The sequence below is a fragment of the Magnolia sinica genome, chromosome 10 (assembly GCF_029962835.1).
Source record: "Magnolia sinica isolate HGM2019 chromosome 10, MsV1, whole genome shotgun sequence".
In the NCBI taxonomy this organism is placed as follows: domain Eukaryota; kingdom Viridiplantae; phylum Streptophyta; class Magnoliopsida; order Magnoliales; family Magnoliaceae; genus Magnolia; species Magnolia sinica.
The window spans coordinates 76,554,710-76,626,798 of record NC_080582.1 but is presented as its reverse complement, the minus strand read 5'-3'; the positions used below and the strand labels follow the sequence as shown (position 1 = coordinate 76,626,798).

Here is a 72,089-nt window from a genome sequence, read left to right as displayed (position 1 = left end):
TGATATATGTTTTATGTACACATCAAACTTTCATTATATGAGATCATTTTAGAGCATGAGTCCAACAAATGAGGCAGATCCAAACCTAAAGTGGACCACACCTCAGAAAACAGTGGTACAATGACACCGACTATTGAAACCTTCCTAGGGAATGCTATGAGGTTTATTTGCCATCCAACTTGTTCATAGGCTCACACACACCTAGATGAAGGGGAAAACACAAATATAAACTTGATCCTAAACTTATGTAGTCCCTGTGAAGTTTTTAATGGTAGGTATTCAATATAACGACCTTGATTTTTGTGACTGATCACTTGAGATTATGACTAAACAAATTAATAATTTGATTTTCCTTTGGTAATAAAAACAAACACTTAGCCTAGTTAATAGGAGCATTCTATGTATGATTAGGGGATTGACTCTCAATATTCCATGATTTTTTTGCCAAAATCCATAAAAAATATGGTGGAATCTTCTAGAACTAGGGCTTGGGCTCCCTCTCTATTTAAAGGGAAAAGTTGCAGAAAACCCTAAACCCAAAAGAGCAACCCAAGGCGGGAGAGAAGTCCTACGAACGAGAAGCCTCTGCCAGTAAGTTTTAATTTAGTTCATTAGTTTTAATCCTAAAAATTTATCTAACAGGCCCAGATTGAAACAATAAGCAAAACAGATTAATCCTATGATCATTGTTCTGATCTGTGAGTAAGTTTTGATGATAGAGATTGATTTTTGAACAAATTTATGCAACAATGATGATCAACTATGAGAAATCCAGTTGTCTCAATTTTAGGAAATTCGAACCTATGGATCTTAAAGCCAAATCGTGTTAGAGCCTCCAATCCTAAATTGAATTGACGAATAGATTCCCCACAATGATTTGCAAAGTTGTGAGCTTTTGTCGAAAATAGTTTTATACTACCAATTTTAGAATATAAATATTTTAGATTTGATCGATCGTTTGGTTTTCCAAATTCGACTATGAGAAAAATCATTAGATAGATTGAACCTAACTCTGTGATCAATGGGAATCATGAAAACTAAGGAAGAATAATAAAAACCCTAAAAATTTTAGAAAATCAGACCATGCAGTAGAACCTATTCGACCTCGGTCAATAAATTAAAGTCAATGTTCGATCGATTAAAGGAGTCAAGATTTTTGTCCAGCGACCAAAGTTGAAAAAATTATGTTGAGTTTTGATTGATCGATGTCCAGGTTCAATTGATCGATGTGAAGGTGGCCAAAAATGTCCAGAGACTTAAGGAACTAAATTCGATTTTTATTGATCCATGGTCGATCGATCAAGGGACCTCAAGCTGTATTGATCGATCGAATGTATTGATTGACAGTCCCTGTTGTTTTTAAAATTTAAATTTAAGAATTAATGTTGGGACATCTTGTTTGAATCAAAGATAGACCACACTAGGTGGAATAATGTAATTGAATTGTAGTATACTAAATCATCTCAATAGGAATTTGAAATATGCATGGTTTTCAAAGCGTTTGACTATTCGATAGATTCGACCTTACAACGAATAGGTGAGTGAATCCCAACGTGTTTCATATATGTATGATTAAGATATGAGATATGTTTGTGACGATTGCTATGATTGAGTTACTCTTATGTTGCTATAATTACATGTGGAGTTGATTCTTCTGTATTGATTTATGCTCTATGATTGTAAATGTGAAATGAATACATGAACATGTAAACCATTGCAATCATTAAACAATTGTTTTCCTCTTGAACTAAGGGATGAATACACCGACTGATCATGTTGATACATAGATATTGAGCATGTATTGCATGCATCCATTATGATTGTGTGCACCTCATGCCTGGGTTCCTAAGGGATATATGTGGATGGTTACGCCTAGTAGATTAGTTATCCGATGCCCACGATAGTCGAATCCTACTCATAGAGTAGATGTTTGCCTACTCATGCCTACCTAGATAGATGTTTGATGGGAAAAGATTGCACATGCCTATCTATGGTGGATGTCTGAAGGGTACAATTTTTGAGTTGATGGATATCCAACCTAAGCAAGTGGACGATCATCCCACTTAACATGCACCTCATGACATTTTTACATTCATGCTCATACTGGATGTTTACTATTTCAGTTATATTATGCTATGTATGAACCATATATTGAGTTTAGTCACTAGCCTAGCTAGCTAATGTTGTGGATAAACAATCGTACAAAGATGGCCGATGCATGACAATCTAATCAAGTGCAAAAAAATGAGGCCAAGTTGGTGGATGAAACGCATGACCAATGACCGTATTTGGCGGAAGACGAGCTCGTTGCATTAGACAACTAAATTGATTATACAATTAATTCTAAGAGTTTTAATTTCTATTTATTTTAATTGTAACTAATTTGACTAAATTTGAAATATGTTTTTAACCATGACATTGTTAGACAAAGATTGATTATTTTAGTTGATTAAAGTCCTAAATGGGCAGACTTAGAATAGTTTTGATAATTTATTTTTATGAATGTGAATGTTATGAATGAAGTGTTAATAAATGGAGTGGAAAAAGTTAGATGTATGAATGTTAATATGGTGACGATCTACAATACATGTGAATTGTGGCTCTTAATAATTGTGTAATTGGGTGGATTCATGTACACTTAGGGGGAGTTTGGGTATCTGATTTATGGTTTATTACGAGGGATAGGATTGTCAAAGCCCACAACAGACCAAACTGGCCTTGTTTGGATGAGGATGGATATACAACCGAGTTGCATTGAGTGGGCACATGGGATGATCTCAGTGGGATTGCGATATCCCTTATTGGATTCTCCGCCCTCACGAATCTCATCCTCGAGCCCATCCCATTGTCTTCCCGAAAGCAGCATACAAACTGTGGGATGGGTTTTCATCGGCAGGGATTGACTGTAATGGCAAGGGTGTTGGACCTAAATGGCGGGAAATCGATCATTAATTATTCAAGTTGTGTGTCATTCATCTTGGGAGAGGGAGAAGCACTCCATCAAGGGAAACAGGTACCCATGGCTTGTAGAGAGGAGTAGTTCACTCCAGATGTGTATTTGCCTCTTATCTTCCCATCATATTCTCCTTCCGTCAGGAGATTTTCTGATACATGTGGGTCCTTATGCTTGATACGGACCTTGCAGCCGCACCGAAGCATACAGATTTGAAGAGATTCGGCAGTCTCTGCTCGTTCTTCGTCTTTGACTAGAAGGTATTCCTCACGTATGTGTGGGATTTAATCTATATGCGGAATAGGCCCACGAATATATCTGTGCATAGGATATGGGGATCAAGGGTTCAGATAATGTACCTAGATGTGACGCCGCCATAGAAGCCGGATAATAATACTAGAATACTGATAGAGCTTAGGATCTTCCTCTCCTTCACACCCTTTTTACAACTCAAAAGATGAGACTCGAATTCTACCGTGGTGTAGGGGACCTAGCTCTCTTATATAGAGACTGTGGAGAGAGAGTTTGAAACTCGTCAAAACTCTCTCTCCCACGCTCCACATTGATGAGTCCTAGTTCCACTTAAATTGTTGTCTGCATGAACAGCTACAACATTCCAGCCCTAATACGCATTGCTGCGCAATTAGAGTTGCGCAGTAGATCACCTGAAGTAGGGCCCACTGGTCTACTCAATCATTCAGTCCAACTGAATGACAATCCAGACTTTTGATCAGTAAGGCCCACCAAATAGAGTTCTTACAGTATGCACTTTGATCTAAGTGTATTTTCCATGGTCCATTTTTTTCACCTATTTCCTTAGATGGTGGAACATGGGGTCTTGTATTGATATCTCTTGCCATGATTTGGTAAGAAGTCTTCTTCCCTTCCCATTTTTTTTCTTCTCAATAAAAAAAACTATTGGGTATGATATTGCTAGGGGTCTAATTGACAGAAACAATCTATTTCTTTTTTTATTCATGCATGACCCCATCTCTGGTGGTCCAAAACCTTTTACAGCAAAAAAAAAAAACAGTAGTATAATTTCTATAACCTTAGAAGAGATCAATGTCTGAAAACGGGAAAAAGAAAAAGATTAAACCAAAAAACAGAACAAAAAGCTGACTTCCAACTCTCTGCACCTTCTCCAATCTTCCATCTTCTCGAAATATCGACAGTGACTGCCTATGTGGGTTTCGCCAGCAAATCTGTTGGGGGGTTAAATGATTATGACTCGCATATCTTGCAATTAGAGTCACGCGTGTGATAAGCACTGCCGATGCTGAGAAAATGGTAGTATGTTGCCATTTTTGGTTAATGGACTAAGTTATTACAGAGAAAATGGAAGTATGTTGCCATTTTTGTTGACAATTACCCTTTGAATAAGCATATTATGTCAACTATTTAGGCATACATTTCATTGTTTGAATTTCTTCATATCTACTTGGAGTGGAGACAAGCTTATTTGTTCACTTCTTTTCCTTTGGACGAGTAACAGACAAATGGGTTCTGTAATATCATTACTTGAAACCGGGCTTAACAAAAAATTTCATCTATTTCTATGTGTTTCTTCACTTAGTTAATTTCTGTGATGTTTCAGAAATTTCAAATGTTATTACTCTGATGTATGGGATAGTTGTTGTTTTTATTATTATTACTATTATTATTATTTTTTAGTGTTTAGGTAGACTTTCAAATTTCTTCTCTCAACCATTCTCGTCTTCTTAGGTTGGATTTGTGTCATGTTGTAAAATGACCTTGCAAAATTGATGGACAGTGAGGGATAAAATACATACATCAGTGGGCTCACGGAACTCTACCATATCAACGCAACATGGAGGTGGGTGGTGCGAGGCACACCACCCAATCTGCTTCATTACATCCGATCAATCAATGTCCCACCTGAAAATACCCATCATAGTGTTTATGTAGACTTTCAAATTTCTTCTCTCAACCATTCTCATCTTCTTAGGTTGGATTTGTGTCATGTTGTAAAATGACCTTGCAAAATTGATGGACGGGCTCACGGAACTCTACCACGTCAACACAACATGGAGGTGGGTGGTGCGAGGCACACCACCCAATCCACTTCATTACATCTGAACAATCAATGCCCCACCTGAAAATACCCATCATAGTTTTTATGTAGACTTTCAAATTTCTTCTCTCAACCATTCTCCTCTTCTTAGGTTGGATTTGTGTCATGTTGTAAAATGACCTTGCAAAATTGATGGCCGGTGGGGGATAAAATACGTACATCATAGTGGGCTCACGGAACTCTACCACGTCAACGCAACATGGAGATGGGTGGTGCGAGGCACACCACCCAATCCGCTTCATTACATCCGAACAATCAATGCCCCACCTGAAAATACCCATCAGGTGAGACCCGGATTCGCCCAAGATGGTGCGTCCGTTACCATAGGACATATGATATATGAATTCTATATCCATGCCATCCATCCATTTCTCCGTATCATTTTAGGTCATTATCCCAAAGATGAAGCAGATCCAATTATCAAGTGGACCATGCCACAAAAAACAGTGGTGATTGACCATTCATGGGCCACGAAAGTTTTGGATCAAGCTGATATTTGTTTTTCCCCTTCATTCATGCCTATATGACCTTATCAACAGATTGGATGGTAAATAAACACTATGGAAAACTTAAGGTACGCCCTAAGAAGTTTTTAATGGTAGGGCGTTCGATCACAACTGTTTCCTATTGCATGGTCCACCTGATAATCGGATCTGCTTCATTTTTGGACAGTGCCCTCGAACGATCCAGAAAAAAGGACAGACGGCGTGGATATAAAATACATTAATCAAGGTCGGCCCCACCGTAAGGGTCGAACCGCCTTGGGTGAGTACGGTGCCTAACCTAATCCGCTCCCCTCCTCTGAAACACGAGTAGCAACATCTCAGTGTTGATGATTGGTCGACTGATTCTAAGAAGTGGGTCCCACCAGCATAGAATTTTGAAGAGGTAGTGTGAACACCTGTGGCTTACTTCCCATTACCCTCTGACCATCTGACCAATGATCAGACAGCGATATGGTTCATCAAATCCAGCCGTAATCTATTCAGACAGCTAATCCTTTCCATCAATCCAAATCTAACGGTGTCGAATGCTCCAAAATGGGAAACGATTAAGCACCCACTATATAATGCTGTACTCGTGGAAAGGATTAAGCAATAAGCACCCACTATATAAAAATGCCGCGCTCGTGCAAAGCAAAGATCTAAGTACCCCAACAAATCACTGTCTAAATAGAAAACTCCATGAAATATCTCTCCCTCGCTCTCCCCAACACAGTGCAACCACTGAAATATTACTTCCCACTCGATCTCTCTCTCCAATCCACTGCAACCATTGAAATATTACTTCCCTTTCTCTCTCTTTCTCAACCCAATGCAACTTACACTAAAAATTTCCATTTATGTGATTATCCAAAATAGTCGGATTGTGATCATGCGGTCACTGTGAGTTGGGACCCACCACTCGAAATTACTAACGATTAATGCACACTAACAATATAAATAAGTGGTCTTCGACACAACGGGATTGATCTAAGATAAGACGGTTTACACCAATCGCTTATACTCAAAACTTGGTGTAACTGCCATGGAAGTGATAATTAGGCACTGAAGCTTTCTCCATACAAATCATTGCTACTTTGGAGATGGAGATCCAGTCGACGAAGAAGCTAGTCTTTCTACTACTCTTTCTACCTATAATCTACACCACAGCCCAACCATTGATCCATCACCATCTTACAATTCTCAATGACAAGGCAGCACTCCTGGCGTTTAAGGACGCCATTACCGAAGACTCTCAAGCTGTTCTTGCAGACTGGCAAAATTCATCCAATGTCTGCAACTTCACAGGTGTGGTGTGCAACTATCAGCAGAACCGTGTGGAGCAACTCAGGCTCAACGGTGGCGGCATTCATGGCCCGCTCTCTCCATTCCTCTCCAATCTCACTGGGCTACGCTTACTAGACCTATCCGAAAACAACCTCGTGGGGCCCATACCACCTGAACTGAGCTCCCTATGGCGCCTCAACGAACTCAACCTCTTCGGAAACCTCCTCCACGGTCCAATCCCTGATTCACTCTCCCTCCTTTCTGGACTCTTTTTTATAGACCTTAAAGGAAACCACCTCACAGGTATCATCCCCTCGTCAATCTTGTACAATTGCACATCATTAGGCTACATAGATTTATCTGAAAACGCCCTCCACGGAGAAATCCCGCCGGAGATAGGAAACCGTCTCCTCAGCCTAATGTTCCTCCAGCTATATTCGAATAATTTGAGTGGGAAACTTCCTCCATCTCTCTCGAATTGCACCATTTTGAAATGGTTGGATGTGGAGAACAACAGCCTTTCCGGCGAACTGCCCACCCAAACCGTCAGCAGATGGAAACTCCTCGAACTCCTCCTCCTATCCAATAACCTTTTCACGAGCCATGATCACAACACCAATCTTGCCCCATTCTTCAGTGCCCTTTCGAACTGCACTCACCTGCAGGGCATTGAATTGGCGGGAATGGGCCTTGGAGGTCAATTGCCAACCACCATCGATCAGCTCGGGATGAACTTATCAAGCATATATCTCCAAGACAACCAGATATTCGGGTCGATCCCACCCACCATAGTCAATCTCTCCAATCTCATGGTGCTCAACTTATCAAGCAACCTCCTAAATGGGACGATCCCAGATAAGATAGGCCGATTGCAGAACCTGCAATCGCTCATCTTAGCCAACAATTTGCTGATCGGCCCAATTCCACCATCAATCGGACAGATTGACAGGTTGAGTCAGCTCGATTTATCGAAAAATAGATTATCGGGTGAAGTCCCAGGTAATCTAGGAAACCTTACCTTACTCAGTGATCTTTTTCTTCAAGAAAACAAGCTTTCAGGAATCTCACCTTCTATAGGAAGGTGCGAGTCCTTAAACAAGTTGGATGTATCTTTCAACAGATTAACAGCAATTCCCAAAGAAATATTTGGACTAACCCTGATGGAAAATTTCTTGAATCTCTCACACAATCTGATAAATGGTCCACTGCCGTTAGAGCTAAGCAATATGAAAAGCGTCCATGAGATTGATCTATCGTCGAACAGTTTCCATGGCAGCATATTCCCTCAGCTAGAGGGCTGTGCTGCTGCTCGCATGATCAATCTCTCACATAATTCACTCGAAGGGAAGCTTCCTAGTATGTTAGAATTGCCTGAGAACCTTGAATCGCTTGACATCTCCTTCAATTCATTGTCTGGCGAGATCCCGGTCAGCCTTGGGGGTTCCCTTAGTCTTGTTCAGCTGAACCTCTCATATAATGATTTCAATGGACCGATACCCACGAGCGGAAGGTTCACGAACTTCACGTCTCTCTCGTTCCTCGGCAATCCACACATATGTGGGTCAATCCCCGGTGTGCCAGTTTGCAAGTAGAGTAGAAGATGGTTAATGTAGTTTGTTTGTATGTTTCTCCCATTACAATATTGTAAATATATTTTGTATTGAAAATAAGAATATTTCGCTTTCTTGTTGCTTGCATTAAGTTACAACTCTATATTACATGTGTTTTGAGTATGACAAGTGGTAGACTGAGTGAAAGATACCTCGTTTCAACATGGTCTTGGAATCGATTTCCTTAGGGGGGGTGGCTAACAGTGAACTGACAGTGGGTGTACTAACAAGCTAACAAAAAAAAAAAAAGGTGTCTTGAGCATGAGGGCTCATTTTCATAGCCCTCCTAATCATTAGTTTAGTTTAAGAATCAGCTCAACCATTCGTTTAGATGGATTTGACAAAATGCCATACTTTGTAACAAGCTTTTTTATGTATTAATCAAATTTTGAAATGATTCTCTAGTCCAAGTTATGCTTGTTGTAAATATATAATTTCTTACCCGTAACTAATATATAGGTTATTCAAACATAAAAATCAATTTACCTTTAAGTAACTTGCACTTTATATTTAAAAAATAAAAAATAAAATATAAAAAATAAATAAACTTCTAACTCACCGTTTACATCCATAGAATTACCTATAAATTACAACTTAAATCTGTTTGATTTTCCAAATCAACCTATAAATGCAAGGAAGTAAGTCATTATTACCTTTTACAAATGTTTGCCATGGTATGGAAATAAGTGTATATTTCCTCGAAAATCGGTCTCAAAAAAGCTAACTTACATTTGTAGGCCTCACCTTAGATGTATGTGAGTACTTATCCACGCCATCCATCAGTTTTACCATAACATTGTACGTTATGATAAAAGGAAAAAAAAAAATGAGGCAGATTCAAAGCTCAAGTGGACCACACCATAGAAAGAGTGATTTTAAAGAGGTCCACTGTTGAAAGCGATTTCCTTCTTTGGGCTTGCATTGAGGTTTTTTGTCATCTAACCTGTCCAAAAGGATACAGAGGCATGGTTAAAGGGAAACACAGATATCAACTTCATCCAAAACTTCTAGAACCCTAAGAAGCTTTCAATGATAAGTGTTTAAATCCCACTGTTTGCTGTGGAGTGGTTGACTTGAGCTATGGATTTGCCTTTTTTTTTGGCTCATGCCCTAAAATGAGCTTGCGAAAGGGATGGGTTGAGCAGATTAGTCACATAGGCATGCCCCACTGTTTTTTGTTTTCCGCATCGGGTTTAGAGACAAATTGTACTTATCAATATCAGGTTTGGAATGCTGTTGTAATTTCAATGTTAAATAATCATTACCCATTCGCAAATATTTATAAGGCGGTTTGAAAAATCAAACAATCCCTTAAAGAACTTGCAGGCATCCAAATGTGCCCTAACACTCACCTCCTGCCAAATGGCCTCACTGATGTGGATCGTAGCCTGCACGACCCGGACACACCAGCATCCTGTCCATTCATCAACGAGTACCCCATATCTTATGCATGACTATCACCACCATCCTATGAACAGGAAACAACCCAATATAAGGGCATAAGCAGCCTTTTGTTTATTTCCTTCTACAAACTTTGTGTCATGTCCCCAACTTTGGAACCATTGTTAAGACAAACTCTAGCCTTAGGTTAAGGAACATGATCTGGGATAAAGTATTAAACATCCATATTCATCTTTCGCAACGATACATTTACACAATGCCGTTGTAGATATTACGGAAAAAAAAGAAAAGAAAAGAAAAGAAAAAAAGACTTTATTCTAGCCATAAATCATTAATTCCATTGACATCATTCATCAGAATAACTAAACTTCCAAACCATGTCACCAAGTGTCTCAAGTAATAAGAAAATCTAAAGTAAATGATTAGTTGTAAAACTCATCCAGCCAATTATTAAGCCTTTTTATTGTCTCCTTATCCTGTAAGTCAACAAGTTGAATGAGATGAGCTTTTCACAGCTTAGTGAGATAGTTCCGAAATAAGAGCATCAAATGATTTTCAAAGTGTAAAACAAATGGTATATTGTTAATGATATAAAAAGCATGAATGCGTGATGTAGATGCATGTTTATTCTTCACCGATATTCTTAGTACAATTTACTTAATGAACACTAGGGTCAATTCACTCACAATTGGCCAAGCTAAGTCACTCTCAAAATCTGAAATTTCTATTTTTCAGTTGGATAATAATGAGCTTTAGAACTTAACAAACTGAATTCTATAAAGGAGTTTATCATCAATTCTCTCATTAGACAACCAGAGGTCAATCCCGACATGACCCATGTCCTGGATTTAAGGAAGACCTTGATTGTTACCATATAAAAATAAAGACTTTCAACTCTGGAGACGCCTCAATGTTCCTCTTTATTTCAAATCAATCAAAATAGCACTCAGAATCACTCAAGTCACTCAACCAATTCCTCACCTACTCTAATTCAATTCTCACCCTCTCAACTAATGTTCTTAATATGTCCATGGTAAATGTAGAAATGGAAATACATGTGTAGTTTTATAAACTTTCCAAAAATAAACATTCTAAAATAGCACTTTCTTAATAAGAGACTATTTTTAAAAAATAAAAAATTTTAAGTTGGGAACTTTTTAAATATAGAATGATGTATGAATGCAATTGCCTACTTGGATCAGAACCACTCACCCAATTCGATTAAAAAATGTAGGTAAAACACTCTCGGCCACTATGTTTGTGGCACTTGAAGTGCTTCTTCTCTTTTTGTCCAAGACTTTCTTAGGTGCAAGCTTGGGAAAGTGTCTCCTCACGGTGCTTTCGGCCTACTAACTTGTCTAATACATACTTTCCTATTCACAATAACCCTCTAAAATAACTCCTTCCTAACTTGGATCCAAATCGGGTACATATATAAGAAAACGACTTTATTTGGGTGGGATGGAATGGACCAACTATAAACAAAGCAGGGCTAATTCCACGATCTATCATAGACTTACTCGATCTCACTAATAGCCCACTTAGGCATATAATTTCCAAAGGTTATTAGGTATTTCCATGTGTTGAGTCTCATATATGTTTAAATCAATTATCCCACATGGGTCGTTCAAGTGCCCAAGTGCGGTCTAGTCTAAATTATCACATGGGCCTGAATTAGGCCCGATAGTGATGGGGTCGATCAAGGAGGAAAACTTGGATTTTAATAAAACAAATGCATACAAAAAATGAGTGATTGGGTGATCTTGATCGATTGGTCCGATTAGTCCACATTTCGACCATTGTGACAATCTGATTCATATACCAACCATCACACAAGAGACAGGTTTTTAGAGAGTTTTAAGACATGTGCTTACTGATATGTTATTGGGCCCTTAGTGAGTGGGCACCATGTCTAGGCTTAAAACATGGTCTAAGGGCATCAACCGGCGTTTTCTTAGTGGACCGCAAGTGGGACCCACTTCCTGGTCTATATTAATGGGCCATTAATTTGCTCCTAGAATGATTTATAAATGGGTCCCACTTTAGGTCCAAAGTGACATCCAGTTCTGCCCCATTATCATAAAAGATCAATGGTGACGATTTAAAAATCGGAACATCAATCATATGAAGAAATTTAGACTGAACTTTCTACAAATCTGCGGACTTCACATAGAAGATCTTTGGGCCATTAGTGGGCCCCACATTGGATCGAAAAAGAGGGCCATCAAGCTCTCCACGCCCTAGGCCTAGGACGGCCTCGATCAATTTCTTCATAAGAGACCACAAGTGGGCCTCACATGCTGCCCAAAACGTGGCAGCGTGGGCGCCGCTTGCCGGTCCATTTTGGACCACAAATTCTTGGCGTGATAAGCCTTAGGTGGGCCCCACTTTAGTCCCAAGTTACATCAACAAACCTATTTTACAAACACAACACTTGAAGTCTAGACATTAAGATTTATAATATTAGAAAAACAATCGAACTTTAGAAGCATTTCATGCTCAAGCAAGGTTGACTTGATGGAGGTTTTGGGGGCCATTAGTGGGCCCCACAAACTCCAGCAAAACGGTTTTGATACACAAACCAAAATAACGATCCAACGGCTAAGATTTCGCACTATACAAAGAGTTGAACGGATGATTGTTGGGGCCATTGGCGGGCCCCACAACTGATCAAACGAGGCCCTAAGGCCTTCTGCACGTTGGTTCATTTTGGGTCCCAAACCAGTCCACGGTTTGGACCGGACCCACGCTGCCCACTGGGCCCATCAATTTGTCCATTTTGGACCGCTGGTCCGTAACTCATTTGAGGCTTAAGTGGGCCCCACTTCCGTCCCAATCATTCTAGCAAATCAGATAGCTATACACAAGTAGTTTTACATGCGATCGGCCTGATCTAGCCATCCATTTATGTGATCATTGAACGGATGGTTTGAGGTGCGTTTGTACTATCATCTGGGGACATCTAAGGGTGTTGTTTCCACCCTTGATGAGCCTAGCTCCGTTATTGGTTAGATTAGTCTATATACAACTAGATTGGGCTGAAATCAAGACCTCATAAAAAACGATACTAGCAAAAAGAAAATAAAGGAAGGTGTTAGGGGTGGGATCCACTTACTGGAGGGAGCTAATTAGTGGCTGAATTGAGGTAAAGAGGTGGGTCCCTCGTGTGATCAGAGTTGGCCAAGATGTGGGCCACCTCTCTCTCTCTCTCTCTCTCTCTCTCTCTCTCTCTCTCTCTCTCTCTCTCTCTCGGGATCCCCTCTTTATAGGGCTTTAGATCCTTTTATGCACCATCATGCCTCATGTGCATGAGTTGTATTTTGCTAAATTCAGGAGAAAATCTAGATTTTTGTCCAGTTTAATTAGAGAGTTGACTTTAAGAATGAGGAATTGCAAAAAAGAAAATAAAAAAGTTTTGTACCATGGGAACCCTTTAACTCATTCCAAACCTAATTAATCGCTACTAACCACATAATCTAAGATTTACTTCTTCAAAGAAAAAGAAAAAGAAAATAAAAAATTACTTAAACTTTACAAGCTAGGAAAAAACTAAATAAAAGAGTAACTAAAATGTTATTCTAGATAGAATTTAAACAAGTGACCTCTCATGACTTCGCTCTTATGCTCTCTTCCACTCATCTACTAATCTATTGATGACAATGAGATGATGAAATATGAATATGAACATGGAAATTTGCATATGATTTATCATATATGATGTACATGTATGTAGGATGAAGTGGTGGCACTTGCCAAATCTTAATGAATCAAGTTCCTACACAAGTATACATGAGTGAAGTGAGAATGCTTAGCATCTATGGAGTGGGTTGCCAAGTCCGGTGTGATTTATCCATCAGATCCACAAGTAGATCGATGCTAAAAATATTTTTCCAATGGTTAGTTTGAAGATTCAATGAATGGATCATCATGGGTTTGTAAATTAATCAACGGTTGGATGGTCACATATAATCATGATGATGGTCCACCTCCACCTTCACGTGCTGCTTTCACGACCTATTATACTTCCTCCTCTCAATCTCTTTCAAACCCAATTCATAGAACGGCTTCCGTACTATTGAAAAAATGCAAGAAATCCAAGAAAGGTCTTCATCGAAAACACGCCCAAGGATACGGGACGCCGTAAGGGAGAGGTCAACATGGGTCCCAGTCCAGGGTTCTTGAGCTGGTTCCTATAGGAGTGGAAATTGGAGGGAACACAACTAGGGAAAAGTAATGGAAATTGCAAACATCATCAATCATATATACCGGATCAAAGTGAGTGATTTCTATGTGTTTTCTCTCTTTAAGTTAAAATAGATTTATTGATGATATGTTATATGTATGTTTTAACATTGTTATTATGATCTCTTATTGAATTTAATTGAACATATAATTTTGACTGTTGTATTATTAATGATGTGATTTGTTCAATATGCTAGTATAGCCAATGATCTTATTTATTGTGTTGATGAACTTATGATATAATTTTTCTGTAAATTGCAACTGCTGATCTGATTTGTTGAATGAATATAAATATAAATTGATGGTTGTGATGATATTACCAGTTAGCATGAAAACTACAATAATTCAAATTTGAGAATGGAGATGATCATATGATATATCATTTGCAAATACTTGATACGCTTGAGCATCCATCATTTGTATACATAACACGTGTTGAATTCCTGAGAGACCTCCCAGGATGATATACCTAGTCGAATCGTACATTATCAGAAGTCCACTATACTAGTGAAAACCTGCTCAAGGAATAGATGCAGGCCTTACCTATGCATACCAAATGGTAGAATCCTGCTAAGGGATAGATGTAAGTTGATAGATTCCAACTTAAACAAGTGAACAGATTCCCACTTGATGCATTCGTGCATTCACACATCGCATAATATTTGCATTTTCTTTCTGAACTTATATTGTATATAATTATTGTTATTCTATTCTAATTTGATGTGAAGAACCATGTCAAGATCTCTCACTAGGCCTGGGTAACTTACCCTATATTTATATAAAACCATGCAGATATGATTGGGGGTAAGTCAGTGACTCAAGAACAGGAGTACGCGATCAAGTTAGAAAAGGACCCAATGGACACATGACCCTACTTGACAGAGGAAGAAGTTGTTGCCCTATACCAACCATGATTATCGTTTTAATTCTCTTTGATATTCTTCGATTATTATTTATTTCTTTCAAGTTTACCGGACAAGATTTATTTTATTGTATAAGACCCCAAATGGGAGGATCCTCAAATATGCTACTAACTGATGATTAGAATTGATAATCAATTTCTTATTCATAAGATATGGCTAAGTATGAATGGAACTTAAATCTATGGTAGTATTACTAGGTAGGAAAATTTTGTGTAAGCATATCAAATAATTTAAGTACACTTAGTTTACAATTCATGATGTGGATATCGGGTCTAAAGTACACGCCAAGTACCCAAAATCTGAGTCGTGACATAGATAATTAAATATTAGGTGATGACCTTGAATGGATTAAAGTCCTTAGTGATGAGCCATGTGTTTCCTATGTATTAGACTCATAATACAATTATGGTAATCTGGCTTCAGTAATACTGTTGATTGAATATGGATTAATAAAGGTTTGGCAATCATGAATTCATGTGCATAGGTTCTTACAGGTGTATCGAGTGTCCATTTATTCAACGAGAACCCCAGTGGTTAACTCAACCCCTAGTCTAGGGTGAAAGACGAGAGAGCCCTAAAGAGTGGTAGGCAAAAAAGCCCCATGTTAAAATTATCCGAACCATGTATCCATGCATTAAAAAAATAGATTTGGACCTGCTTGTAATAGTTTGATTCATTACCTAAACTTGATTATGTTGATATTATGTTTAATTGTAGGAAATGTTAACATTGAGTTGACCACTCACTCTCACTTGGGACGGTGTTTTAAAACACCTAACAATTAATTGGATGTGGGATATGGAGGCTACTGAGATAGAGGATCAGAACTAATTCGAATTGTCTATAATTTGATACTACAAATGAAGGCATACACAGATGTATTAAGTTGAAGAATTAATGTTAGAGTTAATTTCTGAATTCCCCATTTATTTGAACTATTTTATGTATTAATGATGAAATGATGGTATGAACATTTGTGAAATTTGTATATTATTACTTAAATTTCAGTCATTATATACTGTTTCAATTTAAATATCGGTAAGTGAGTTGATCAAATTAATTTAATCATTAAATTACCTTTCTGCATGCATAACTGACATTCGGGAATTTCGGAATTATGAGCGCATATGATCCCTAGATTTTAGGGCGTTATAGGGCTCGGGCCTGAAAAGTCAGAATTTCCCAAAACAGTTCAAAATCCAGGCCGAGACCTACCCCGTGCCCAGCCCATTGACAGGCATATACATCGAGGTGGGATATTTTGATCATTTGAACTGTCCATATTATTTTTAAAAGAATACTCATTCTTCCATTTTCTAATCATTTACTTTGATTTTAAACTTTGGTTTTTTAAGTTGAGCAATAGTTGTTGAAAATTTTCTCTTCTTGTTATAAATTCATCTATGGATAACCATGGTCAAAATCATTCATTCAGCATGATTTACTCGAGTAGTGTTTGTTTTTTCATAATGATTATTTACCTATATTTACGCAGCAGGCCCAAGGTTAACATTGATGGGGAGGTTATTTGCAAAATTTCCCACTTTATAAATTACATTCGTGCAATTTCCATATGTAAAAGTAGTAGGGCTCACCATGATGCATGTATCTTATCCACCCTGCCCATCCATTCAGCCAGCCCATTTCAGGGCACGAGCGAAAAACGAGGAGATTTGAAGCTTGAGTGGACCCAAATGGGCCCTAAAAAGTTTTAATTTTGAACATTTTTGTGCCAGCAAGTGTTCACAGATGAATGGTAAGATCTCGCTTGTGTGGCATGAAGCTACATTTATGGTAAATCACCTTTGAAATTCAGGACGTCTGTAGGTATGCTTGGCCATGAAAGCAAATGGCCGAAATGAGTTGGGCCGTGATTTTTATCCAACCTAGCCTACGATTTTATTTATTTATTTATTTTTATTTTTTTTTACACACACGCCTGAGACACACACACCCACACACGCCGTAGTGGGATTTCACCACCTATGGGTATCGAACCCAAGACCTCGTGTTGAAAGTTGTCAGAGTCTATCACTGAAAAGGACTCGAACCTGAGCCTAGCCTGTGATCTAAATAGCCCTATCCAATTCAAGTAACCAGGACAGGACGGGTCATCACATCAGCGCATTATGCATTTCCAAGTCCAGACCCAACTCAATTGGTTATTGGGCCTTACGCTCATGCCCTAACTTCAATACACAAGGCGTGCTCTTTACTACTGGTCCGGGCTGCCATAAGGTTGTTCACTAGGCACAACCAATCATAGATTCTTCATGGGCCTAGACTCCTAGGTAGCTAGGTTGGGTCTATAGGTTCAAACAAAATTCCTAATTAGGCCAATCGGTACGCTCGTTAGTCTCATGTAGGCCTGATACTGATGATACATTAATACACATTATATACTCTTAATTATGTACATTTATAAGGTATTTAACAAGATGGGGTTAGGCTTAGTGCATGTCAAGTGCAAGTTGGCCTAGATACTGGAATTTAGGGATTGGGCTTAGGCTCACATCTAGCCTAGCAGAGCCCATTGACGGCCCACTTTGCATCGATGGAGTTCTAAGTTTTCTATTTGGGGACTCAGGAATTAATTCAGGCGAGAAGTACTTTTCAAGAGACTCTCTTACTGAGAATTCACTTTTTTGGTGGAGAACATTTTTCAAGAACATGTTTCATAGAAAAAGTCCTAAAAGTTTTTTACTCTCTTTGGTTTTTCTTTTACCTAATGCTTTCTTGAAAAATAATTTTTAAAGAAAATGTCATGTACCCTCCTTCCATCTTCCCAATCAAGCCCAGTGCTTATTTGGGTGCCACCTTAAACTAGTTTAATTTTAAATCTTAATTGTTGTGACTTCATGATTTTAGAAAAACGTGATGGATATTCTTTGATGGGTTATGATTCAATGAGTAGCACATGTCAAGTATCCATTTTTATGACACATAATGTCAAAGATCCATGTCATCCATCAGGTGGGGCTCACTGTGGACATGCCAATGGAAAATGTCAGGGTAAAATAACATAATTTTATACATTTTTATCTTCTAACCACTCTTTTTTGTTTCTCACACAAGTTTAGATCAGTGGACCAACATCAGTTTTTTTAATGCATGGCATGTTTGCAATACACCCCACATTAATGAATGGCATGCATCTTTGACAAGTGTTCAATATGCACATATTTTTTTATTGATGTCCACCCCTCACATGAGGGCCACTCATTGAATCATAACCTGTAGATACCTCACCTAAAATAAGAACAAACTATTTTTTAAGCTTCAATTTGGCTTCAATAAAATTGTCTCTGTCGACACGCAAACATTAAAAATATGAAGGTATCAAATAGAAAGGGCCATCAGTGCTTCTCGAGATAACTAATGGATCCGACTAGCAAATCTAAAACCCACCAAAAAACTCTCTCGTTCTAAGTTATATTGAGATCAAGATTAACACATTTGTTCTTATACATTACAAAAGGCAAAGCTCGAATTACATGATGACACTAAATGATCTCTAATAAATGTGATTTATGATTCCTTGGAAATGTTGTAAAATTATCTTCTCAACAAGCGCAAGTTTGCTTCAATCAAAGTTATGCTGAGGAAGATTTGTTTTGTTTATTAAAACAACGCTTTACTAATTTTGCACATCGAATGGCTAAAACTATAACAACTTTATGCCTACTTTTGATAGATCAAATGGTATCTGATTAAAATTATTCCAATCTTATTGGAAAGTTTATCAAATGATCTTTTCAACGAGCCTAGAATCACAAAATAATAATAATAATAAATAAATAAATAAATAAAATGAACATGTAATGAGGGAGATTTCGTAAATCAAGTGGTCAAAACTATAACAACTTTGAGACCACTTTTGATGGATTAAATGGTATTTGATTGAAGTGATTCTAATTATATTAGAAAACTTATCAAAATCTTTCCAACGAGCCCAAAATAACTAAAAATGACATGTAATGAAAGAGATTTCGCGCACCGCATAGTCAAAATTGTAACAATTTTGGAACCTCTTTTGATATGTTAAATGGTATCCTATTGAAGTAATTCTAGTTCCATTGAAGAGCATATCAAATTATGTTTCCAATGAGTCCAAAATTGTCGAAAATGGATATGTACTGAGAGAGATACCAGCATTTTTTTAAAAGATGGTAATGCATAAGAAGGTAAAAAAAAAACTTTTTGATAAAAAAAGGTATTTTAATGCCACCACCGGCCAATTAAGGGTTGATGGTTTCGTAAAAAAATAAATAAATTTAAATATAAGAAGCCAATCCATGTTACATCTTTAATAATATTTTACTATAAATTCCGTTGCTATGTGCAGAAACTTGCCGAAAGAAAAATAATGCCGCCATGTGAATTGCCTTTTTCTTTTTCTTTTTTTTTTTGCGGATTTGAAATTATAATTAAGTGTGGTAAATCGTATGATATTTTCTTACTGGGTTGCCAAGCTCACCCTTTATTATTAAATTTTAGGAGCAAAGTCTGGTTGGGGAGCAAAGTGGAGCAAAGTTCTAGCTATCTGGTTATTTCTAGTTTTATTTTCAAATTAAATTCATTGTAAAAAAGAATTATGGCGAAAGAGTAGATGAAACTTTAGATTATTGTGATAATATTTAAAATTTTATTTTAATGAGTTTATTTAATGAAAATATGGATTAATATTATGTGATATTTGTGGAATCATAGTTTGTAAATGTTTAAATTATAAGTCATGTCTTGGGATGCAGGATTTGGGACTAGCTACCAAAATTTAGGGCATGACAACTAGCATTTGGAGGATGTCCGGAGAGGGAGAGTGCTAGGGTAGATTGAGAATTCATGAGAGGCAGTACGTACGTAGGACAGTCCAAGATTCCCTACTGGCCTTTTATTTTTTTTATTTTTTATAATAATGTCGAGGTAATGACTGGTATGGGAGTATGAATAAAGAGAAAATAGCTTACTAATAAAGAATCCACTAAAGTCAAAAGTAGGGTAAAAGTAAAAAATATCCGACCATTCCTTTTGTAAAAAAAAAAAAAAAAAATTGTGTTTGGTCTCTCTTTTTTCTCCTCACATCTCAATTCAATAGCATTTTTCTCTACACATTTAAAGCACATTTGCAATACCTACTCGCATTTGTCTATTTTTATTTTGATATTCTCTCCTTTCACATTATTTTTTACTTTATTTGCCAACCTGGAGACTTAAGCTCTACGAAGCAAGGTTAGAGTGCTTTTATTTTATTTGTCTAGCCGAATTTTTAAACTCTGTGAAATAAGGCTGTTTTTTACTTTATTTGCATGCCTTATCCCATAAGGGTTCTGCGAAACACAACAAAATGTAGCAATGCCAAAATTCTACTTGAATCTCAAAAAAATAAAAACTATAACGTAAAGTAGAGACGGCACATCATATGGGTAAAAAATGATGTCTTCCCCTTCTTCTTCTTTTTTCTTTTTTTTTTTTTTTTTAAATCATTTAGGCCTTTACTCGGAATATATGATTGCAAACCAATCACAAGAGTCACTTGAGATGGAGAATCTTCCGATTCCCCAACCCTCAAGTGATTCTACGATTTCCATTCAACCATAGATTTTAAGTTTCATTTTGCTAATGGCGACTCCAGTCAAACATATCACATCCAAGTTAACACTACAACCCATTTGCACAACATAACAAAAGAAGCGAGTGTATGCTCTACTCCGCGGCATTCACACAACCCTTTTATTTAAAATAATAATAATAATAATAACCATCCCATGGCCATAAATTAATGTCATTTATCCAATAGGGTTGAGCTTGTACCTAAAGAATGGCCAATGACCATAATGAGAAACACGAGGTTATTGTCACAATTCAAGTGTTTCCCCTAAGGGCCCATTTCATTTTCCAATTACATAGTTTAATGGCTGCAAATAGGTAATGATTATTTACTCCTGTAATTATATGGTGGCATCACTCACATTTGACTATAATGATGATTTTTCTCAATGACTATTTGTGATCAATAATTCCTCCTAAAACAAACACCTGAAAGTAATAATGATGACTCATTTACCTTGCATTTTAGGATAGAGCCTCTTTGATTCCCACATTACAACATAATTACATTATAGAATATTCATCATTATTTACACATGTATTTATGGATTTTGGCCCAAGTTTGATGTTGACAACTTAAAAGTTTTTGTGCAAAACCAAGGTGAGAAGATATTTGGGGCATAAAAATTATAAGGCCCACCCACCATGATGTATAGGTCATATCCATGTTGTCCATCCATTCTACCAGCTCACTTTAGAGCATGAGCCCAAAAATAAGGCAATCTAAAGCTCAAGTGAACTACATCATATTAAACCGTGGGAATTGAATGCCTGTAACTGCTTGGAGGCCATAAATTTTTTAGATCAAGTTGATTTTTATTTTTTATTTTTTTGCTTTTCCTTTATCCATGTTTGTATGATCTTATAAACAAGTTGGATGACAAATAAACATCAGTGTAGGCCCTAGTAAGGTATTAACTTTCAACGATTAAGGTTCAGGCCCTAGTAAGGTATTAACTTTAAATGATTGAGGTCCGTTACAACCAATGTTTCATGTTGGTCCGTTTAAGTGGTGGACAATTGCCACAATTTTGGATGTACAACCTAAAATGAGCTTGTGGAACAAATAAATGGTATGGATATAACATATTCATCATGTTGGCCCCCACAATTGTTACACATTGAAACAAATGCAATTCAATTAAAATTTACATATATTTTTAAGGTAGTCTTTTTTTTTCTTTTCCAAAATTTTTAAGGTAGTATTTTTTTTTCCAAAATTCAACGTTAACCATAATAATGACTCATATAATGAGCATTTACAAGTAAATATAAAATCAAATAAGCCCTTATTTTGAAATTACAATATAAATACATTGTAAAATAGCCATCATTACTTGCATTTGTAATTAGTGCATTTACCTCGAAAAAGAGGCCAGAAAATATTTTGGGTGCAAAATTTGTAGGGCCTACCATGATTTATATGTCATCCATGCCGTCCATTTGTTCCGTTGGCTCATTTTAGGGCATGAGCCCAAAAATAAGGCAGATCCAAAGCTAAAGTGAACCACACCACAATAAACGGTGAAAATTGAACACCTATCATTAATAACTTCTTGGTAGCCACATAAGCATTTTTAGAGTTCATTTTTTATGTTTGTCCTTTATCCATGACAATATGACCTTATGAACAGGTTGGATGACAAATTAATATTATCGTAGGCCTCAAGAAAGTTTTAGCTATCAATACATCAGGTCCTTTAGCTAATATTTCATATGGCATGGTTCACTTATTATGAGTGTTACGATGAATTCGATTGGGAAGTCCAATGGCAAAAAGAAGGAGACTCATTAGCTCATTTTTTTAAGTACGAATCAATGAAATGGCGGAATCCATAAAAATTATTCAACAGGCTCCAGAAGGAATTCCGGGGGGACCTTATGAGAATTTAGAAGTCTGTCACTTTGAGAAAGCAAGGGATTCCAAGTAAAATGATTTTGAATATCAATTCATTAGTAAAAAGCCTTCTCCCACTTTTGAATTGTCGAAACAAGAACTTTATGTCAGAGTAGAAGCCCCAAGAGGAGAATTGGAAAATTTTCTGATAGGAGATAATAGTGTTTTTCCCTGGAGATGGAAAATTCGTCCACCCGATTTCATCAATTTACAATTTCTTCCTCAGCTGGTTAAAAGAATGAAATTAACTGTTATCATGACGATACTAGGTAGTATAGATATCATTATGGGAGAAGTTGATCGTTGAAATGATAATTGATACGACAGAAGTACAAGCTATCATTTTCTTTTTCCAGATCGGAATACAGAACATTTTCATGCCTCGAGGGATCGATCTCCGTGAGCATGTGGGAATGATTCCATTTCTATGGACCAATTAACCGACTAGCCACAAGCAAGCATTAATTAGGAAATGAAAACTATACAAATAAGTATAGGGCTATACGGACTCAAACCGTAGACCTTCTTGGTAAAACAGATCAAACTGATTATTGTCAAAATAATTCGAACTGTTTCAAAGACCCAAGAGCTTTAGATTTTCCTATTTTAAACTCTTCCTAAAATAAGCTTACAGAACGAATGAATGGCATGAATATGATACATCCATCACAGTGGGTCAATCGTATGAATTTTTATTTTTTATTTTTTATTTTTTTGATGACTATCAATGTAACAGATTAAAATAAAATAAAAAAAACCAAATATGACGCTGTTGTTTTTTTTTTTTTTTTGAAATTTGCAGAAATTTTAGCAACAGACCAAATCCGTCACTAATTTCTTAACAAGAATCCAATGCCTCCCCTAAAATCAGCGACGGACCATAACCGTCGCAAAAGTTTAAAATGACGAATAATTTTGATATGATTTTCCCTAGTTGCGACGGATTTCAGTTTTTATGACGGATTAAATCCGTAGCAGTTAGAAATTTGCGATGGATCCCATCCGTCGTTTAATTTTTGCCAACAGCGACGGATTATACGACGGCCTATGTCCGTCGCAGTTCTGTCCCATTGAAATTTTGTGTTGGATCGGATTCGTCGTTTAATTTTTTCTGCATAGCAAACAGCAACAGACCAAATCCATCGTTATTATTGGTTTTTCGATGGACCTTATACACAAATTCGCGAATTACGTGCCTACGAACATGGCACTTTTATGCAAGATTAGAGCCTCTCATAAGACCGGCCTACCTTACAAATATGCTTGGCAAAACACCATAAGCCATTAGTGTGTTACCTGCTCAATCTCGACTATTGGTAATTTTTGAGGCGTCTATTTTTTTAAATGCCTATGGTCCACCTGATGAGTAAATTGCCCTAAAATTGTTTAAGCCCACCTGATGAGGTGCTGTCTCACACGCATTGTCACGTTGGCAAGAGTGGCATGCCTCACATGGGCGGTTACCCTTTTCTCTTAACCTCGTTGCTTTAGTAAGACCATGAGACCATTGAGAGCTCCCACAACACTTACCAGCTACAGTGCTACTAGCTACATAGGGACACATCGACCATGCAATCAATCGATTTGGACTGTCCATTAGCTCCAGTCCACTCTTTTTGGAATACCAGGGAAAAACAAAAGAACATTGATACTCTGGGAGAATGTGATGGTTGATACACGAGCATTAGAAACTGAGCTGGTACCGTACAGGTAAACTTAAACTAAACCATCCAAATCTTGGGTCCCAACTTAGATGCTTGTAAAATAAAAATTACACTGATTTCATTTCCTAGTTGATAAATTGGTGGATATAATGGACGGTCTAGATGAAAAATAGCCAAAAACTATCCAACTAGCAAACAAATTAATCTGATCTTTGGATGATGACCTGTACAAGGCAAGTCCCACCATCTAGACGATTCATTACAAGTGGACTTGCAAAAAAACACCTTTTCAGGAAGCCAAGTTAACAGTACTGAGTAAACTCTATGGGGTCCACCGTGATTTATGTCATCCGTTTTATCAGGTAATTTTAAGGCATAAGCCCAATATCAAGGAAATAGTGTGAATTGAAAGCCCATCGTCGAAAACTTCCTGGGGCCACGGAAGTTTTGGATCAAGCTGATATTTGTGTTTTACCTTCATCCATGTTTATGTGATCTTGTGAACAGGTTGGATGACAAATAAACATTAATGTGGGCCCACAGAGTTTGGATATGCTTCAATTTTAGGCTCATGCACTAAAATGATCTTGAAAATTGATTGGATGGTGTAGATAAGGTACATACATCCATGGTGGCCCCATAGAGTTTACTCAGTACGCAATATTGAGATGTGGAGCCACATCTGGGGGCCGCTCGACCGGTCGAGTGGCCCACTCGACCAGTCGTGGACAAGCTCGACTCAAAGTCCAGCGAGCATCAGTTTTTAGGTCCTGAGGTGCTCGACCGGTCATGGCCCATGCTCGATCGGTCGGGGGTCCGCTCGACTGGTCGAGCAGCCTGCTCGACCAGTCGAGGTTACACAGATTAGTTTCCGAATTTGATGCGGACTGCGGATTTTTGAGCCAGTCGTGGACAAGCTCGACTCAAAGTCTAGCGAGCATCAGTTTTTGGGTCCCGAGGTGCTCAACTCGTCGTGGCACATGCTCGACCAGTCGAGGTTACGCAGATTCGTTTCCAGATTTGAGGCGGACTGGGGATTTTTGAGTCGGTTTTCGCAGAGGTGCGAAAGGAAAGTTGTCTAAACTATAAATAGGTGTCTCTAAGGCTTTTCTAGGGTATGAGAAATAATTCTAAGGTATGGGCAAAAGGTTTTCTCTGTATTTCTAAGGGATAGGTTAGTATATTACCTTGTAATCTTCGTTTTTCTTCATAGTGGAAGTTTGCATCCATGGTTTTTACCCTTATTGGGGTTTTTCCATGTATATCTTGTCTTGTGGTTTATTTAGAATGCTTTAATTCTGTTTCTAGTCTATATTTCTTCTTGTTTATGGTTTGTGGGTGAGACTAGAGATTGGATCTCGGTTCACTGCATTGTTGGCGTGCTACGCAACAACTGGTATCAAAGTTATTGGTTTAGTTCTATTGGGAGCGATGACGGAAGAAGAGAAGACTAGAATTGAGAAGTTTGATGGTTTAAACTTTGCCTTCTGGAAGATGTAGATGGAGGATTATCTGTATCAGAAAGACCTCTATATTCCTCTAGGAGGAAAAGAGAAAAAATTAAAAAAGATGACAGATGATGAATGGTTTTTATTGGATCAGAAGACTTTATGAACGATCTGACTCTCTTTATCTAAGAGTGTCACCTTCAATATATCTAAGATGAAAATCACAAAAGAATTAATGGAAGCCGTAGCCACCATATATGAAAAACCCTCAGCGTCCAACAAGGTTCATCTTATGAAACAGCTATTCAACATGAAGATGTCAGACGGTAGGAGCGTGGCTGAACATCTAAACGAGTTCAATACAGTCACTAGCCAGTTGGAATCCGTTGGCATTATTTTTGAGGATGAGGTTAGGGCGTTATTGATCTTGTCCAGTTTGCCAAACAGTTGGGATGGTTTGGTGATTGCTGTGAGCAATTCTTTAGGGTCGACAAAGCTGAAATTTGATGATATGGCCAGTCTAATTCTCAGCGAAGAATCTAGAAGAAAAGCATCAGGAGTTTCAGTGGATTCAGGGAATGTTCTAAACAGTGAAGGAAGAGGAAGATTGCTGAACAAAAGAGACAATAAACACGGACGTTCTAAGTCAAGGAAGAAGTCCAAGGGACTGAAAGACAAAGATGGGTGTTGACATTGCGACAAGAAGGGGTACATGAAACGTGATTGCAGGGCACTCAAGAAACAAGAAAGAAGGTCTCAAAGAAGGATTCAGTGAATCTATCTGAGGAGAGTGACACAGAGGCGTTGATCTTGTCTCTTAATGCGAGGAATGAGTCTTGGGTTATAGACTCGGGTGCTTCGTTTCATGCCACTTCGTGTAAGGAAGTTCTGCGTAATTATGTATCAGGTGACTTCGGGAGTCTACCTGGGTGATGATGAGTCGTGTAATATCGTTAGAAAGGGAGACGTTCATATAAATCAGAAAGATGGAAGGGCTTTGAGATTGAAGGATGTCAGACATTTACCGAGTTTGAAACGGAACTTGATCTCAGTGGAGCAGTTGGCCAATACTGGTTATGTGACGACATTCACCAGTGATTTCTAGAAAATTACAAAAGGTGCCTTGGTGATATCTCGAGGGAAGAAGGAAGGTACTTTATACGTGACTTCAGGATCGTATAGTTTACTCGCAGTCGCATTAAAAAATATACAAAAGGATGACTAGGCACCATTCGAGATACAAAGGGGAAGACACTCTCCATGACCCCTAGGAAAAGACCCATGGTTAACAGCCAAAGCCTTTAATGCACAAGCCCAATCAATAGCCAGACATTTGGTTTCAGGGGAGGGATCTTAGTAGCCCAATGAATGCCTTAATTCTAGATACAAGAGGGCCTTGAAGGGAGTGATCTGTGTTGAGGGTCAAATATTACATATCAGACCCCAGTTATTGCCGGATTTTACGAACATGATACTGTTTAACGGCCCGATTTAAATCGTTTTTGTGTTGCAGAGTGTAGTTACGAGCATGGACTGAAAAGGAAGCTTAAAACATGGATTTAGCGCTCTGATGACACTAAAGGCAAGAGACGGACTCCAGGAGACCAAGATCGACGGAATTACACGCTAGGGATTCGCGAAAATCGAGAAATTGAAGCTCAAGCGGCCTGAAAGTAAGCCAGAATGCAAGATCACTGAGTTTCCATCATCTGTTCGGCTTGAAACTTTATACATGGCCTGAGGACCATAAATTAACCGTACACGTTAAATTTCAGCCAGTGGATCCCTCTGGAAGTGGCCCAACGGACAGATCAGCCCATAAATCAGTGATTTGGGGCCCACCTGATATTTGGATACGCTTCAAATTTGGTCTCAACCCCTTAAATTGGGTGTCAAAACGGATGGACGGAGCGGATTTCTCGTATACATCATCAGTGGACCCCGCGTGCAGTGTAAGCTCACCAACAACCAGGCACCAGCTGTGCACTGGCTCCTATTCAAATTAGGAGATATCCCTCCCATATCCACAGCCGCGCACAGCAACCCTGTTTTGCAGCAGCGCACAGCAAACGCACAACGTCCGTTTGATGGACGTTGTGGGCCATCATTGTCATCCGTTCGGATGATCCAGACCATTCAACATGATCAGGGGCCACGTCTGACCGGACCTTAGGTGTGTGTTCGTGGACATCTACATGTAGATGTACGTGTTTCTCAGCAGAAAAACCTTGGAGTTGATGGACAGGGCCTGTTTGCAAGATGGTGGGACCCACATATGATTCAGATCGTCCATCAGGTTGGAGGATTTGTAGGAAGTGGGCCACACATGGAGAAGGATTGAAAGAAAAAGAAAATAGAAAGTAATTTCGTAGGAAATCCCGGAATCAATGGGATTTCTCGTCGCGTACGTGAACAGGCAGCCTCGCCATTGCGACTTGATGTGGCCCACCCCTGTGATCGAACTGGGTAATCCAATTCGTCTATCACATTCATAGGACAGTTTCGGCCCCAACCTAACTGGTTTCGCATCCAGAAGATACTTCACGCGCACGTAAATTAGTCTGCAACCAGATCCGCGGCACTGTTGCTGCGAAAATTCTCCACGTTGACGCGCATGCTTATGGACTGCGTATATCGCAGCAGTTGTTCCGAACCCCTGGCAGGTATAAAATACAAGAGAAAGGAGAGATGGAGGGGATTCAAGCAGGAGGTTTGGGACCGGAGGAAAAGGAGATCTTGGCTATTGGAACGTGAAGCCAAGGAGAAGAGAGAGAAGTTTCTTTTTACTTTAATTTTCTTACTGTGGTTTTTTTTCCTCTTCTTTTTCTTTTGTTTATTTGTTTATTTTAGCTCATTCATGTGTGGCTAAACCCCTTAGCTAGGGCTAGGAGGTGAAGCCTGTAGCGAGATGGGAGATACTATTTCAAGCTTTTAACTTAAATTCATGAACTGAATTTGATTTGTGTTGATCATTAAAGGAATGTTTTTCTTAGTCTTTAATGGTCTGTTGTGACTGAAATTACAATGGATTTGCAATGGCTTTGAATATTTCTTTTCCCTTTTTGATGTTTATGATGTCAGGAAGCCCTATTGTTCACCATAATCTCCTAGGCATGGTTAGATGACGGTACCCTTCCTGACTTTCATCTGCTGTTGATTGGTTGGTAATTAGTTTAATCCTGTTGTTTGCTTTGTCTCCTGGGCATGGTTAGATGATGGAATCCATTCTAATTCATATACCTTTCATCTCTTGAAAACCAGATCAAGTAAGTTCAGTTTAAATTTTATAATTATTGATACAGGCATAAGATCTCCCTGATCCCTACAAGTGGATCCTCTGAATCCCTAGTTTCTTTCCTCTAAATTACTTAAGTTTTAGATTAGTGTTCACTCTTATTAATCAAATTACAATTCGAATTAAATTTCATCTCATTCTAGTTTTAGTTCTAATTACTTTCAGACAACGTACAAATATCAGTCCCTTGGGATTCGACCTCGGTCTTACCAAGTTATTACTACATCACAACCCTATACTTGGGGAGTGAAAAAGTTTTTGGCGCCGTTGCCGGGGACTGACGGTTACGATTCTCTGAAATTAATTAGTTTTAGAATTAATTTAAGATTAAGATTTTAACGTATTTAAGAAGTGAAAAGTTATGGTAGAAAACGAGACAGGTAGAACATTAAAATGTCTTAGATCTGATAATTGGGGAGAGTACTGTGATAAGAGGAGTATTGTGCAGCAAATGGAATCAAACATCAGAAAATGATTCCAGGGACACCGCAGCAGAATGGTGTAGCTGAGTGCATTAACAAGACCATCCTTGAGCACGTCAGGAGCATGAGGTTACATGCAGGGTTGCCCAAGACCTTTTGGGCAGATGCTGTGAATACTGTCGCATATCTCACTAATAGAAGTTCCTCAGCACCATTGGATGGTGGGCTACCAGAAGAAACGTGGACCGGAAAAAAAATGAACCTTGCACATCTCAGAGTGTTCAGTTCACTTCATATGTTCACATTAATGCAGAGCACAGAAACAAGCTGGATGAGAAGTCCAGGAGGTGCAAGTTTATAGGCTACGAGCAGCATGATTTTGGCTACAAGTTTTGGGATGCAAAAAATAAGAAAATCTTCAGAAGCAAAGATGTAGTCTTCAATGAAATAGTGATACATAAGGACTATGCAGGAAAATAAGGCCGAAAAAAATAAATTTGTAGAGTTGTAAGAGTTACCGTACATGGGTGTTACAACGCCACAAAATGATCATGCACAGGAGCATTATGAGGTAGAGCCACAGACACCTGTTGTGAGGTCTACTCGGGAGAGGAGACCCACGGTCTGATACTCACCCTCTTTATATTATCTACTGCTGACAGATAATGGTGAACCAGAGTGTTTTGAAGAGGCATTACAGTCGGATACACGGGTTAAGTGGGAGCAGGCCATGGATGATGAGATGGACTCTCTTGAGTCTAATCGTACATGGGAGCTAGTCACTCTACCCAAGGGTAAGAAAACTCTTCATAACAAGTAGGTTTACAGAGTAAAGGAGGAGCACAATGGTTCGAAATGGTACAAGGCTAGATTGGTTGTGAAAGGGTTTCAACAAAAGGCAGGTATCGATTTCACTGAAATATTTTCACCTATGGTGAAAATGTCTATGATTCGTATGGTCTTGAGTATAGTGGCTACAGAGGACTTACATCTAAAGCAGCTAGATGTTAAGACAACCTTTCTTCATGGGGACCTTGAAGAAGAGATATATATGCATCAGCCGACAGGATACGTGGCACCAGGAAAGGAGAACAAGGTGTGCAGACTGAAGAAGAGTTTATATGGCCTGAAGCAGGCCCCGAGGCAGTGGTACAAGAAGTTCGACAGTTTCATGTCGGGAAACGGTTTTAGGAGATGTCATGCAGACCACTGTTGCTATTTGAAGAAGTTTGATACGTCGTACATCATCCTTCTTCTGTACGTTGATGATATGCTTGTGGCCGGTTTAAGCATGAAGGACATCTCAGATCTCAAAAGACAACTATCTAGAGAATTTTCCATGAAGGATTTAGGAGCTGCAAAACAAATTCTAGGCATGAGGATAAAGCGTGACAGAGAAAACGAGAAACTAGTTTTAGAATATGTCATGCAGACCACTGTTGCTATTTGAAGAAGTTTGATATGTCGTACATCATCCTTCTTCTGTACGTTGATGATATGCTTGTAGCTAGTTTAAGCATGAAGGACATCTCAGATCTCAAAAGACAACTATCTAGAGAATTTACCATGAAGGATTTAAGAGCTGCAAAACAAATTCTAGGCATGAGGATAAAGCGTGACAGAGAAAACGAGAAACTAGTTTTAGAATATGTCATGCAGACCACTGTTGCTATTTGAAGAAGTTTGATATGTCGTACATCATCCTTCTTCTGTACGTTGATGATATGCTTGTAGCTAGTTTAAGCATGAAGGACATCTCAGATCTCAAAAGATAACTATCTAGAGAATTTGTCATGAAGGATTTAAGAGCTGCAAAACAAATCCTAGGTATGAAGATAAAGCGTGACAGGGAAAACAAGAAACTAATTTTGTCACAGGCAGAGTACATAGCAAAGGTACTTGATCGATTCAATATGGGAGGTGCTAAGCCGGTTAGCACTCCATTAACTAACCACTTCAAGCTATCTAAGGAGTAAGGGGCAAAGACGCGGGAGAAATGGGACTACATGACTAAAGTCTCATACGCGTCAGCTATTGGTGTATGCTATGGTGAGCATGAGGCTAGACATTGCTCAAGCAGTGGGAGTTGTTAGTAGGTTCATGAACAACCCCGGAAAGGAACATTGGAAAGCTGTGAAATGGATCCTCAGATACCTGGTAAGTACTGTGGATATAGGGTTGTGCTATAGTGGATCGAAAATCAAACTATAAGGCTACATAGATTTAGATTTGACAGGAGATATTGACAGCAGAAGAAGCATTACAAGTTATGTCTTTACTCTGGGTAGTGCTGTAGTCAGTTGGGTCTCTCAGTTATAGAAGATAGTATCTATTAGTACGACAGAGCAGATATGTTGCGACTACAAAAGCGTGCAAGGAGATGGTATGGATACAAGATTTCATGAAAGAGTTGGGTAAGAAGCAAGTAGATTACAAGCTGTACAGTGACAGTCAGAGTGCAATACACTTGGCTAAGAATTCAGCCTTTCATTCAATGATCAAGTATATTGTCATCAGATATCACTTCATACGTTTGTTACTGGAAGATGGATCGATTGCTCTGAAGAAGATTCATACAAGTGAGAATCCTGTAGATATGCTGACCAAGTCGGTCACATGGGAGAAGTTGAAGCTCTGTTCAGCTTTAATTGGTCTTCAGGCTTGAAGACGGGGAGGTGGTACACTTCGGATGTAGAAGACGAAGGTTTATGGCTTGTTGAGATGTGGAGCCACATCTGGGAGCTGCTCGACCAGTCGAGTGCCTTACTCGACCGGTTGAGTGGCCCACTCGACCAGTCGTGGAAAGGCACGACTCAAAGTCCAGTGAGCATCAGTTTTTTTTTGTGCAGAGGTGCTCGACCGGTCGTGACCCATGCTCAACTGGTCGAGGGGTTCACTCGATCAGTCGAGGTTACGCAGATTCGTTTCCGGATTTGATGCGGACTGGGAATTTTTAGTTGATTTTCGCAGAGGTGTGAAAGGGAAGTTGTCTAAACTATAAATAGGTGTCCCTAGGGCTTTTCTAGGGTATGTGAAATAATTCTAAGGTGTGGGCAAAGAGTTTTCTCTGTACTTCTAAGGGAGAGGTTAGTACATTGCCTTGTAATATTCGTTTTTCTTCATAGTGAAAATTTGTATCCGTGGTTTTTTACCCTTGTTGGGGTTTTTCCACGTATATCTTGTCTTGTGGTTTGTTTGGAATGCTTTGATTCTGTTTCTATTCTATATTTCTTCTTGTTTATCATTTGTGGGTATGACCGGAGATTGGATCTCGGTTTACTGTGTTGTTGGCGTGTTGTACACGCAATCCACTTCCCCTTTATAGAGGTTACCCATTTCCTTAGCCGGGATATGATGCTGATTTAATGCCATTCTCTAGAAATCATAATCAGTCAAGGTGGACCCCATGAACTGGATTGTTCAGATTGTTGATCCGAGGGGTTGATTTTCTCCATCTTTCACGTATATTTCTATGAGTTAAGAAAGGTATACAATACAAAAGTAGAGCATTAAAGGTCCTGATTGGTCATCTAATGTGGGTTTTTCTATTTTTATGGACATTGAGTAATTTTTCATAAACAGTCATAACCATTGTTTTATAGGCTATTGATTGGACGGATACAAAAAGGAATAAGAAATATCCTTTCTGCACTATTTTCTAACATCCCTTTAATTTTTATTCCAGTAGATACTCCTTTTTAGATAATTCCTTCTTGATAGATCCTACATTGGATGGACGCATATTGGGTACTACCCCTGCCTGTCCCCGGCTTGGCACAGGCTAGGATTATGAGGGGCCACCCTGATGTACAGATTTTATCTACACCGACCATCCATTTTTCCATATTATTTTAGGCCGTAATCCCAAATATGAGGTAGATCCGAGGCTCAAGGATTGAATTACTATCATCCAAAACTTCTTAGAGGCCACAAAAGTGTTGGATCAAGCTGATAATTTATGTCTGCCTTTAATTTAGATCTATATGACCTTTTGAATAGGTTGGATGGCCAATAAACATCACGTTGGGCCCTAGAAAGTTTTCTATGGTCGATGTCACTATAACTACTACTTACTATGGTGTGGTCCCATTGAGCCTTGGATTTACCTCATTTTTGTGGATTATACCCAAAAATGATATGGAAAAATGGGCGGACGGTGTGGATGAAACCCATACATCATGGTGGTCACTCAGAGTCCCAGCCTATGCCGAGCTCGGGACATGCGAGGGTAGTGTTAATATTCGTGGAGCTTGTTGATCAGATATGTATCATTTATTCAATCAATACTTTTGTAATTTCATATGAAGTTTTATATAAAACATATTTTATATGAGGTAACATATATTCTTCTATGAGAAAGAGAGAATTGTCATTATACTGAGAGCTGCCTTTTATATTTTTGTTATTTTTTTTGCCTTTAATTATAGTAGATTTGTATGAATTCGTATACATGCTGAAAATGAACCATGCAAATCTCTATGTCATGGTTTGCATCATTGTTTTTATTTGATTTCAATATTATTATGCGTGTGGTTAAGTAGCGATCCTTCTCCCAATAGTTAGTACCCGATTCACATTGGATAGGTCAATATTTTCATTAGACCTTTTTTGAAAAAACTTTATGTTTAATTTACTTTCTATTTTTCCCCTTAATGAATTAAAAGAACAGAACCTAAAAGTGCAAGCAATCTTTTTCTATTTGTATCTAGGGCTGTAAATGAGTAGGAAAATGGGTGCTCTGTCTTTTCCTGTGGAGATTTGAGAAGCTCAGAGCATAGGAAATATATTTACAGTTGTACCCGTAAAATTGTACAAATAAGTATATGTATGAATATGAAGAATCTGCATCCCCTGGTGGCCATAGGTGGGAAAATCTGCTTGTTGCAATTTATTTGGACCACATCATTACACGCTGCATCAGTTTTGACAACGACCGTGATAATGTAGACCGGTAATGATGCAGGAAAGCAAGATTTTCTTGGTTGTGGCAGGTAAAGGATCTGGATTCAAATATGAATATAGCCGCCTGCTTATCTAATATGATTGAATATATATATATATATATATATAAGTCATGCTCACCTGTACACCTAGGCATGTGCATACTTTTGCACACGTGTTATGGGCGTCTAATCTGAACAGTCCATTTGATGCGGAATCCCATGAAACACCAATGGACAAATTTTCAACCCGATTTAAAATTCTGGTGGGCCATAGAAAAGAGAAATGCAAATCAAGGGAGGAAACTGTTTTTATTTTTCATGGCCCACCAAAATTTTGGTTCAAAGTAAAAATTGGGTCCAAAGGGTTTCACAAGGTGCTTTTTCATATGGACAGTTCAGATTTTAGTGTCACATTACTTATGATGAGTTTTCAAAAAAGTTTGCACGAGTTCCATACGAATTGGTGTGGTGTGTGTGCATGTGTAAAAAATTAAAAAAAAAAAACTCAAATCAAATACAACCTGCAAAAGTATAAAACCCTACATTACTTAAGCCACGTTTGTTGAAACACAGCTATGGTGATATTTGTCATTTTAACCATCTAATAAATGTTAGGGCAGTCAATGATCGAGCTCAAGCCAAGCAAAATCAAAATTTTGGATGGAGCTGAATCGCCAAGCTAGGCTAAAATAATTTTGGATGGAGCCCAAGTCAACCTCAAGCACAGCCATGGCCATTTTATTTTTATTTATTTATTTATTTTCATATAAAAAGGTAAGACCCACCTAAAATATATTGATAAGAGAGAATGTGCGTCTCGAGGATGTCTCGAGGATTGACAGCCTTAATAAGTATTCAAAAGCCTATTCTCTTGTCGAATAAGCTTATGTGGAGTGAAGTGGATTGAGTCATGAGCTAGCTTTCACATAATCGCCCCAGGCTAAGGGTAAGAGTTATGATCATCTCTTGTTTCTGCGGTGTGGTCCGCTTGAGGCTTGGATCTTTCTCATTTTTGGGCTCATGCCTAAAATTATCTGGAAAAAAAATAATAATTAAAAAAAATGAATGAACGGCGTGGATAAAATCCATACATCGCTGGACGCAATCCACTTCCTTTCACAATGCATCTGAACCTAGAAACTATAATTCGGACAGTTTAATTTGACTCACCTATGTTCCACATATGCAATTTCCAAATGCCTGCGTATCATCCAACACACTGCCAGAGTATCAAAGCTTTCCTCCATTTAAAAAGCCTCCTACCGCTAATGGTGCGTCACAAAAGTCAGAGATATATCTTAATCAACGGACAAAAATAGCTCCATCGTGAGGGTGCGACTAATATTTCAGTCAGCAAAAAAATCAATATTCCCATCCGAGGGAAAGCGGATTGCGTGGCGTGCTACACACCACAGACATCGGTGGACCACAGCCATCGGTGGTGTTTTGACATAACAAAGCTCTGTGGGCCCCAACATGATGTATGTGTTATATCCACACCGTCCATCCATTTTATGAGATCATTATAGGGTATGTCCTAAAAAAATGAGACAGATTAAAACCTCAAGTGCACCACACAACACAAAGCAGTGGGACTATGATGCCTACCGTTGAAACCTTCCTAAGGCCCACCATGAGGTTTATTTGCCATCCAATACCGTTCATAAGATCACACAGATCTGGCTGAAGGATAAATATAAATATAAGCTCGATTCAAAACTCATGTGGTCCTAGAGAAATTTTCAATGGTAGGCATTCAATTCCACTGCTTTTCTGTGGTGTAGTCCACTTAAGTTTGTATCTGGCTCTTTTTCTTTTTCTTTTTTTTTATATCATAAAATAATCTTGCAAAATTGATGAACGGTGTGGATATAACACATACATCATGCTAGAACCCACATAACTTTGCACGTCAATGCACCGCCATACCCGATGGTGTGTGTCCCACCACGTAATCCGCTTCCTCCATCCGAACAACCAATGCCTAAGCTGACTAGACCCATCTTCTAAAACACCCATAGCACTATCTCACTATAGGTGATTGGTTGTCCAATGCCAACAAGTGGGCCCCACTAGCATTGACTTATGAACCTGTAGTGCGATCACCTGTGGCTCACTTCCCATCACCCTCTGACCATTAATCAGACAGCAATACGGTTCATCAAAATCCAGCCTTCATCTATGTGGACAGCCAATCCTTTCCATCAATTCAAATCCAACGGTGTCAAATGCTTCAAAATGGGAAAGGATTAAGCACCCACTTTATAAAAATGACGCGCTCGTGCAAAGCAAATACCCCAAGTCCCACAACAAATCATAGCCTCAGTAGAAAACTCCTTCGAAATATCACTTCCCACCTTCTCTCTCTCTCTCTCTCTCTCTCTCTCTCTCTCTCTCTCTCTCTCTCCCCCTTTGCAACCTTACACTGAATTTTTTCCATGTATGTGATTATTGAAAATAGTTGGATTGTGATCATTCGGTCATCGTGAGGTGTGACCACCACTCGAAATTGATAATGTTTCATCCACAGTAACCATATAAATCAGTGGTCTTCCACAAACCGCCGATTGATCGAAGATCGGACGGCGTAAAACGATCGCTTACACTCAAAACTCAGTGCAACGGCCATGGAAGTGATAATTAGGCACTGATACTTTCTCCATACAAATGATCGCCACCATCGACATGGAGATCCACCCCATGAAGAAGACCATCTTTCTACTACTCTTTTTACATATGATCTACACAACAGCACACCCGTCGATCTATCATCATCACCATCCTACAATTCTCACTGACAAGGCCGCGCTCCTGGCCTTCAAGGCCGCCATGACTCAAGACACTCAAGCTGCACTTGCAAACTGGAGAAATTCATCCAATGTGTGCAATTTCACAGGTGTGGTGTGCAACCATCGGCAGCACCGTGTGGTTGAACTCTGGCTCAACCGTAGCGGCATTCATGGACTGCTCTCTCCGTTCCTCTCCAATCTCACTGGGCTACTCTTACTTGACCTATCTGAAAACAACCTTGTGGGGCCCATACCGCCAGAACTGGGCTCCCTATGGCGCCTCAATGAGCTCAACCTCTTCGGAAACCGTCTCGACGGTCCGATCCCTGATTCACTCTCCCTCCTTTCTCAACTATTTTATCTAGACCTCAAAGGAAATCGTCTGAAAGGCACCATCCCCACATCGATCTTGTACAATTGCACATCATTAGGCTACTTAGATTTATCTGAGAACACCCTCCATGGAGAAATCCCACCAGAGATAGGAAACCATCTCTCCAACCTAATGTTCCTCCAGCTATATTCAAATAATTTGAGTGGGAAACTCCCTCCATCGCTATCAAATTGCACCATTTTGAAATGGTTGGATGTGGAGAACAACAGCTTTTCTGGCGAATTGCCCACTGAAATCCTCGGCAGATGGCCACTCCTCGAACTCCTCCACCTATCAAACAACCATTTCACAAGCCATGATCACAACACCAATCTTGTCCCCTTCTTCACAGCCCTTTCCAACTGTACTCACTTACAGGCCATCGAATTGGCGGGAATGGGCCTTGGAGGCCAATTACCGACCACCATCGATCGGCTCGGGATCAACTTATCACGCATATATCTCCAAGACAACTGGATATTCGGATCGATCCCGACCACCATAGTCAACCTCTCCAATCTCACTGTACTCAACTTATCAAGCAACCTCCTAAACGGGACGATCCCAGACAAGATAGGCCAATTACAGAACCTGCAATGGCTAATCTTATCCAACAATTCGCTAATCGGCCCAATTCCTCCATCAATTGGACAGATTAATCTGTTGAATCAGCTTGATTTATCAAAAAATAGATTATCGGGCGAAGTCCCAGATAGTCTAGGAAACCTCATCTTCCTCAGCGATCTTTTTCTTCAAGAAAACAAGCTTTCAGGAATCTCACCTTCTCTAGGAAAGTGCATGTCCTTAAACAGGTTGGATGTATCTTTCAACACATTAACAGCAGTTCCTAAAGAAATATTTGGACTAACCCATATGGGAATTTTCTTGAATCTTTCACACAATTTTATAAATGAGCCACTGCCATCAGAGCTTAGCAAGATGCAAACAGTCCAAGAAATTGATCTATCGTCGAACCATTTCCATGGAAACATATCCCCTCAGCTAGACGGCTGCATCGCCGCTGTCATGATCAATTTCTCTCTTAATTCGCTTGAAGGGAAGCTTCCCAGTGCGTTAGGATTACTTCGGAACCTCAAATCACTCGACGTCTCCAACAATTCATTATATGGAGAGATCCCGGTTGGTCTCGGGGATTCCGGTAGTCTTGTTCAGCTGAACCTCTCATATAATGATTTCAATGGACCGATACCAAGGAACAGAAGTTTTGCAAACTTCACATATCTCTCCTTCCTCGGAAATCCAAAACTATGTGGATCAATCCCTGGCGTGACACCTTGCATGAAGAAGGGAAGATGGTGGCACTCGCGCAAGTTCAAGATCATTGTTTCTGTCGTCGCGCCGGCATCAGCATTACTCTTGGCGGTGTTCTACATTATTGCATTCAAGAAGATCAAATGGAAAATAGTCCCAAGGAAGGCCGACGCATCGAGCAAGTCCACGCCTTCATTGAAACTCAGCTTCCCAAGGATCACATATAAGGAGCTAGCAGAAGCGACGGCAGAATTCGATCAAGGGAGGCTGATCGGGACTGGAAGCTTTGGACACGTCTACCGTGGGGTCCTCAAGGATGGAACCATCGTCGCTGTTAAGGTCCTTCACCTGCAAACTGGCAACTCGACGAAGAGTTTCAATAGGGAATGCCAGGTCTTGAAGAGGATCCGGCACCGGAACCTCATGAGGATCATAACGGCGTGCAGCCTGCCGGAATTCAAGGCATTGGTGTTGCCGTTCATGGCAAATGGCAGCTTGGAGAGCCATCTATATCCGGCGTCAGCGAGGATGGGATCAGAGCCGTCAGATTTGGAATTGATACAAAGAGTGAGTATTTGCAGTGATATAGCTGAGGGGATGGCGTACTTGCACCACCATTCACCGGTGAGAGTTATACATTGCGATCTGAAGCCTAGCAATGTTCTTCTCAACGATGATATGACCGCTCTGGTGTCTGATTTTGGGATTGCACGGTTGGTGATGAACGTTGGAGGAGCTGGAAATGGTGGGCCTGAAAACGTGGGGAATTCTACTGCAAATATGTTGAGTGGGTCCATTGGATACATTGCACCAGGTACTGTTCTTTTCTTCCCTTTTCATTGCTTTTATCTATTTGGATTGGATCGTGGATGGTTTGAGAACTCGTCCGAGTCAACTCAGAGTCGAGGTTCAGTCCCCGAGATGGCTGAGTCAACGAGTCTGCAATCAATGGATTGGATTGGATTCTTGTAGGTTTAAATATAATGCATGCAATGTGATGTAGAGCGGGTTGCTGACACTTTCTTGTTCAAGATGGACCAGAGAAGGTCAGATCGAAGGCAGAAGTGATTAGGACCATCAGAACCTTAAAACAAGTATATCTCGCAAACAGGAACGTACCATGTATGATTTTGGGGTTAGGAGAAGCTACTTTAGCCACCCAACCCCTCTATGTCCGGTTGGCCACGGTGAATTTGCGAGATTCCATTAGATCGACCATAGAAAACCATTTTATTTCCGTTTTTATTATTTATAGTAAGTTTTAGTTAGATCATAACTCTTCATCCTTTGAGTCTTAAGAGCTGTGTCCAATATGAAAAATGCTTAGAAAAATTACAAAAACAATATAGTTAGGCCAAATGGGACACTATTTTTGGCCAAAAATCATAGTCTGGTAAAAATCATGACCACCTATGAATAGTAATCAAGATTTTAGGGAGTTTTGAGTTGTAGTTGATTCTTAAACTTCTTCCTAGGATTGGCCTCACTACTTAAAGGGTTATAAATTCGTTTTTATGATTAATTAATTAATTTCTGAATTTCTTAGAATTTCTTTTTATATTTTAATTTTTCCTCATATGTTCGAGGAATTTCTATGAGGAGTCTAGAGAAACACCGTTGATTCGGACTAGTTATCCCCTTGAGGAAGACGGTGACTGACCTCATCACGTCCATCCCTGCCTCACAATGCCGTGGGGCCCATTTTCGCTTGAGCCCATTATAACCCTTGATCGCGGTGATCTTTTTTTTTCCATTGAGAAATGAATTTTTTTACCTGATCTTTGGGCAATAGAGGGACTAATGGTTGAGATTGACCGAAGCTGGGGCCAAAACTACATGCATGGTAATGCTACAAGGGGTCCTCTCACTGGGTCACAGTTGCACTGATTTTCTGTTTGCCTGATTATCATGGTTGGTGACATATAAACATCACGTCGGTCTCACAATGCTCGACCTCCCACTCATTCTCAGAAAATAAAAAGAAAAATGGTAAGCATGGTCCAGCCATTATGTGGCCTTGCTCCCAAAAATTAGGATGATTTTTGGTGGGCTAGGGCTACCTCATAATATATATATATATATATATATATATATATATATATATTCATGTTTTATGGCCTACTAAGTTTTGAAATACCACGGTCTTCTAGTAATTGTTTCATTATGATAAATGAATTAGGAACTAAGACGTTCCAGCACCAGCCACCAGTGGTGGGACTCTGTGATGCCCACCATGATGTATGTGATTTATCCACACCATCCATCTGTTTTACCCTCTCATTTTAGTGCATGAGCCCAAAAATGAGCAGATTAAAAGCTCAAGTGAACCACACCACAGGAAACTGTGGGGATTGAACACTGGCCATTGAAAACTTCTTAGGGCCAGAAGTTTTGGATCAAGCTGAAATTTGTGCTTTTTGTGTCTAGGTTTGTGTGACCCTATCAACAGATCGGATGGCAGATAAACATCACGGTGGGCTCTAGGAATGTTTCAACAATAGGTGTCATTGTCCCAACTATTTCCTGTAGTGTGGGTCACTTGAGCTTTGGATTTGCTTCAATTTTTGGGCTCAGGCCTAAAATAAAGCTGATGAAACGTATGAATGGTGTGGATAAGACACATACATTACAGCAAGTGTTACAAGTCGTGCTAGGGTGCTGGAGGCAATCAGCTACTATTGAATTAGATGGCATAGAAAAAATGAACTAGATGAGCCCTACACGGAACTAATGATGCACGTCTACCTGTGGTGTGGCCCACCTGAGTGCTGGATTATTTTTATTTTTCCATTCCATGGTGGACAAGGCAACGTACTTGAAATGAGTTATCTTATGAAAGTTCTACCCACATAGCTCTATATTAGTGAAAATAACCTAACTCGGTTCCCCATAATTCTACACGTGGCATATGTTATCTAAATTAAAACCATTCAAATCTCAGGACGCGTTGTCCATAGGCTATTGTCCTGGAATCTGACGAATTGTCCAGTCTCATACTCTGATTAATGGACGTTGGTTTGTTGAATTGGAAACCATTTACTGCTTTTGATTTCATTCATCCAGTAAATGTCCATCAATTCCAGGCTTGAAGTTGGAGTTACTTGGATTCAAAGTTTCCAATACATTGGCTTGTGTATCAATGTCACACTCTGCCAGAGTACCAAAGTGGGGCCCATCTTTGGGAGATCAAGACGTTCACCTGATGGGCTCCACCGTAAGGCTGAAAGTGGGGTGGGTTCAACCCGTGACTGACCCGGCATTGGGTTGGGCTTGGGCTGGATGTATCAGGTTTAGTCTCGAGCTTAGGCTATATGAACACCAGCCAGATAAAACTTGGGTCAGGCTTGGGTTGAGATCTCAGGTTGCCTGACCCAACCCAAACCGGAACGATATATAAATTATAAATGAGTGCAGATCATCTGTGTTGAAGGCACAGGAAATTCCAATGCCATCGGGTTTCATTGGTCCCGGTCATTTCCAATGACTCAAGCTAACAGGAAACATTGGATTTCTCTCCCAAATAGCATGCTATTTTTTATTTTTTTTGTTTTTTGCTGTTAGCTTTTTAGTACACCCCACTGTCAGTTCACACTTCAGTGTTAGCCACCCCCACTAGGGATCGATACCAAGACCTCAGTGTTGAAACAAGGTATCTTTCACTGAGTCTACCACTTGAACTATAGTTCAGGGTGTACCCAAATAGCACGCTATACAACATGACTTTTAAGGAACAGTTGTCCTATATTTTAGCTTATTTTCTTAGAAAAAATGAACTTCTTTACTATAAATAACTACATATATAATAATAAAATTATATGTACAAAAAATAAGACATGCATTGAAAATATAATAGACAAATATAATAACGAAAATATTAGCATATGTCCATCTGACCAACCTGAACGAGCCCAGTTGGGTTGAGGTTGGGTTGAGAATTTCCAACCTAAGGTTAGGTTGGGTTGAGTTAAGGCTAAAGTATATGAACCTTGGGTTGGGCTACTTAGTCTAGGCCAGTCATTATGTCCAACACATATTTCGTGGCCTAACGTGCATGCAAACATCGCACCCATTTGATGAATATTGACCATTTGATCAATGTCCTTTGCTATGTATGGTCAAGATTCTTAAAAAGATTAAAAAAAAAAAAAAAAAAAGACTAGGCGGGAACATGATCTGTCTACAAGGGTGTACACAAACCGAGCTAGCTTGGTTAGCTCGCTCAACTTGACTCAGTTCGAAGCTGAGTTCGAGCCGAGTCGAGCTGATTTTTTGAGCTCGAAAATGAGTTCGAGCCGAGTTCGAACAAGCCCCAGCTCGATTTGACTCGGATCGAATCCAACTTGAATCAAACTCGGATTGAACCAGTTCGGTGACTCGATTACTTTGTCCTTGATGTTGCTCACCGAGTGTTTGATAAAATGACTCAACGAAGTGTGGCCGATGGCAAAGAAGGTATGTACATGAAACAAATATCCGTTTTTCTTGATTTTTCTTGGTTTTTATGTTGCCTAGAAGGTGTTTGATAAAATACATGTAAAACCATTGCTTCTGTTTCACATACAGAGGGATTTTGAAGATGCAGTCTAGGTGTTTGTAGAAATGCCTCAATGGAGAACTTGGCTCAATCTTGGCTCGAACTCGGCTCAAGCTGGCCCGAGCTGTTGACTGAACCGAGCCGAGCTGGCCAGTCAGGCTCAAGGACTGAGCCGAGCCGAGTTCCAGCTGAGATCATCAACTCGATGTACACCCCTATCTGTCTCTTTGTTAGTGCCCTTCATGGATTACCTAGCTTTAAGGCAATCAGAACCATCCCATCCATGGCTGGGAAAGGGATAGTTTTAGAAAATAAGGTGAAATCAATGATGGATTGGATTATCTGGTCAGTGTAATTTTTGTAAGATACTCCATAAAGTGTGTTTTGAAATTAATAGGATTGGACTGTCCAAGTGAATGGATGCAACTAGAAGCACTATAACTTCCAGGGCTCTAAGAGAATTGGAGCATTTCTCATTTCTCATTTATTATCATCTCATCAACGAGATTTTTATACGGTAGTCCATGAAATGTGTTTCGAGATTAATAGATAGTTTACGTTGATATATCGGACTGTCCAAGAGAAACTAAAAGCACCATAACTTATAGTGCTCAAAGAGAATTGGAAGGTTTCTCACTTCTCATTTTATTATTATTATTATTATTATTATAAAATATTTCAAAACATTACTCTCTTTTTTCATCCACTGAGACTAATCATTATCTGATCTAGGAATATAAGAAATGATTGTACACCATCAATGGTGAGGTCCATCATCATCACCAGACCTGACCCATTTATCACATGGGTCAGGTTAATTTGCATTAGGTTTGAGTCGAGTATACGCATTACACATGAGCTTTCTTACAAATAATGTTACAAATTATTCAATTGGTGGTAGCTACCAATTTTGAGGGTAGAGAAAGAAGGCCAGCGGTCCAAAAATCAATGAATATATAATAAAATAAGATTTTAGTATATTTTTCCTTGACAAGGGTTCACAACTTATACGGTGTAGATTGTCACAAAAGTAGTGGATGGGTAATCTCATTTTAGATACAAGGAAAAAAAAAAACAGTAATAAACCATTGTTGTAATCTTAACTATGTTTCCTTGAGTCTACATTGGATCTTGATTTGGGTTGGGCTTAGATTGGGCCTATTTTAGCATCAGCTACATTGAACCTGTTTAAACTAGGTTCAAATCGGATTGTGTCTGATTTATTTTGAGAGGACGCATTAGTAATTTGGGTTGAACTTTTGGACCCAGGTTCACCCCATTGCTCTAAAATTAGGACCTATAGGCTCACTTATTTTCGAACAAGGCCTGTCAATTCAACCCAACCCATTTGCACATTATCAGCCGCCATCCCTTTGAGGACATCTTCTTATTATTATTTAAAAAAAAAAAAAAAAAATAGTTCAATAATCAAAGGGTTGAAATATTTCTTATTTCACTTATCTCCATGCCAATAGTCTGGCCCATCCATAATTTTAAGAACTTGAAATAACTCGGGCTCAGTTCTCTCGAGTCAAAATAAAATTAATCAAGAAACTAGACTAAAAAACCATGACAAAATGCGGACTTCAGCTTTGCACAACTCGACATTCTTTATATACTATTTACACTTCATAAATATTAAATAATACTGAAAAAACTTAGTAAAGCTTATAAGAGTTTTTGAAAAACTCAGCTTGAGTTTTCCAGTCAACTCGATTTTGAGTCACTCTTATTTTTTGCTTTTTTAAACTATGGGCTCATCATACAAATGATTTGGAACATTAAAACACACGTACAAACATGTCTAGAAGCCTCTTCCATATTTACATGCACAAATGTATTTTAATTAAAGTTTTATACATTGGTTTGGGCAGAATATGCATATGGAACAAATACATCTACCAAAGGAGATGTGTACAGCTTTGGCATTCTAGTGCTTGAAATGGTGACTAGAAAGAGACCCACTGACGACATGTTTGTTGGTGGCCTGGATCTGCACAAATGGGTCAAGCGCCACTATCATGGGAGGGTGGAGAAGGTGATAGATTCTTCATTGATCAGATCTGCAAGGGACCAGAGCCCAGAAGTGCAGAAGATGTGGGAAGTCGCTATCGGCGAGCTGATTGAATTGGGTGTTCTATGCACCCAAGAGGTCCCTTCGACGAGGCCCACCATGCTCGATGCAGCCGACGACTTGGATCGGCTCAAGAGATATCTTATAGGCGATACTAGCGCAACGTTTGCATCGTCACTTGGGATATCATCTTCTACCATCATTGGAGAGGATTGAGTACCACTCATTCTGGGATCACTAGATTAATGGCTTGATCTTGTAAATGTCTGATATGTGTACGTACACATTTTTTTGGTGTAATAGATTATGTTCTATCATCATTTCAATAAGAGAAGCCCAAATGCACTCTTTTTTATCTTTTTCTTTTTTTGGTGAAATGAGCACACTGAGGCAATTTAATTACAGATCTTTTTCAATACAATTAATATGGACCCTCCATTTTCTTAGCTATTAATCGGATGGTAAGAATCACATGACACACTTTAGAGGATCCAAGACATTCATTACGTGGGTAATATCATGATAGATACCATTGCCCAAAAGTAGGCATGTCCTTTCATGAAATTGCCACATTGTTAAAAACTTGCCTCTGCTTCTTCACCGGTCCATTTATTATATAAAATGTTGTTCATCTGGTGTGTGTGGATGAACTTAATTTTTGGAAACTGCATCTAAGATGGTGGAACTCATTTGATGGATGCTAAGTTTTGCACATGTGCCAGGTTGGCTGTCGAGACTCAAATATTTCATATTTAACCCTTCAATTACATTGGTTTTTCTGGCATTTAATTGATAATTTGATTTAATTATATGCGTTTTTGTCATACGAAATTATTTGAAAGCATATGATAAATGTACAATTAAAAGGATGAATTTAGATCTTAAAAGAAGACAATGAAGAATTGGAGATTTGGAAGTCATTAATAAGAATTCACATGGCAAAGATCTAAGGAAACCATGTGAAAAATGAAGATAATTGAAAATTTGAAGTGAAGAAAATGAATCTTGAAAATTGTCCTGAAAAAAGATATGCTGAAATTCCGGAGATAGAAAAACATAGTTCTGAAAAAGTGGCAGAATAGACTTCGATGGCATCGAAGGTGCAATCGAAGCTAATTCGATGCAATCGAGAATTTCAGGATTTTTCAAGCCAAACTCGCTAGACAGTTCTAGAAAAGTTTCGATGACATCAAAGGTGCGATTGAAGGTATAATCGAAGGTTGTTCGATGGCATCGAAGGCGTTATGCGGAGCTTACGCGAAGTGTGTAAAGTTGAGGAGATTTGTGGATTTTTCCAACTCAATGCGAAAGTTAGAGTTCCACAACTATAAATAGGAGTCTCTATGATGTTCGAAAGCATCTTCTAGGGTTTGAAAATTGAGAAGGATGAACGTGATGGGGATAATTATTCCGAATCCATGGAACTTCCCTGGACTCCTCACAGAGACTTCTCGAATTCACGAGGAAAGAAAGTAGAAAATAGAAATAAATTCTAATAAATTTGAAATTGATTAATGAATGCATAAAAATGAGTTCACAACCCTTTAAATAGGGGAACCAAACAATGAGAAAGAAATCAAAATCAAACTACAACTAAAACTCCTAGAATTCATGACTTACTATAAATAGTAAACTTACTATTAATAGACGGTCGTGATGTCTACTAGTGCGCAAGGTTTTTGGTCAAAAATAGTAAGTGTCCTATTTGGCTTCACCAAACCGTTTTCCTAATTATTCTAAGCTCTTTTCATGTTGGACACAACTCCTAAAGCCCGATGGATGAAGAGTTATAATCAAACTAAAACTAACTATTTATAGTAAAAATGAAATTAAAACAGGAAAACGACCGTCGATCCAGGGGTTTTTCGCAATTTCGGGTTGCGTAACCCGGCGTAGCGGGTTGGTTGGCTTGTAGCTCGTTCTACCCCAAAATCATATATTTTACGTCGATAACTCATTCCGGATTGCAAGATACGCCCGATTTAAGGTTCGATGGTCGGGATCACTTCTCGACCGGGCCTTTTCGATCCATCTTGGTAATGTAACTGTCTGCGACCTGCTCTACATCAGTCTCCTCCACTTCAAAAGAACTCGTCCTCGAGTTCTCGTCATGCTCTGGTTCATGATACTCGATTAAGTCCGTGACATTGAAAGTCCGTGAGATTGCCATGTCATCTGGGAGATCAACAACATAAGCGTTGTTATTGATCTTTCGGATGATTGGTACTGGTCCAATCTTCTTATTTTTCAACTTGTTGTACGTCCCGGTCGGAAATCTCTCTTTGCGAAGATGGACCATAACGCGGTCGCCTACCTCGAACACTTTTTGTCGCCGATGCTTGTCCGATTGTTCCTTGTACTTCTCGTTCGAGGCATGTAGCTTGGTCTGCACTTCTGCATGGATGCCCATGATCTTGTCTGCCATATGTTCTGCTGCAATGCTCGTGCCTGAGTGCTTAGGCAGAGGGACTAAGTCAAGTGTGTGGCGAGGCACTCGTCCGTAAATAATCTGGAACGGTGATCTCCCTGTCGAGCGGTTCACCATATTGTTGAATGCAAACTTTGCTTGAGACAAGGCCAAATCCCACTGCTTTATTTTTCCCTGAAATACCGCGAAGGAGGTTTCCCAACGTGCGATTCACAACTTTGGTCTGCCCTCAGTCTATGGGTGGTAAGCACTGTTAAATTGAAGTCGTGTATCGAATCGATTCCATAAAGTCCGCCAAAAGTGGCTAATGAACTTCGTGTCACGATCGAAAGTAATGGTCTTGGGGACCCCGTGTAGCCGAACGACCTCCCTGAAAAATAAATTCGCCACGTGTGTTGCATCGAGGGTCTTCTTGCATGGGATAAAGTGCGCCATCTTTGAGAAACGATCTACCACCACGAACACCGAATCCATGCCGCGTTGTGTTCGTGGGAGACCAAGTACGAAGTCCATTGATAAATCCTCCCAAGGGCCGTTAGGCACAGGTAACGGGGTGTAGAGGCCCGTATTCTGAGATTGCCCCTTGGAGGTCTGACAAACATGACAACGTTGTACGGCTTTTCCCACATCGCGTACTAACTGCGGCCAGTAATACCGCTCTTCCACAAGAGCTCGCGTCTTGTCTCGCCCCAGGTGTCCACCAAGGCCACCTCCATGTAGCTCCTGAATAATCTGCTCCCTCAGAGAACTTTGGGGGATGCACAATCGATTCCCTTTGAAGAGAAAATCGTCCCGTATATGAAGGTCACTGGGGTGACCTTCTTGACACTTCATCCAAGAATCTTTGAAGTCCTCATCCTCGGCATACAGCTCCTTGAGACAGTCGAAGCCGACTACCTCGTTGCTCATTGTTACTAGTAGTGATGCACGACGGCTAAGTGCATCAGCCACCTTGTTCTGCTGCCCTGACTTGTGCTTCAGAACGAACGTGAATTCCTGTAAAAACGCAACCCATCTAGCATGCACACGATTCACGTTAGTCTGACTATTAATAAACTTTAATGCTTGATGGTAAGTGTACAAAACAAATTCTCTTTGAATCAGATAATACCGCCAATGTCGCAGTGCTTAAATGCGTAAAACTCAAGCTCATAAGTCGACCACTTCTTTCGGGCTTCTCTGAGCTTCTCGTGGTAGCTACCGGCCTGCCTTCCCGTGATAATACTCCTCCAATTCCGGCATATGAAGCGTCACACTCAACCTCAAACAATTTGTCAAAATTAGGAGCACCAAGACCGGTGTTGTAGACAAACGATGCTTGATCTCATGAAAGCTCTTATCGGCTTTATCGGTCCATTGAACGGTCCTTTTTCATGCAATCTGTTTAAAGGTGCGACTATGGTGCTAAAATCTCGCACAAATCGACGATAGAAAGTCGCCAACCCGTGAAAACTCCTCACCTCATGAATGTTTGTCGGGATCGCCATTCCCTAATAGCTCGCACCTTTTCATCGTCCCCATGAATGCTCGTGGACGTTACAACAAATACTAGAAACAATAGGTCATCAATTAAAAAACTACACTTCTTCAAGTTGAGGTTCAACTTGTTAATTTGTAAGACATGCAGCACCTGCCTGAGATGGTTCCTATACTCCACTTCATCCTGGCTATTTATCAATATATCATCAAAATATACTACCACAAATCGGCTAATGAACAGTTTTAGAACTTGATTCATCAAACGCATAAAAGTACTTGGTGCGTTCGATAGGCCGAAGGGCATGACTAGTCACTCATACAACCCTTCCTTGGTCTTGAATGCCGTTTTCCACTCATCACCGGGTCGAATACGAATCTGATGGTACCCGCTCCTTAGATCTAGTTTAGAGAACACCTTGGCCCCTTCTAACATATCGAGCATGTCGTCCAACCATGGTATTGGGAATCAATATTTGATGGTAATTTTGTTGATTGCTCGGCTGTCGACACACATGCGCCAGCTTCCATCTTTTTTTGGCGTTAATAATGCTGGTACGGCACATGGGCTCATGCTCTCTCTCAAGAGACCCTTACGGATCAATTCCTCCACTTGCCCCTGAAGTATCTCACACTCCTTCGGACTCATCCGATAATGAGGACGGTTGGGCAGGCTAGCCCCAGGGACGAGGTCTATGTGATGTTGGATAGGGGGCAATCCATCAGGTAAATCCTCAAGCCAGACTTCTTTGAATTTGTTTAACAACAATCTTAAACTTGGAGGGATGTTTGAGGGTTCCTCTTCCTCGCCTTTCACCACTACAGCGTATACCTCACCGATTTCCTTAGATTCATTCATGAAATCCCGAATGGTGAAGAAGGAACTCCCCTCCACTTTAGAGGCTTCAGGGTGGTTCTCTGGTGCCATAGGGGTAAGGATTATTTTTCGACTATCCTTTACGAATACGTAAACATTATCTCGTCCCCGATGGGTCGCATCACGGTCCGACTGCCAGGGTCGACCGAGTAACATATGACAAGCTTCCATATCGACCACGTCACAAAGTATTTGATCTTTATAATTTTTGCCAATTGAAAATGAGATAGTGTATTATTCAATTATATTGATCTCATTCACCTTTTTTATCCAGCTAATTGAGTACGGGGAAGGATGTTTCATCGTTGGTAGCCGCAACTTGTCCACCATCACTCTTGAGATGATGTTCTCGCTACTACCACTGTTTATGATCACATCACAGACCTTTCCATTGACGGTGCACCGAGTACGAAATATATTGTGTCGTTGTGGATGTAATTCCTTTCGTGGGGCATACAACAATCGCCTCACAACTAGAAATTTGCCACGATCCTCGCTCTTCATTTTATCGTCATTTGCTATTTCTTCAGTGATTTGTTCATGTTCATTAAAGTGATGGTCTTCTTCTGCGGCCTCATCTTCAGTGCCCCCTTAGTTTATAGTCAAGTGTGTTGCGGGACGTTGAGGACAAGTGTTTGATAAGTGGCCTGGTTGGCCACAGCGGTAACAATTGTTCGACCTTGGCCGAGCATAAGGATTTGGAATCCTACTCGGACCCGCTGTTGTGGGTGCTGCACGTTGAGGTCTGGATGAGCTGCTCCCCGTATCACGGTTTGCGGTTGTAGGAAGTTGAGGTACTGGGTCTTTTCCTCGTGGCAGCACTGGATCCTGCGTGGGACCCGTCATGGGGGGTCGAGTTGAAGGATATGGACGAGCAGGAGCTCTTGCAAGTTGTGTTTCTGCCCTACCCGCCAATTGAACTGCTTCATCCACAGTCCCGACTGGGTACATCTGAACTCGGTCCTGAATTGTTGGTCGCAACCCACCTATGGACCCTCCATTTTCTTAGCTATTAATCGGATGGTAAGAATCACATGACACAGTTTAGAGGATCCAAGACATTCATTACGTGGGTAATATCATGATAGATACCATTGCCCAAAAGTAGGCATGTCCTTTCATGAAATTGCCACATTGTTAAAAACTTGCCTCTGCTTCTTCACCGGTCCATTTATTATATAAAATGTTGTTCATCTGGTGTGTGTGGATGAACTTAATTTTTGGAAACTGCATCTAAGATGGTGGAACTCATTTGATGGATGCTAAGTTTTGCACATGTGCCAGGTTGGCTGTCGAGACTCAAATATTTCATATTTAACCCTTCAATTACATTGGTTTTTCTGGCATTTAATTGATAATTTGATTTAATTATATGCGTTTTTGTCATACGAAATGATTTGAAAGCATATGATAAATGTACAATTAAAAGGATGAATTTAGATCTTAAAAGAAGACAATGAAGAATTGGAGATTTGGAAGTCATTAATAAGAATTCACATGGCAAAGATCTAAGGAAACCATGTGAAAAATGAAGATATTTGAAAATTTGAAGTGAAGAAAATGAATCTTGAAAATTGTCCTGAAAAAAGATATGCTGAAATTCCGGAGATAGAAAAACATAGTTCTGAAAAAGTGGCAGAATAGACTTCGATGGCATCGAAGGTGCAATCGAAGCTAATTCGATGCAATCGAGAATTTCAGGATTTTTCAAGCCAAACTCGCTAGACAGTTCTAGAAAAGCTTCGATGACATCAAAGGTGCGATTGAAGGTATAATCGAAGGTTGTTCGATGGCATCGAAGGCGTTATGCGGAGCTTACGCGAAGTGTGTAAAGTTGAGGAGATTTGTGGATTTTTCCACCTCAATGCGAAAGTTAGAGTTCCACAACTATAAATAGGAGTGTCTATGATGTTCGAAAGCATCTTCTAGGGTTTGAAAATGGACAGGAGGCCTAGGTGAAGTGCGAACGACGTTCTTCTGCTTCGATTTCTTCATGGGTTATAGTAGATCTTTTTATTTTTCTTATATTTTTGAGTTACCTATGACTAGCTAATCTCTTAGCTAAAACTAAAAGGTGAAGCTTGTAGTGTGTTGGGATGTTTATTTTGCTTTGATTCTTATTTATGTTGAACTTAATTGATTTCAAACTTGAATTTTAGAAATATTTTCAGTTTTCTATAGTTTATTGTGACTCAAATTACAAAACGCTGCAATAGTTTTGAAAATCTTCTTTTCCATTCTAAGAATTTGAGATCGATAAATCTTGTTATTCACCATCGTCTCCTGGGCATGGTAAGATGATGGAATCCCTTCCAATCATCACGATACTCCTTTATGTTGAACTAATTCAATATAAAGTTCAGATTGTGATTCAATTATTTTATTTTCCAACTAGATAGGATATGACTTCAATTCCAGTTGTGTTTATTGAATCAAGTAAGGTAGTATCTTGATAACTATAAGTAGATCCTTGGCACTCTAGTTTCCTTTTGATTGATCGATACTCATTCACAATTACTTCTTTTATTTCAGAATTAGTTTTCGATTCTAGTTCTGCTTCTAGTTATTTTCAGAATACATACAAGTTTAGTTCATGTGGATTCGACTTTGGTCTTACTGAGTTATTACTACATCACGACCCTGCACTTGGGGTTGTGAATAAGTTTTTGGCGCCGTTATCGGGACTTGGGGTACATTTTTCTGAGATTGATTAGTATTGGAATTAGTTTAGGATTATAGCTTTTTTCTATGTATTTTTAGGTTAGGTTTTTCTCAATTTGTTTTTAGAAACTAACCTCGTTTTTTGTTTTATAGCAACTTACATAGCAATTCCAATCCGGTAACTCCTCTCCAACTCTCTTCTTTTCATATTTCTAATTTCTGTAATTTTTTCTTCTCCTTTGGTTTTAGTTGTTTAGAATTTGAAGGTTATAAGTGTTTCATGCCCAAGTGGGTTTGTGACAACACTCATAGACTTTTGAGTGAAGGAGGTTTGGTTGAAGGACTCACAATCCATCAACGTGTTAGAAAACCCTTAAATATTCCTGAAATATCATCTGAACGCATAGCTCAATAACATTATATTGATGAAGATCATGTGCGTCACACACCACCTATCAGGACGGTGCATGATGAGAATGAAGTGCATCGGGTTCCACCGGTTCAAACTTTACAAGATTATTTACAACTAGTGAGAACAAGTACACCTTCCAGCATAATTCTCCCAATCAATACAAGAAACGTGGACTTTAAACCTGAGATAATCCAATTACTTCATAAGTTTCATGGACTTGATTAAGAAAATCCATATATTCATATTAAAGAATTTGAAGAGATCGTTACGAACATATATTTTGATGATGTTCCTTCTGATACAATTAGCCTTAAATTATTTCCATTCTCTCTATATAAAAAAAAAGGCCAAATCATGGTTTCATTCATTAAAGCCTAGATCCATTGGCATATGGGCAAAGATGAACCAGGAGTTTTTTAAAAAGTTCTTCCTGACTCATAAAACCAACACTCTTAGACGGAAAATAATGAACTTCTCCTAGAAAAATAATGAGACCTTCTTTGAATGTTGGGAACGGTTCAAAGACTCACTTCTCACTTGCCCGCACCATGGTTATGAAACTTGGCGAACAATTGATCTTTTTTTATGACGGACTTAGTCCGAACATGCACCAATTCGTACAGATAATGTGTAATGACGAGTTCATGGATAAGAAACCAGAAGATGCCCAGGATTACTTTGACTTCTAGTTAAAAACTCCCAATCATGGGACACATCAAACTAAGCTAGTAATCCCAAGGAAGTGTCAAGAGAGATAGGAGTACGTGTACTCAACAAGGAGGATGATATTAATGTACAGTTGATAATTCTTACACGAAAAATTGAGGACTTGGAATCTAGGAAGGAATCAACTCAGTTTAAAACAATCGTTGAAACCGTATGTGAAAATTATGAGAGCGTTGTACACCTAACCAATGATTGTCCTATAATCCTAGCTTTTTAAGAGGTGTTTCACGTTCAAGCAGATACTACAAATCCATATCAACGGCTACTTAGTGCACCAAATTCTAATACCAACACTTTTTATTGGCAAAACTTTAATTGAAAAAATGAACCAACTGCAAATGTAACCAATTATCCACAAGGGTCATCTAATGGACCTCCACCCAGGAGAACCCTTGAGAATACATTAGATACATTTAGGCAGGACCAACTACAGGCTATGAATGAACTTAGAACTTTGATTGCAAGACTTGATACACAACCGAATGTTAAGGAGACTAGGACCTTTCTGGCCCATGTTCACATCCCAAGTATAGGGTTGTGATGTAGAAATAAACTCGGTAAGACCAAAGTCGAATCCACAAGGATTGAACGGTGTACGTAATCTGAAAATAAATTGAATTAGAACTAGGATAAGATGAAATCTAAATCAAGTAAAAGAAAGGGAATAATTGTGAATTTATTTAACTAAAACTCATGAAATTCAAATGTAGGAAACTAGGGTTTTAGAGGATCCACTTGTAGAGATCAGTGAGATCTTTATGCTTGATTCAAGAACTCAACTGGATTTAGAGTCCCATCTTCATCCAGTTGGAGCGTGTAAGCATGAAAATCAAATCTGAACTTCCTTTGATCTAGTTTTCAAGAGAAGAGAGGTATAAGAATTAGAATGGATTCTGTCACCAAACCATGCCCAGGAGACAAAGTAAACAACAGAATTAAACCAATCTATAACCAATCAGAAAGATATATGAAGGTTAGGAAGGGTTCCGTCATCCAACCATGCCCAGGAGACAATGGTGAACAACAGGTCTTTTTGACGTCATAATCATAATAAGGAAAAGGAAATACTCAAAGTCATCACAGATCTTGTCACGCCCCAAACCCGAAAATCGGATTCTCAGGAATCTCGATCACCAAATTCTGTGTTGACAACCTCCGTAGTACCCATTCTCGGCTCCTAGCGTCCAGACGCCAGATTCCGATCCTGGGATCCTACAAGGAGAATTTTTTTTTATACATTTAACTCATAATAAGCATAACCACAAGATTACCCAATTCACAAAGGTAACATCATCATCACATATCCACTAATATAATCATTTGAGTACAATGCTAAAAGGAAATACATAAATCAAGGTGGGTACCACGGCTGGACGGGTGGATCAAAAGATACATCATGGTGTGGCCTTCACAGCACCGTCCAAACTGTCTAGCGCTTGTCCAAACTGTCTGAAAGGTGTGGATCATACATACATCATAGTGTGGCCTTCACAGCACCGTCCAGCGCCTGTCCAAACTGTCTGGACAGTGTGGATCAAACATATATCATGGTATGGCCTGGCACCATCCTAGGTAGTCCAGCAGATGGATGGCCAGATGCATACATACATTGAGGTGGGTCCTCACGGTTGTATGGAATGGATCAAGTGGGCCCCACCCATTATCATCTTCACCAAAAAAAAAGAAGAGAGAAAAGGAGAGAGAACAGTAAAAAAAAAAAAAAAAAAAGGGAGGGACCCCGCCACTATGGGCCCCTCCAAGATGCAAAACATACATCAAGATGGGTCCCACCACATGTGGGCCCTCTAATAATCAAATCCACACAAACAAAACAAAAGAAACACCTACCTTTGATCTCTTCTTCCTTCTTCCGCCAATGTGATCTAGAGTTCCAAGTGGATGATTTCAACGGTCTAGATGATCATTGGATGGTGGAGATGGGAGGTAGGAAAGTGGGCTACACAAGCTCTCTCCCATGGAAGCTTGGACGTGAGTTGCTCTTATGGAGCTTGAGAGAAAATGAGAGAGAAATGAGAGAGAGAGAGAGAGGTGATAGGTGAGAGATGTGAGTGATGGATAGGTGTACTTGATGGGTGGAGAGAGAGAGAGAGTGTGTTGACTTTAGGGGTTGCTTGGGGATGGGTGTTTGTACTTGACATGATGGGATGGGGTACTTGACACTTGATGCGATTGATGGGACATTCTCTTGGGATTGCAATATGTGGCGTTTCCCTCGAACTGAACGCAGGCCCACATCTCCTATCCCGAGTATTGTCTCGGCGCACAAGACATGGCATCGGAACCGTGGCGACGGCGCGGTCGCACTGGTACAAGTCTCGGGTTGAGTCGATTCTAATATACGGGACACGACTCAGGATCACGCGCAAACACCAATTATAAGTCGCGGATCACCGAAATTCGACAGGGAGGATTGCAGGAATCTATAGAATAGTACGGACTATGATACGGGTCTTACAGATCTACTGTAATTTAAGTTACAATAAACCATTAAAAACTACAGGCATTTCCCATAATCAAACTACGATCAATTTCAATTCAATCTAAACAAAAGGCACAAGCAAAAAGTCTCTCCATCACTCTACAAGCTTCACCTCTTAACCCTAGCTAAGAGGTTTAGCCGAGCATAGACATGGCAAGGCTAAACATCTTAAAAATAAATAAAATTGAGAAAAGCAGGGAAGAAAAGGAACCAACGGTGGAGCTTTCTCTCTCCTTCTTGCTCTTCTTGCCCCCCCCCCCCCGAGAAGCCTGCAGGCGATGGAGAAAGTCAGTGAGCTGTCAGTCCTGTGCGACAACTTATGCAGCGGAAAAGAAACTGCAACCGACTCTGTGTTGCAAGAATTTTGTCTTGGCGAAACTGAGAGCCCGATACAAGATCTAACCAGTCAGGCTTCTTGGCCTTGGTTAGTTGTCCCCTGGAATAAGTTTTTATGGTCCTGATCACACCATAAAATGGCCCGCTGATCACAGAACAACCGAGATCTTCTAGTTTCAAAAAGAAGCGGTTTCCCTTGCGACTATGCCTGCGCATGCTACGTCTTGCATGAATCCTCCAAAATTTATGATTTTGTATTGAAAGAAGCCCCAAACAGTATGGAAGGTCCAGATCAACAACGTGAGTCCTTGATGGTGGCCCACAAGTTCTGTCCGCAGGCTCTGTTTGCAAAACAGAGCCTGCGCATTCGCGTTGTGATGGTCGGTGGGTCCCAGATTGACAGTGATGGAGAAATACACACCGTCCATTAGTTTCACGACGAAAAACCATCTGGGAATAGCGAGATTGGATTGATTTCGATGTGGCCCACAAGATCTTCTATTCTACCGTCTATCATCCGTTTGAGTCCTCATGCACATACGATGTATTCATGGGGCCAACATCCACCTATGCGAGGGTCATACCCAACCTCTGGTCACAATGGACAGCTCTGATTGTCCACATGGACGACGGGTGGGGCCCACAATCAAAAATCGACGGACACGATGAGGATGCTGTGTCCGTTTTTGAATTGGAGAAGAGAGAGTCGGTCAGCGTGCGCTGACCGACTTTGAGAAATTCGGTGCACGACTGGTGCACTTGTGCACTATGCACACGTTATGTACATGAGGTCCTGCGAAGATGTTCATGAGAAATCCTTCCGTCCATCCATATTGTCAGCTCATTTAACGCGTTGAGACCAAAATTGAAGCTTATCCAGATATCAAGTGGGCCCCAGATCAAAGATTTAGTAGCTGATTTGTCATTTGGGAAAATTTCACGAAGATCCAGTGGTTAAAATTCTACGTGGATGGTTAATTTATGGTCCTCAGGCCATATATGAAGTTTCGAGCCAAACGAATAGTGGTAACCCTGTAATCTTGCATTCTAGATAATTTTCAGGCCCATTTAAACGTGTAGCCTAGTTTTCTCGGATCTCTGGCGTGTAATGTCTTCGATCTCGATCCTCTAGCGTCTGTCCCTTGCCTTGGTGATTTATGAGCGTTAAATTCATGCTTTTATCACCCTTTTTTCAATCCAAGCTTGTAAATACACATTGCATCACAAACACGATTAAAATGGGTTATTAAACAGTATCATGTACGTAAATCCAGGCAATAACTGGGGTCAAATATACAATATTTGACCCTCAACAAAACTCCCAACGAGCATTTTGCTAGTCCCAAGCAAAGTATGCAAAAAATAAGTTGAGAACCACAACATAATTTCTATAAACTCATGTGATTTTTGAAAAATAATCCAGATAGTAGAATTCTAAAGATTCATGAATGTTGGGCATTACTTCCTCCTGGACTCAAGCTCATGGTAAATTTCATAGTCAAGTTCAAAGTATTAATCCATCAATTAGAAAACATTCTAAACATTGAGTTCCATTGGTGTATAGTGTAATCTCAGCTTATCATCATTAAGAGATTCAATCGTCAATTTCCATGATAACACTGATGATCAAAAGTGCATTCAGGATAACCATAACCTAAATCAATACTTGCCTTACAGTTCTTCTTTTCATTCTTTGAGCTTTTAATTTTTACATCGATGGGGTGGGGAATCGATTCCTCACCCATAAGGAGCAAACCCATAGTGAAGATTGTTCACACTACCTTTTCTAATGACAACTGTTTTTTAGTTGGGTATTTTTTTTTCTTTCTTTCTTTCTTTCTTTTTTTTTCCTTATTGAACATGATGGACAAATTCCCCAGGTTAGTTCCTTCCATGCTTAATGATCACCAAGTTAACAATTCAATATCAAATTAATACCTTAATGTGTAAGTGAGATGTGACATGTGAAATCATGACTCAATCAATGTTTAAAACTTCTAATCATGGATTGACAATTCAAACTTAACTGTGAAATTTAATAGATAAATGAATTCAAGAGTCATAAATTACCAACATTACGTATCTGATACTTCTCAAATCACGACTATCCTTCAAAATCACTTCGAATTCACAAGAATTTCTAGAAAAAGTTAAAATTTTTCACAATTTCACAATTTTGCTCAAGACCAAGAAAATACTAATTAGGTAACCTAATCTCTCACCCCCAACCTAAAATCTACGTTGTCCTCAACGTTTCAGATATGAGCATGCAATGCATATGAGACAATGAAAGTAAATGAGAAGTGATGGGAAGATAGTAACTGGACGAAAAAATCAAGAAGCTTTTACCAAGAGATCGCAGGATGAGAGCGGCTCGGCACAAGAGTGAAACTAACAAAAGCAAACTATCATAAAACAATGTAAAAAGCAAACTAGCCTAATGGGATAAAACCGACTATCTTAGAACAGTAAAAAGCAAACTACCCTAGTCCTATGAAAGTAGGGAAAAACTACTCAGTCATGCCATAAGGTTCCTCTTCCGGCCAGTATCTTGATAAATTTTTCAGTAGGTTTCTCAACAAAATCTTTTAAAAGCCCTTTTAATAATAGGCTTGGATGCCTTGGAGCATGAATTTCCAAAGAAATTTATGAACCTCAGCATAAGGTTTCCTTTTAATTTCCTGAGGTGTCCAAAGGATATATGATTCACCTATGACATAAAAAGTTTTAGAGTTAGTATCCCATGGTGAATTGGAGACTCTAAGTAAATAAAATTCAGGAAAATTCTCAGCAGATGTAGTCTCAACACATTCCGAAGTTCCAGACTTTGGATCAATTTCTAGCTCCTCCTCTTTTAATATTAGACATTCAAGATCTGGGGAAGGAGGGGCTTCAGAATAAGGGTTCTCTCGATTAGTAACAACTACCGAGATATTCTCTTGCAAGGCATTTACTATTTTTTTAGTCATAAGATCGTTCGAATATAAAAAATATGTCAAGCAATCATCTAAAGAGTTGGAAAATTCAACTGAGAGTGACTTATTTTCCACATTGAAATTTGTAATGAGATGCTCAAGGACTCCATCGTCTTTAAAAGGAAATGGAGGTATGCTCTTTTGCTCCAGCCCTACACAAACAGATTGAGGGTCAGTAGACAAAATATTGATGTGAGGACTCTATTCATCGGTACCATCCAGTAAAGGCATTGTATTGTCAAGAGTCGACAACTCAGATGGTGACCTTAACTGAATGGTGTCAATTCCCAAAGTCATATCGGGCGACTCGTCCATCTCCTGAATTATATCATCATTCAATTCAAGGGAGTAGCCAATACATGCATCATAAAGGTTGGAAAGTTTAGGTGGAAGCGGTTCATTCTCCACGTTTAAATTGGTCATGTCAGATTGGTGGAGTAGGTCACTATAGTTGACAACTTCCTGAATCTCTTGATCATTGATATGGGCCAAAATGGAGATTGAATCCCAATACTCATCATCATCCAATTCAGTGCAGTATACACTTAATTGGGATGGGAACACATTCCTCACATTCTATTTTTAGATTGGGTTGAGGTTCGAATAAACTAACATCTTCCTCATTATTAAAATCAGGTGTGTTATCTGAGTGAAGTTTATCATTGTATTTGAAAGACACCCACGTCTCTTGATCATTCCTGTGGACAATTATCGAAATTGACTTATCGAGTAATTGAACCATATGCTCATTAATGGAATCCAACTCCTCATTTGTCATTTCATTTTCTTCCACAAGCGAGTTATGATCACTTTCTTCACATTGTGCTTCTAGATTGGGATGAAGCTGGGGTACCCTAGCTTCTTCCTTTGCCATAAGGTGTGACTGAATTGTTGAAATTGAGGATTTGAGCAATTCACATGATTGTATGACAAGTTGATTGAACTGCTCTTGTGCTTTCATGAGTTTCTGAAGAGAATCCACTTGAATTATTTTTGATTGGGTTTCAAAGGTAGAGGACCCAAGAGAATTATCACTCTGATATATTGCTAGTTCATCTTCCCAACATTGATGTTTCCACTGATTATAGTCATACAGATCATAGGTGGGAGAATCTGATGGTTGGTAATATATATTATCACTCATAATATAATCAAGCATTGTTTTCTTAACTCGTGGAATGCAATTATTTTCCCGCAGATAATCACTGAATGACTTCTTAATCGGTGGAGCATCATATTTCGATTGGTTAAAGAAATTTTCAGAAAATATTTGAAGCATAGGTTGTTTCCCATCATAATCATCATGCATTAAAAAACTTTCTCAAGATTTCTTGGCTATCTCAGTATACACATGTTCCAACTCTTACATAGTAAAACCCTACTCTGAATCCAATTCTAAAAACAAAAGAAAAACATTCTTACAGCAATATGGAAGGTAAGAGAAGTTAGAAAGAAGTTACCATATTAGATATTCCGAAGTTAAAACCTGAAAAACAAAACAAAACAGGTCAGTTTCTAAAAATAGAAAATTTAAACCTAAAATTAAAAAGTTTCTAAAAATAAACTAGTTCCTAAAATGGAAAGTTTCTAAACCCTAAAATAGAAAGTAATGTTAGTTTATAAAATTAAAAGAAATCATAGAATAAATTTTAAAAAATAATAATCTAAAAATAGAAAATAAAACCCTAATCCTAAAAATAGAAAAAGTAGAGAAATTAGAAAGGGATTACCAAAGTAGAAGTTTACGTCAGGATCCTACAAAAAAGGAAAACATGTTAATTTCTATAAATCAAACAGAAAAAATTCTAACCTAAAATTAGAAAAATCCTAATCTTAAGCTAATCCTAAAACTAGTTAATTTCAGAAAACGTAACCGTCAATCCCCGGCAACGGTGCCAAAAACTTGTTCACACCCCAAGTATAGGGTTGTGATGTAGTAATAAACTTGGTAAGACCGAAGTCGAATCCACAGGGACTGAACCTTGCACGCAATCTGAAAATAAATCGAATTAGAACTAGGATAAGATGATATCTAAATCAGGCAAAAGAAAGGGAATAATTGTGAATTTATTTAACTAAAACTCGTGAAATTCAAAGGTAGGAAACTAAGGTTTTAGAGGATCCACTTGTAGATATCAGGGAGATCCTTATGCTTGATTCAAGAACTCAACTAGACTTAGAGTCCCATCTTCATCCAGTTGGAAGGTGTAACCATGAAAATCAAATTTGAACTTCCTTTGATCTAGTTTTCAAGAGAAGAGAGGTATAAGAATTAGAATGGATTCCGTCATTAACCATGCCTAGGAGACAAAGTAAACAACATAATTAAACCAATATATAACCAATCAGAAAGATATATGAAGGTTGGGAAGGGTTTTGTCATCCAACCATGCTCAGGAGACAATGGTAAACAACAGGTCTTTTTGACGTCATAATCATAATAAGGAAAAGGAAATACTCAAAGTCATCGCAGATCTTGTCACGCCCCAAACCCGAAAATCGGATTCTCAGGAATCTCGATCACCAAATTCTGTGCTGACAATCAGTCGAGCATAGACATGGTAAGGCTAAACATCTTTAAAACAATTAAAATTGAGAAAAACAGGGAAGAAAAGGAACCAGCCGGCCGAACTTTCTCTCTCCTAATGATCTTGATCTCTTTTATAGAAGCCTGGAGGTGGTGGAGAAAGTCAGTGAGCTGTCAATCCGGTGCGACAGCTTACGCAGCGGAAAAGAAACTGCAACCGACTTTGTGTTGCAAGAATTTTGTCTTGGCGAAACTGAGAGCCCGATACAAGATCTGACCAGTCAGGCTTCTTGGCCTTAGTCAGTTGTCCCCTGGGATAAGTTTTTACAGTCCTAATCGCACCATAAAATGGCCCGCTGATCACAGAACAACCGAGATCTTCCAGTTACAAAAAGAAGTTGTTTCCCTTGCGACTGTGCCTGCACATGCTACGTCTTGCATGAATCCTCCAGAATTTGTGGTTTTGTATTGAAAGAGGCCCCAAACAGGATGGACAGTCCAGATCAACCACTTGAGGCCTTGATGGTGGCCCACAAGTTCCGTCCGCAGCCTCTGTTTGCGAAACAGAGCCTGCGCATTCGCGCTGTGATGGTCGGTGGGTCCCAGATTGACAGTGATGGATAAATCCACTCCATCCATTAGTTTCACGACGAAAAATGGTCCGGGAATGGCGAGATTGGATTGATTTCGGTTTGGCCCCATGAAAACATCATACTTCAATTCGGTGCACGACTGGTGCACTTGTGCACCGTGCACATGTGATGTACATGAGGTCCTACGGAGATGTTCATGAGAAATCCTCTACATCCATCTGTATTGTCATCTCATTTAACACGTTGAGACCAAAATTGAAGCTTATCCAGATATCAAGTGGGCCCCAAATCAAAGATTTAGTGGCTGCTTTGTCATTTGGGCCACTTTCATGAAGATCCAGTGGTTAAAATTATACGTGGACAGTTAATTTATGGTCCTCAGACCATATATGAAGTTTCGAGCCGAACGAATAGTGGCAACCCTGTAATCTTGCATTATGAACAATTTTCAGGCCCATTTAAATGTGTGTGGCCTGGTTTTCTTGGATCTCTGGCGTGTAATATCTTCTATCTCGGTCCTCTGGGTCCGTCCCTCGCCTTGGTGATTTATGAGCGTTAAATTCATGCTTTTATCACCCTTTTTCAGTCCAAGCTCGTAAATATAACAAACACAATTAAAATGAGTCATTAAATCCAGACAATAACTGGGGTCTAATATGCAAGATTTGACCCTCAACAGCCCAGCCTCAACCTAACCCAAAAGGACAATTTGAGAAAGTAATCTCAACTCTTCAACTCAACGTGTACAACATGTTAAAGCCATCACCACCCTGAGAAGTGGAAATGAAATAGACAAAAAGATTTGGAGAAAGGTTAAGAAACCTTAGGAGTCTAAAAATTTAAAGGATGGTGGTGAATCTAGCAATGCGCTTGTAACATCCTTGATTTTCACTGTTTTGAATTTTCAAAAATCCTTGAAAAGTTTTTTTTATTAATTAACTTATAATATCACTTAATGATCATTAGCACTCAATGTTAGTTTATACAGGGGTGGTACCAGTAAAGAACCGCACAAGTCCAATTAATCAATTGTAGAAAGCCAACAAATCCGTCCGATCACTTGAACATCAGGTGTAGCCCCATGATTTACTCACGTAGGACCCAAATCTAACCGACCCATCACTAACTAATCAAGACAATCATGACTAAATTGAAGATCTAACCGAAGCCGAGTCAGATAAGGCCCGGATCTTGAATAATAGACTAAATCAACACCGTTACTCTTTTAGCCTAAAACCGACGGTTTAGAGTAATCTTAACCAAATCTCTACTTTTACTAGTTATAAATAGGTCACATTGTGAACATAATTAATCCAAACCCTAATCATTGCTCATGAGAAATCCGAATACCTAATTCATTTCAGAAATACCTTGATTTTCCAAGCAAGCCCTAGACCGCTCATTGGTGGGCCACTAGTCCCAAAATAATAGAGTAATGTCCATCTTACTGGGCTTGACGTCCATCGCGGGAGTCAGACCTGGGTGCTGTCCAGAACCACTCAACTTGAGTCGATGGACAAATGCATGAGAAGTGCAAATACCCTAAAGAAAGGAGCTGGAACTTAAGTGAATTGGGTCATCCTCTCTTATGCAAAGTTGAAGATTTTGGACCGTCGGTTTGTGACCAAACTTCACACTTGGAGTAAGAATATTTCCCTGCTCATATCCGTATAGTCGCGGCCCCGATCGACTATCAGTGACTATTGAACAGACTTCTAATCATATCTGTTGATCGGCGCATCCAAATGGCAGGCCGATCAATCTATGCATAGATCATCATTAGGGCTAACTATCCTATGGTTTAAATCAATGTGTACACCCCATACTGGGCCCTAGAGCTTAGAAAGACCCTCCTATAGGTCTAGTATATTAAAAAACTAGCCCTTGGGGCCATTTACGCCAAATCTGGCATTATAAAAGGGCCTCATTTAGGCACCCCCTCTCCCTATACGATTTTGCCCTAAAGGAAAGGAAGAGAGAAGAGAAAAAAGGGAGAAAGAAGAAAGGAGGAAGAGAGAGTGAAGGTGAGCAAGGTGGACCCTAGATCAAGGTGGGGCCCAAGGAAATCAAACCCCACAACTCCCTACCTCGTGTCCAAGAGGAAACCCTCCTCCTCGACCGCCATTTCATTCCGTTGATCACCTAGGTAAGAACCATCACCCATTGTTCTTGAAAATCTTGTGATGAGGAGGGGTTTACATGGGATTCTAACATGCAATGCTTTGCTTTAGGGATTCCGGCCAATCGACCCCAAAATCCACACTCCTAGGTCGTTTCCAAGTCTTCAACGATCCATAGGTGTGGACTATTATCCTTAGGTGGCTTAGTACCAATTATAGTAGGAGTTTAATGATTTTGTTTGTTTTGGAATGTTGTATTGAAGAATCTAGAGGAAACCTAGGAATGGCATATTGTTGGAATTGTATGGATTTGCATGTTTGGTTCTCATTTGATGATTGATATTACCTCTCACATGATTCGGTATATGGATGATTATATGCTCATGTTTGATTGATTTCTCTCATATGTGCTTGCTTCCTAGTGTGTAGGATTCATTGCTCATGTATATTTGATCCCTTGAGGTGTAAGAAGTGCTTAACTTCCTCCCTAATCTACCCTACTCACTTACACCTTAATCATGATGTTGTAGCTTGCTCGATAGGAGTATTTGAATCATATGATGAGATATATGTGAACATGATACTGTTATGCTTGTTGATAACCTTGATGTTGGCATATTATGAACCGTTCTCAAACCTATGGGTTGGTTAGGAAATATGAGGAGAGACAGTAGCCCCATTGGTAGGGCTACCCTAAGGCTAAACCCATGGATTTGGGCGGGTGCGCATGAGCGGCAGTAGTTCAACTACATGGGCCTCTTGCGCTCGATGCCGTTCGTCGCATGCTCGCCTGACTCGTGCGGTCTAGCCTACTCACTGGCCAATCGTGATTATTAACCATGTTTGCTCACATATGTATGGAACCTGATCCACCCTACAACCATTGTAGCCCATCAATAACTCACTTGACACTGGTCCACAGTCTCGTAAGCTAGGCATGGTAGAATGGGACACCGTGTCTGAGCTGTCGGCCTATGCTGGGGTACTGCGCCTCCCCATAGTGACCGCGAGCGATCCCTTTCTCTCGGTACTCCTCATGTGCTTGAAGTTGGGGATGAGGAACTCGACGGGATCACGGACTGTGGGGTCTCGGCCTCACGCGTTGAGGGGCCTAGGCCTTGCAACCAGTTGAGGGCATTTGATATATGAGGTGTATCAAATTCCCCAACTTGCTGGATGAATGGACCTAACTAAGAACTCGGCTAACACATTTACATTGCATTGCACTAGTTAGGGTGGCGACTCGGAAGTCGAGGACGCTCTGAGGGAGTGTTGGTCATACGCGATCGTTAGATGGAGTTGCTTGAGGGAGTGTTGTGGCATGGGCATGCATCATATCATTCATCATGCATACGCATTAACAATATTTGCTTAGTCCCTGTGAATGAACGTTTTTCATTAAATTCATATTATAACTGCTGCTTGTTACAATCTAAGACTAATAGTACCCACTGAGTAGATCACTCACTCCCACTCTGGGGCGGTGTTTTAAAATACCAACCAGACCCTCCATTAGATACAGGTAATACTGAATATGAGGAGCCTAATAATGAGAGTCTCGAGGAGGAGGATGAGTTCTCCTACTTCCAGCTGATGAGCGGGACCCCGTCGGATCAGTAGATGGGTCGTTGGATCACTGAGCAGCGGCTCAGCACTATCTTTTTTGTCATGCCATTCTTTTTTTGTGATTTTGTTAGGCGTCACCTTGTGCGCCCGTTTATATTCTTTTAGACCTGTATATATGTGTGTGTGTGTGTGTTTCTTTCATTCTAGTAGACTAGTTGTGGTTGTATTTCATGCTCCAAGTAATTCTAAGTTGCGCAATTAAACTTGATTAATCATAAAACTATAAAATTGATGATTAGTGACACTTAGGAACTCGGGAGTCGAGTGTATGCACGACCCCCGATTTCCAAGGCATTATAGCTCTATATGACAAAGAATCACGCAGGGATACATACCGATGGCCCCATTTTCCCAATGTCTTATCACATCAAAAAGGCCGAGTGAGAATCAAGATATTTTAGAGGTTTTTCAACAAGTCAAGATCAACATCCCCTTGTTGGATGCAATTAAACAGTTCCCATCTTACGTTAATTTCCTGAAAGATCTGTGTGCGATAAAGCGAAAGTTGAACATACACAAGAAAGGATTTTTAACTAAACAAGTGAGCGCCATAATCAATCAAAACACTCCCCCCCAAAATATAAGGATTCTGGAAGTCTTACGATCTTATGTGTGATAAGAAACTTCAGAGTTTATAGATCACTTTTAGACCTTGGGGCAAGTGTTAATCTGATACCATACTCAGTATATGAACAGTTAAGCCTTTGTGAGTTAAAACCCACCAAAACAAGATTACAACTAGCTGACCGCTCGACTAGAATACCGAGGGGTATGGTAGAAGATGTGTTGGTACAAGCTGATAGATTTTACTATCCAATAGATTTCATCATCTTGGACACACACTCAGTTCCAAATATGCGCGCTCAAATTCCTATCATATTAGGTTGGCCATTCCTACCCACTGCCAATGACATCATAAATTGCCGGAATGGAATAACGAAAATATCTTTTGGGAATATGACTATAAAACTGAATGTGTTTCATTTACACAAACCATTAGAGGATGAGAACCTGACCTATGAAATAAACTTGATTGATACATTTGAAGATAATGAGCCTCTTTCAATTGAAACTCCTGAATCTCTGGAAGTTTGCGTGGCACATTTTGCGGATTCAAACGATCCTATGATACAACACAAAGTGGATGCCTTGCCGGATTGTGTCCCAGTGCCTAATATTGGCCAAGAAGTTAATGATACTCCTTCCACTAACACTGAATTCTAACCATTATAGGTGGAGGAGATGCTTTCTGAATTGAAGTCTAGACTTTGAATTTTAAAGAGACGACGACGAATGAATTTTCTGTTATTCAATTGTTTATGGTCTCTTATTCACTGCAACCCACTAACATTGAATATTTTTATGTTGCAGGTGAAACATACACTCTTTGGACCCCCTAAGACCTAAAAAATAAATTATTTAATGAGGTGCTTAGATTTCTCTGGCTGATGACGGTCCAAGACATCCAAACTTACTCCAAAGTAAGTTTCTTGATGATCTTGTTGAAAACTTTATCGAGAAATCTATTAAGATAACTGTGGGAGGAAGAACCGTTGCCTTTGGATAATTGTTAGATTAGGATTAGATTTCTTGTTTTCCTAGGATTAGGATAGTTGTTTTAATTTGAGTTTAATCTTCATGCTAACCCATCTACATGTTGAGAACTTTGGAAAAGCTTCAATTATCCTTCTTCAGGTATTACCTTTCCATCACTTCTCCTTTCTTTTCGTTGTCTCATGTACATTATATGTTTATATCTTTTACATTAAGGACAGTGTAGATTTTAGGTTGGGGTGTGGATTAGGTAAACTAATCAGTGTTTTCTTAGTTGTTGAGCAAAATTTTTGAAAATTTTCAATTTCTCAAATTAAAAACCTATTCGGAAAGTGATAGTTTGTGTATTTAAGAATGCTTTGAGTATAATAATAAGATAAAGATTGAGTTTTGAATTGTTGGAGTTTGATCAACCGAGTAGACTATCATTTAAGTTCTTACATTTAATTGATTAATAGGAAGTTTGAATATTATGTTAATCTAAATCATAAGCCATATTCAATTTGCTTTATATGAATTATACTAGAATTTCTCATTGTTAGTATGTGTATCATTGATAGATATTGAGAATCAAGTCTGGAGAATTTTGTCCACCTTAAAAAGATGAAAAGAACCAGTTAAAAATAGTGAGATCGACAAAAATGTCATGAATAATGAAAAGATTGGAAAATAATGAAAAGATTAAAAAGAATAAATAAATAAAAAGGACCGTCGATATAAATTAAAAAAATGAAAAATGAAGAAAAATGAGATAAGTTCGAAATCAACACTTGATTATTCAAGTAATCCAGAGGTGATGAGCATGGCTAACATCGGCACATGGATAAATGCAGTGATTTAGAATCCTGATTGGAATGGATGATACTTAGATTTGTTTCAAGCGACGCAGGGAAAGGGTGTGATAAGTAAGATTATCACCTTCTACTTCAAGTGTGCAAAACCTTGAATTCATGAGGTTATTCTTGAATCCACAAGAGAAGAAAATAAGAAATTCAGAATTTTATTAATCAATAATAATGCTCAAACTTCTTATTACATCACTTATATAGAAAGGGAAACTCTAATTATGAGTCCCAATTTGACTAAATTAAAATTTATCTGGCACAGTAACATTTACTAAAAATAAGAAATCCTAATTTAATGATGTCGAATGATTCCTAACATGAAAAGAAATAAATTCTAAGAAAATTGCATATACTAAAACTCTAAAACAAATGAGATATATCCTAAAACTATGATTTTGAATTGGAAGGAACTTTTTTTCTCACAAAAGGGTGTAACAGTACCCGCTATATATAGAATGAATTTCTTCGATCCGAACGCACATGGGACCCAATTATGTCATGCCCTACATAGGACTGTGCCCAGATCTAACAGACTATGTCCGCTTCCATTCGAGCTTCTATCGGTCCAGTTGTGCTAAGAATAGGTGATGTAGAGTGGGTCGCAGACACTTTCATGGGAAAGATGGACCAAAGAAGGCCCGATTAGAGGCAGAAGTGATCAGGACCATCAGAACATTAAAACAGTTGTATCTCATAAACCGGAATGATTTTTTCAATGTAACATATATGATTTTAGGTAGGAGAAGCTACTTTAGCGAACCAACCTAGCTATACCAATATGCCCACACTGGATTTGCAAGATTCCATTAGATCAATGGTCAAAAGTCCATTTTATTTTCATTTTTATAAATAGTAAGTTTTAATTCGATCATAACTTTTGATCCTTTGAGTTTTAGGAGTCGTGCCCAACATGAAAGGGCATAGAAAAATTAAGAGAATTACGTGGTGAGGCCAAATTAGACACTTACTATTTTTGGCTAAAAACTAGTAGGAATCATGACAGTCTACAAATAGCAAATTAACTATTTATAGTAAGTCACGTTTTTAAGGAGTTTGAGTTGGAGCCTAAAACTTCTTCCTAGGTTTGAGTTTACTATTTAAAGGATTGTAATTTCATTTTTTATCACCAACCAATTTATTTTGAATTATTAGAAATTATTTTTATTTTATTTATCATCAATTCGAGGAATCTCTGTGCGGAGTCCATAGAAGCTCTATGGATGGGGAGTAGTTACCCTTGAGGAAGACGGTGATCGACCTCATCACATCCTTCCCTGCGTCAATAGGCCTGCGGCCCGCTCTACAACACCATGGGACCTACTACCTCTCCTCAATTATATGATAATTATACTTAGCTCTCCTCTGTTTTGGATTATTGTAGTTATCTCTCTTAATTGGAGACTTTATGACAGAGGTTGGGCTCAACCCGAACCAACTGGCCCCACCTGAAATTATGGTTGGGTCAAGTTGGGTTGGGTTGAGGATGGATCGTGCTTGGGCTAGAAATCCTTGAACTTCCTGAGTTGGGTTGGCCATGGGTTGAGGCCTTTGGCAACCCAACCCAACCTAAACTCAAAACCTCTATCACCTACATCATTTGAATTATTATATTAATGTGTGTATAATATATGTGATGCCCCATCACTGTGGTCACATGTGGGCAGACACACGTGGGCGAGCGCATATGTGGGCGGACCCTGAGGTGGTCGACAGGCTACTATGCACACAGTGAATGTGAAACTTTGTCCCACATCGGAAGCGTCGTCTGAAGTTGCGGTGGCTATAAGTTGGGTTCCTTCCTTAACAGTCATAACACGTTATGCTTAAAACAGATGAACCTATGTCCAGTGACAAACAAAACCACCGTTGCGCACTCTGATGACAGTTGGTTGGACAATATCTGAAGGGGTAGGTGCTGATGTGGGCAAGGCCGATCGGGCCTAAGCGAGCTACCAGTATCCTTTCCCCAGATGATACGTTTTAAATCCGTGAGCTTTGGCAAAGCAGACAATATCATGTGTTGTGGGGATGAGCCTTACAAGTGGTATCAAAGCCGAGGATGGCTCTGCCCTCAGTGGGGGATATTGTGACGCCCCATCACTATGGTCACATGTGGGCGGGCACACATGGGTGGGCACATATGTGAGCGAGCCTTAAGGTGGCAGGCAGGCTACTGCGTGACTAGCAGGCTACCGTGTAAACAGTAAAGGTGGAACTTTGTCCCACATCGGAAGCGTCATCCAAAGTTGTGGTGACTATAAGTTAGGTTCATTCCTTAACAGTCATGACACGTCGTGCCTATAACAGGTGAACCTGTGTCTAGTGACAAACAAAACCACCGTTGCGCACTCGGATAACAATTAGTTGGACAATATCTGAAGGGGTGGGTGCTAATGTGGGTGGGGCTGATCCGGCCTAAGTGAGCTACCAGCATCCTTTTCTCAGATGACGTGTTTTTAAATCCGTGAGCTTCGGCAAAACGGACAATATCATATGTCTTGGGGATAGGCCTTACAATACAAGATACCAAATTTCTAATACTAGTAAAGTGCACTGTCCAATCTAGCTCGAACCAATGTAGCCCAACTTGTACAAACCAACCTAACTCAAGATAGGTTAATGTTGGGATATGGTTGGCCTAATGTTGGGTTGGGCGATGGGTTAACCCTATTTAATGTTGAGTTGGGCTCAAGTTGACTCTCAAACCACCTGGACGTCCCCATCTTACTTAACCTTTTATTTTGCACATGGGTTGGTTTAAAATAAATGATATCTAACCTGTCAACCAAGGACTCACAATAAAGTCCTTTGTTTTAACGTGATTATATTTATTTTCATGTAATTTCTCTCAAATTAGCATAACGCATACATCAAACAAAGTTACATACGTTTGAAAGTGAAGAGGAGTTTGGCCGATCATTTTATAATAATTTGAAACCAAAACTTGGTGGGGCCACCATGACACGTGTGTTATATCCACTTCATCCATTCATTAGTACAGATCATGTTAGGGCATAGGCCCAAAAATATGGCAAATTCAAAGATCAAGTTAGCCACATTATATAAAATACCGGAGATTAAATGCTAACTATTTAAATGTTCTTCCTATAATGTGGTACACT

At 39.4% G+C, this 72,089-nt stretch overlaps 2 protein-coding genes and 1 non-coding gene across 3 annotated transcripts; 2 read left to right on the top strand and 1 right to left on the bottom strand.

Moving 5' to 3' along the window:
• Positions 1-6,633: 6,633 nt before the first annotated feature.
• On the top strand, positions 6,634-8,409 carry LOC131217605 (putative leucine-rich repeat receptor-like serine/threonine-protein kinase At2g24130). The gene has a single exon (XM_058212546.1). The coding sequence runs from the start codon at positions 6,634-6,636 to the stop codon at positions 8,407-8,409; it is 1,776 nt and encodes a 591-aa protein (XP_058068529.1).
• Positions 8,410-36,828: 28,419 nt separating this feature from the next.
• On the top strand, positions 36,829-45,642 carry LOC131217050 (putative leucine-rich repeat receptor-like serine/threonine-protein kinase At2g24130). Its single transcript, XM_058211752.1, has 2 exons — positions 36,829-39,517; positions 45,112-45,642. Exons 1-2 carry the CDS (start codon positions 36,937-36,939, stop codon positions 45,525-45,527), a joined length of 2,997 nt encoding a protein of 998 aa, XP_058067735.1. The 5' UTR covers positions 36,829-36,936; the 3' UTR covers positions 45,528-45,642.
• Positions 45,643-53,613: 7,971 nt separating this feature from the next.
• LOC131217850 (small nucleolar RNA R71) lies at positions 53,614-53,720 on the bottom strand. Its single transcript, XR_009157438.1, has one exon. It is a non-coding gene; the product is annotated as a small nucleolar RNA R71 (small nucleolar RNA).
• Between the last annotated feature and the right edge of the window lie 18,369 nt (positions 53,721-72,089).

What these genes read in the sequence shown, in the direction of transcription:
- LOC131217050 (XM_058211752.1), top strand. Translation starts at nt 36,937, where the DNA reads ATGATCGCCACCATCGACATGGAGATCCACCCCATGAAGAAGACCATC. An exon ending in CATTGGATACATTGCACCAG is followed by an intron (nt 39,518 to 45,111) that starts GTACTGTTCTTT and finishes TGGTTTGGGCAG; the next exon opens with AATATGCATATGGAACAAAT.
- LOC131217605 (XM_058212546.1), top strand. Translation starts at nt 6,634, where the DNA reads ATGGAGATCCAGTCGACGAAGAAGCTAGTCTTTCTACTACTCTTTCTA.